The 72,089-nt window shown below is 40.4% G+C and overlaps 1 protein-coding gene and 1 long non-coding RNA gene across 3 annotated transcripts; one reads left to right on the top strand and one right to left on the bottom strand.

The window, feature by feature from the left end:
• The first annotated feature begins 18,503 nt into the window (after positions 1 to 18,503).
• Positions 18,504 to 20,003, top strand: WCRKC2 (WCRKC thioredoxin 2). The gene is made up of 5 exons (XM_079019994.1): positions 18,504 to 18,994; positions 19,293 to 19,367; positions 19,465 to 19,531; positions 19,669 to 19,686; positions 19,764 to 20,003. The coding sequence occupies exons 1-5, from the start codon at positions 18,675 to 18,677 to the stop codon at positions 19,866 to 19,868; spliced, it is 585 nt and encodes a 194-aa protein (XP_078876120.1). The 5' UTR covers positions 18,504 to 18,674; the 3' UTR covers positions 19,869 to 20,003.
• A 1,453-nt stretch (positions 20,004 to 21,456) lies between these two features.
• Positions 21,457 to 24,225, bottom strand: LOC145074093 (uncharacterized). 2 transcript variants are annotated; one of them, XR_013691698.1, is made up of 3 exons: positions 23,635 to 24,225; positions 23,460 to 23,554; positions 21,457 to 23,319 (listed from the first exon to the last, which is right to left on the bottom strand). It is a non-coding gene; the product is annotated as an uncharacterized LOC145074093 (long non-coding RNA). The 2 variants fall into 2 exon arrangements; XR_013691699.1 differs by having other exon boundaries at positions 23,460 to 23,548.
• Between the last annotated feature and the right edge of the window lie 47,864 nt (positions 24,226 to 72,089).

Raw genomic sequence — 72,089 nt, 5'->3', positions numbered from 1 at the left:
CTTTGAACTCTTATTCGCTTTAGAAAATTATTTCTTTGAAAACTTTTCTTACTTCCTCAGTTTGAGTCCAGATTTACCCGAAGGCGCATCCGAATCCCTGAAACCAAGGCTCTGATACCAACTTGTAACACCGAAAATTTCAAAACAATTTTTCATTTAAAAATAATCGTTTAATTCTTAAAAACACTTTGCTTAAAATCTCATTCATAATCGAATTACAAAACATAACTCCATTTTCACTTGCATAATAAACCAAGATCCTCAAAACATGACTCTTTCTCTGGTGTGTACAATCGAACCGCTGCCGTCCCGTGATCCTGAGAGAAACCTGAAACACATAACACAAAACACTGTAAGCACGAAGCTTAGTGAGTTCCCAAAAATACCACTCTAACACATACTAGTCACTCGAGGCTATAACTCTGTTGACCCTCCGGTCAATGTGTCTCAGTGGGACCCTCCAGTCCCAACTCTCTGTGGGCCCTCTGGCCCTAACTCTATGGACCCAAGGGTCCTAACTCTGAATCATGCATATCACATATCACAATAAATCTCAACATATAAATAGCATACACATATACTGGCACATAATACAAAAAACACCACATATAGCGCATATTAGCCACCCGAGGCTATAACTCTATGGGCCCTTGGGCCCTAACTCAGCGGACCCTCTGGTCCTAGCTCTGTGGACCATCTGGTCCTATCTCTGATATACACACAGCATAAATCACATAGAAATAATGCGGTGCCACACGTCACATACAATAACTCTGTCACATAACTCTGTTACCACTCTAGGTAAAGTATAGTGAGAAGACTCACCTGGAAATCAGAAAGCAATTATCTGCACATACAAACCTCGGACTTGCCACCGCCTAACACATAAGGCAAATATCTCTAATAAGTACTCGAAGTCCCAACTTTAATTAACCGGTGATTACTCTTTCCCTCTCTAGTCAGGTAATGGGTAAAAGACCATTTTACCCCTCCCTGACCTCTATTACCTTTGTTAACCAAAACTCCCAAAGTCAACATAAGACAACTCAAGTCAACGGTCAACATTGACCAGACTCGGTGAGTACACAAGAGTGACTCGGCGAGTCCATGCGGGTTCTCTAAATCCTTTTTAAACCTCTTAGACACGACGAGTTCCCTCTCCACTCGTCGAGTTACTCGGCAACGAAATGCGGGGCAACCCCGACTCGATTCGTCGAATTTGCCTATGGACTCGGCAAGTTGCTCCCATGACAACCCTCATCTGACCTTCTGCGGTCAAATCTGCTTTACGAAACCATAGATCTAACTCCCTTAAAGCCAATAACCACGAAAAGGTCGAACCTTGGGCACTCATGCAAGGTTCTACAAGCTCATTTGGGTGAAATCCTCCATTACATAACAACCCTAGCTCAAAACTCCAAATAGAATGCATAAAGCAGGATGGAAGGGACTCTCTGGACCTCTTTGGGTCCATATCTATGGCTTCACACTCAATGGGACACTATACTCCACAAATCAAGCCTTAAAAGAAGCTAGAAAACCCTAAAATCACCAATCTTACCCAAAACAGAAAAGGGAGAACGATTTGATACCTCAATGGTGAAGATGCAAGCTCAGAAGCTCTGAATTGACACCCCCCTTGACCTCCCTTTGCTGGAAATGACTACTCCATTGCACAACCACCTCAAGAATGCTCCAAAATGGCTCTTCTTCACTCTCTCAACTCTCTGGTTCGATAGGAGTCTCTCAAAGGTGTAGGTGGCCGCCACTGAAGGCCATAAGGGCCTTTAAATAGGTCCCAAACCCGGACACTTAGGGTTTTCCTTGACAGCGCCGACTCGGCGAGTCCAAATACCCGACTCGTCGAGTCCCTTCATTAAACTGTTCCCCAAAACGCGATCGTACTCGACGAGTTGAGGCGTCAACTCGCCGCGTCTCCTCATTCCCCAATATAAAATACTCAAATTCCCATACCTGGATATCCGGATGTTACACTTGTTAACATATAATATCACATATATGTATCAAATTAGACTATAAAAAACTAATAAATAATTCAAGACACCCTAGGACATGCTAAACACCTTTATCAAGTGTTATTAGCCTCTAGGATTGCATCTAAGTGTTGTAGGGAAAAGTTATTGTGTGTAGGGTTCAAGGAAAACTCCATCATGAAGTTCACGGCCCTAATGACACTACCAAATGAGTTTACGGTCATAAACTCATGAGTTTACGCTCGTAATCTCCTACTTATATGACCATTTGAATTTTGATGCTCTGAAAGGCCCTAATAAGCATTCCTACTTAATGGCTTGGTTTATGGAAGAGTTTAGGGCATTATATAACTCCTTTTAGGAATTTACGGCCCTAGTACCAAATCACATGGAGATTACGGCCATAATCTCCCTTGGAAGGGTGTTTTTGTTGTTTACAAGTCCCTAATTTAACTAGGAACTAAACTAGGCTAGTGTACAAGGCTTTAGAAGAGTTTATAACACCATTTGGCCCTATTGTTTGGAGTTCACAGCCCTGGAACTTCTTGGGCCGTGAACACCTTACTCTTGGTGTTCTTATGGTGTTTGCTAGTCCTAAACACACTAGGGTACATGTGTAAACTAGTTTCATTGCTCAAGAAAGGGACTAGTGCATCTTTTGACCCTTATAAAAGAGTTTACTCCCCAAGGTGTTCTTGGGCGGTAAACTCTCAGATCTTAGTGTTTTCCTATGATTTCTAGTGTGTTAAGCATATAAGAAGCTTTAAAACAACACTAGATAGAAGTACTCACTTTCCGGAACGAAAGTCCGAAGATCCTTGAGAGAGAATTCGGCTTTTCTCTAGTTGGAAATGTAACTAATGAATAAATATGGTTCAGAATCCTATATATAGTCTTGGGATTTTTGGCAGAAAATATTTTATTCACGAAATGAACTCTAATATCATAGAGTTTTGAAATAACAGTTTTGCACAAAACCTTAGTGCATCCACTCTCCTGATATCTCCTTAAGTGTAAATCCTGAAATACTCAAACTTATACCCAAAAGTCTGGAAATTCACTGTAACTGTTCTAATCTTTTACCGACTTGATATGGTTTGTACAGAATGGAAATTTCGGGTTGTCACATCAACGCTGGTCAACGGTCAACCCTTGACCCGACTCGTCGAGTCTTGCGTCGACTCGGCGAGTCCATACGTGAACTCAACTCCTCCAAATCCCTTCTAACTCACCGAGTCACTTCCCCAACTCGGCGGGTCATCAACTGATCTGAGTCACGAGACAACCCGCTCCGACTCGTCGAGTCTGCTCATGGACTCGGCGAGTTCATTCCATGCTCAACCTCAAACAACCTTCTGAGGTTAGATCTATTCTTCTAATCAATAAATCTAACCTTCGTAAGCTCATTAATCACGTAAAGTTCAGAACTTGATGCTCATGCAAAGGCCAAAAGACTCTATTTGAAGAAATAACCTCAAATATGACATCCTAAGCTCATATCTCCCAATATCAATCATAAAGCTCAAAGGGTTAAGGTCTCTGGACCTCTTTGGATCCAGATCCAAAGCCTTGATACAAGAAGGGACCAAATGCTCATCAAATCAAGCCTCTAAAGGGTCAAGGAACCCTAACTCCAAAGGTTAACACCAAAACTGAAGAAGGATCGAATCTATACCTCAAATATGAAGTCCTTGTCTCTGAAATCTACAGAATAGCACCCTCTTTAGCTCCCTCTTAGCCTTGATCACCTTCTTCTTGCAAGAATACCAACACAAGGATTAAAAATGGCCTCTCCTTCCTCTCAAACGCTCTAGCTCTCTTAGGGTTTCTCTCTAGGGTCTGGTAGCCGCAAATGGTGGCTATAAGGGTCCTTAAATAGGTTCCAAACCCGAGAAATTAGGGTTTCACTAAACAACATGGACTCGACGAGTCCCTCATTAAATCAGACCAAAAAGGTGCGTGATCCCACTCGGCGAGTCTGAGCGCCTACTCGCCGAGTCCCTCTCACAAATTCAATATAAATACTTAACATAGGGTACCTGGGAATCCAGATGTTACAATTAGCAAGCTAGCCGCAGCCAGCGAGCCGCAACCAGCGAGCCGCAGATATCAAACCGGAGCACCGTAGCCACCTTCGCTTCGGACCCTCCTCGGACCGCAGTCCCTTCCCTTCGGATCCACCTCAGCGTCCTAACCCCACTTCGGATCTAATGTTGTTAAGGCCGGAGTCACTCTTTTGACTTCGGATTTGCCACTTTCCACCCGGTTTTCGACCACGGCTCCGTTTTAAGCCCGTTTTTAATTATTTTAACGTGGGATTTTCTCCAAAAATCGTATTTTAAAGTATAAGACCCTAAATATTCATAATTTAAACATATTTTTATGGAAATATTTATTCAAGAATAAAATCTAGTGGGTGAATATTTGAGGTGGAGTGTTGACTTTACCTTAGTGTGTAACATAAGCAACCACCCCCATGCCCACTCCATGACCAGCTATTGTCCTTCCACCATACCTGGTCATTCAAGAGTATTTTCCCCACCATTTGACCAGCCATACTCTTGGTCAAGCCTGAAATCTATCCTCTCTCCTAACACTCTCTCTTATTTTCTCATTCTTCCACCAAAGATTAAACACATTTTTCTCTCTCAAATCCTCTCACTAAAATTCGAGATTCAAGGGCCTTCTTCCAAGCTTTTCTCCCACTTTTGGTAAGCATATTCATCCTCCATATAATTATTTCACTTCCTTTTTACTCAAAATCATAGATTGCTTACACAAATTCCATCACATTAGTGTTAGATCTTCGAACCTTCAAGACATCTTCTTAGTGTTCTTGAGTGGAACACTACCTTTCTCCATCATCCATCTACTGAAATCACTCAAGGTGAGTTCATACCCCCATATTTTCATGTTTTCTTAAGTTTTAAGGGGGGAGGGGGGGAATACAAGTTAAAACACCAAGAACACAACTAAACTTTTCCAACAGCTTTCATCAAGAAAGTTTAACTCCATTCACGGACTGTTTTGGTCAACTTAAACATTTTAGTTTTCAAAACTGTATTAGATGCAAATAGTTCAGGTTTATAGCTTTAATGTAACATCCGGATTCCCAGGTATATTATTTTATTTAATTATTTTTGGAGTTTGTGGAGGAACTCGGCGAGTTGGTGCCAACACTCGCCGAGTATGGTCGCGGATGTTCATCCGTGTTCACGTCCAGACTCGGCGAGTCCGTTCGTGGACTCAGCGAGTCCACGCTGTTTAATGAAACCCTAATCCCCCGAGTTTGGGGCCTATTTAAGGGCACTGATAGCCTCCCATTGCGGCTACCAGTCCCTTGAGAGAACCCTAAGTGAGCCAAATCGTTGTGAGGAAGAGAAGTCACATTTGATCCTTGTACCTTTGGTTTAGCAAGAAGGAGGTGACCAAGAGCAAGAGGAGGTGCGATTCTAGCAGTTCCAAAGTTCAGAGACTTCATTTTTGAGGTAATAGTTCGAACCTTCTCCAGTTTTGGTGTTGATCATTAAAGATAGCGTTTTCTAACGGCTTTTGTGGGTGGTTATGTGGAGCAATTGGTCCCTCCTCGAGTTTGTACCTTGGATCTGGACTCAAAGAAGTCCAGAGACCTTAACCCTTGGAGCTTTATGAATCATTTTGGGGTTATTGGACTTAGGTTGCCATTTTTGGGACTAAATCACCATTTGATGTCTTGTTGTTGATATATAAGCATCAAGATTCGGACTTTACGTGACATTCATGCTTGGGAAGGCCAGATCTACGGCTTAGGGGCACAGATCTGACCTCAGGAGGTCATTAGAGTTTGTGCATGGCATGAACTCGCCGAGTTGTTCTTGGGACTCGGCGAGTAGAGTTAGGGTTTCACGTAAATCACTCAGTGAGTAGACTTGCCAAGTTGGGGGATAACTCAGTGAGTCAGAAGGGGATTAGAGGACTGGAGTTCAAGGCGGTACTCGCCGAGTTGTTCTTGAGACTCGGCGAGTTGAGTCCGGATGGCCCCGCGATTCATGCATGGTGTGACCCGTCGAGCATAGGGAGAGACTCGACATACCAAGCGGGACAAAGAGTTAGTGGACATGTGTGTACTTGCCGAGTCACCGAAGTGCACTCGGCGAGTGGGGTCAAAGTTTGACCATTGACTTTTGTTGACTTTTAGGGTTTGGTCAACAATGGAGTCCTTGAGTCAAGAAAGGGGGGAGGGGTAAAATAGTCATTTACCCTTCTGAGGGTGCCAATAGAGGGTTGAGTCTAGTCTCGAGAGTTATATTTATGAGAGTATTTACTTTATGTGAATAGGCGGAGGCTAGGAAATATTTCTACCGAGTCAGAGAGTTATTGAGACGCCTGAGGTGAGTCTTCTCACTATACTATACCTAGTGTGGTAACAGAGTTGTGTGATAGAGTATTTTAGAGTTATATGCTAGTGTAATTGCATGTTATTTATGTGTTGTGATTTATTGTGATATGTGATATGCATGATTCAGAGTTGCAGAGTTAGGACCTTCGGGTCCATAGAGTTAGGGTCAAAGGGCACATAGAGAGTTGGGGCTGGAAGGCCCCACTGAGACACATTGACCTGAGGGTCGACAGAGTTACATCCTCGAGTGGATATTATGTGTTAGAGTGGTATATTGGGGAACTCACTAAGCATTTATGCTTACAGTGTTATGTGTTATGTGTTTTAGGTACCAGTGATGATCGCGGGAAGGCGTCGGCATGATTCGTACACACGCACACTGGAGTTTATATATTTTTGATCTTGGGTTTTGTACCGATACAATGTTGAGACAATGTTTTTATTTATGATTACAAATGATATTTTATGGATTTCAAAAGTGAAAAATTGTTCAAATTTTTACAGTGTTACAAGTTGGTATCAGAGCCTTGGTTTGAGGGATTCGGATACATCTTCGGGCGTATCTGAACTCAAACTGGGGATTTGAGGAAAATTTTAATAATAAAGTAAATTTTTTGAAAAAGCTAAAGAGTGTTTCGAGACAGAGCAGAGCCGTGTGTACGATCAACCAGCGCCCGAACGGTGATTTCCCAAAATACCCTCATAATAAGTGTTATTAGATATGCTATGTTATGCTATATGATGAATTGCGATATGCATGCTAGAGTAGACTAGGTATTCTTATTAGGACTAGAGTGGCCTGATATATGATGCCTTAGTCTAGGTGTTTTGCTGCTAGAAATGCTTAAGAGTGTTTAGATAGCAGCGAGGTGCTTATGAGAGATCTGCTAGCGAGTAGCACATGATAGAGATAGTAGAGTACTTGGGATTTAGGGTTCAAGGAGGAGGACTTGGGATGAATGTTGATGCGGTATGGACGGTAGTATTGGGCCCGTACTACTGAAGATACCGGGTTGGTGCGCAGTCCCAGTAAGAATCCTTAGGGCACTAAGGAACAAGTAGGGTGGAGTTACCGATTGTGATTATACTCGAGGGGGTCCCTAATATTCTTATGTTGTATTTTAGAGGGAGACCATGGTTGGGACACGCCACACACCAGAGGGCAATAGCATGAGCGAGATTGAGATCCGTAGGATCATTCAGGAGGAGGTGGCTGCGGCCATCAGGGCAGAGATACCAGAGATGTTTGGGTCTATCAAGACCACTCTGATTGAGACATTTGACGAGAGATACGCTGCTCTTTCTGAGGCTGCTGTTGTTGTGGCCACTGCAGCTATAGTTGCGACGAAGCCGTAGGGTGGTGATGCGTTGCTGTTCCGGGAATTCAGCAACACGAAACCACCAGAGTTCGATGGGACCCAGGACCCGATTGCAGCGATGAGATGGATATCAGACATTGAGGGGCGTTTCTTTACTTGCTCATCCCCTGAGCATTTGAGAGTTCGGTTTGCACTGAACCAGCTTCGCTTGGGAGCGAAGGACTGGTGGAAGTTTGTGACGGCACACTACACGCTTGCTGAGCTTCCTGCAGTAACCTGGGAGAGGTTCACTGCTATGTTCCGAGATGAGTACGTTCCCCGGGTGGAGAGGGAGCGATTGGCACAGGATTTTCTGAGCCTCAAGCAGGGTACTAAGTCGGTTACAGCGATTACTTGGAAGTTTCATGAAAGGGAGATGTTCTGCCCAGAGCACGTGTCCTCCGAGCAGGAACGTATGAGCCAGTATTTGAGTGTGTTGAGGAGGGATATACGAGAGTTCGCGGCGAACTCATCGTACCATACATTTGCTGAGCTTCAGGAAAATGCCCGGAAGAGGGAAATAGAGTTGGAGACCCAAGCTAGGGAGGAGGCTGAGTCTCAGGGAAAGGATCGGCGACCGGCTCAGTCTCAGCCAGCAGCCAAGCGGGCCAAACCCGCTGATTCGAGATCTGGGAACCAGAAGGGCCGCACTTGTGGCAAGTGCGGCAAGAGCCACGATGGGATATGCAGAGCAGGGTCTTGCTACAAGTGTGGCAAGGAGGGGCATATGGCCAAGGATTGCCCCAAGGGGTTTTCAGTCTGTTTTCATTGCAACCAAACTGGACACCGGAAGGCAGAGTGTCCACAGTTGCGAGGGTCGGCGCAGGGAGCATCTCCGGGATCGGCCCCTGCTGCGGTGAGAGCTACGGATGTTCGGCCTGCGAAGGTAGAGGCACCGAAGGCACGCGAGAGAGCCTTCCAGTTAACTGCGGAGGAGGTCCGTGCAACACCCAATGTCGTGGCCGGTACTTTCCTTGTGAATTATGTACCTGCTCTAGTGTTATTTGACTCGGGTGCGAGTCGATCTTTTGTATCGTTGGCTTTTAGCTGACACATCAGTATTAGTCGAGAGGCGTTGAGTCGACCTCTGAGAGTTTCCATAGCGGATGATAGAGCGGTGTATGCCACCGAGGTGATTCGAGGTTGTGTACTTGAGATTTTCGGGGTTGAGTTTCTGATCGATTTGGTCCCCATTGCGATGGGGGATGTCTATGCCATCGTGGGCATGGACTGGTTGAGCAGATTTGGAGCGATCATTGACTGCAAGCGACAGTTGGTGACCATGCGAGACCCTAGTGAGGGAGTTCTTACGGTATACGGCGAGGGTACACGTTCCGGTTCAGCATTTTGCTCAGCCGCCAGGGCGAGGCAGAGTCTGCAGCAGGGATGTAAGGGATTCATAGCGTATGTGATGGACGCGAGGGTTGAGTCAGAGAGACCGAGGTCTGTGAGAGAGGTTCTGATAGTGCGTGAGTTCCCGGATGTATTCCCGGAGGAGTTGCCGGGCGTACCTCCCGAGAGGCAGGTGGAGTTCAGTATCGATTTGGTCCCGGAGGCTACGCCTATCGCCAAGGCGCCTTATCGCCTCGCGCCTCCAGAGATGTAGGAGTTGTCCTCGTAGCTTCAAGAGCTGTTGGGGAAGGGATTTATACGGCCGAGCAGTTCGCCGTGGGGAGCACCTATCCTTTTTGTCAAGAAAAAGGATGGATCACACCGGATGTGCATTGATTACCGGGAGTTGAACAAATTGACGGTCAAGAACCGTTACCCGTTGCCGAGGATTGACGATTTGTTCGATCAATTGCAAGGAGCATCTTGGTTCTCCAAGATCGATTTGAGGTCTGGATATCATCAGGTGAGGGTGCTAGATGAGGATATCCAGAAGTCAGCGTTCAGGACTTGTTACGGGCATTACGAGTTCGTGGTGATATCTTTCGGGCTCACCAACGCACCAGCGGTGTTCATGGATCTCATGAACAGGGTGTGTAGACTGATGTTGGATCGCTCGGTGATCGTATTCATCGACGACATTTTGGTGTATTCGAGATGTAGAGAGCAGCATGAGGAGCATCTGAGGAAGATCCTAGGGGTCTTGAGATCGGAGAGGCTTTATGCCAAATTCTCCAAGTGTGATTTCTGGTTACGAGAAGTCCAGTTCCTGGGACATCTCGTTAACCAGAAAGGGATATTGGTCGACCCGGCCAAGATTGAGGCGGTGATGAGTTGGGAGGTGTCGAGGTCACCCATGGAGATCAGTAGTTTCCTAGGGTTGGCAGGCTATTATCGGAGATTCATCCGGGATTTCTCCAAGATCGCCGTGCCACTCACTAAGTTGACCCGGAAGGGTGTAGCTTTTGCTTGGGGACCAGAGCAGTAGGCCTCCTTCGAGACACTTCGCCAGAGACTATGCAAAGTCCCGGTGTTAGCCCTTCCGGGGGGAATGGAGGATTTTGTGGTATATTGTGACGTGTCGATATCAGGGTTGGGAGCAGTGCTTATGCAGAGAGGACATGTGATAGCATATGCATCGAGACAGCTGAAGCCTCATGAGGCGAGGTATCCTACCCATGATTTAGAGTTGGGGGCAGTAGTGTTCGCCCTCAAGATCTGGCGTCAGTATCTGTATGGGGTCCGGTGTACCATATACACGGATCACAAGAGCCTGAAGTACTTGATGGATCAGCCCAACCTGAATATGCGACAGAGGAGATGGCTGGATGTGGTAAAGGATTATGATTGCGAGATCCTATATCACCCGGGGAAGGCCAACGTGGTAGCCGATGCCCTGAGTCATAGGGCGGAGAGTGTTCCGATGTGAGACGTTTGTATGAGATTGACAGTGATGACTCCGGTGTTGGACACCATTCGAGGAGCCCAGGCCGAGGCCGTGAGACTAGAAAACCAGAAGAGAGAGCGAGTTATCGGGCAAGTATTGGAGTTCGTTACCGATAGTCATGGGCTTATGACATTTCAGGGTCGGATTTTGGTGTCGTTTGTGCGCGGAACGCATACCATTTTGATGGAGGAGGCATATCGATCGAAGTTCTCAATCCATCTTGGGGCCACTAAGATGTATTTAGACCTGAAAAGGGAGTATTGGTGGCACTGTATGAAGAGGGACGTTGCATGGTTCGTGGAGAGGTGCCTAACCTGTCGCAGGGTTAAGGCCGAGCACTAGAGACCACACGGCAAGTTGCAGCCGTTAGAGATTCCCGAGTGGAAGTGGGAACAGATTGCTATGGACTTTATCACCAAATTGCCGAGGACTGCGAGGGGCGTCGATGCAATTTGGGTGATTGTAGACCGGTTGATGAAGAGCACTCATTTCCTCGCTATCAGTGAGAGCTCTTCCGCAGAGAAGTTGGCAGAGATGTACGTGAGGGAAGTGGTATCACGACATGGAGTGCCGATATCGATTGTCTTAGACTGAGATGTGCGTTTCACTTCTAGATTCTGGAAGAAATTTCATGAGGAATTGGGTACTAGACTGCATTTTAGTACCGCATACCACCCCCGGACTGACGGACAGAGCGAGCGGACGATTCAGACGCTCGAGGATATGCTCCGGGCATGTGTGTTGGATTTACGCAGGAGTTGGGACACGTATTTTCCCTTGGCGGAGTTTTCCTACAACAACAACCATCATTCGAGCATTGGTATGCCACCCTTTGAGTTGTTGTATGGGAGGAGGTGTCGGACCCCCATTTGCTGGGGAGAAGTAGGGCAGCATGTGATGGGTAGTACAGAGATCGTGCTTTAGACGACTGAGCAGATACAGCAGGTCAGGTAGAGGTTCTTGACCGCTCAGAGTCATCAGAAGAGTTATGCGGACAGGCGCCGGTCTGAGCTCGAGTTCCAGGTCGGCGACTTCGTTCTCCTGAGGGTCTCTCCTTGGAAATGAGTGATCCGATTCAGGAAGAGGGGCAAGTTGGGCCCCCGATATATCGGTCCCTTCAGGGTGATCGCGAGGGTAGGCAGGGTAGCCTACCGGTTGGAGCTACCTGCAGATTTGGGTCAGATTCATGACACCTTTCACGTGTCGCAGTTGAGAAAGTGTATAGCCGACGAGTCGGCGGTGGTGCCATTAGAGGATATTCAGGTGGATGTGGGCCTGAACTACGTTGAGAGACCGGTGGCGACTCGAGATCGAAATATCAAGGTTCTAAGGAACAAGGAAGTGTCTCTGGTGCAGGTCCAGTGGCAGCATCGGAAAGGGTCAGAGCTTACTTGGGAGCCGGAGCGTGATATGTGTGAGCAGCATCCGGAGTTGATTTCAGAGTGAGACTTTGAGGGCGAAGTCTGATTCTAGTGGGGGAGAATTGTAACATCCATATTCCCATGTATATTATTTTATTTAATTATTTTTGGAGTTTGTGGAGGAACTCGGCGAGTTGGTGCCAAGACTCGTCGAGTATGGTCGCGGATGTTCATCCGGGTTCACGTCCGGACTCAGCGAGTCCATGCTGTTTAATGAAACCCTAATCCCCTGGGTTTGGGGCCTATTTAAGGGCACTTATAGCCTCCCATTGCGGCAAACAGTCCCTTGAGAGAACCCTAAGTGAGCCAAATCGTTGTGAGGAAGAAGAAGTCACATTTGATCCTTGTACCTTTGGTTTAGCAAGAAGGAGGTGACCAAGAGCAAGAGGAGGTGCGATTCTAGCAGTTCCAAAGTTCAGAGACTTCATTTTTGAGGTAATAGTTCGAACCTTCTCCAGTTTTGGTGTTGATCATTAGAGATAGGGTTTTCTAACCCCTTTTGAGGGTGGTTGGAGCAATTGGTCCCTCCTCGAGTTTGTGCCTTGGATCTGGACTCAAAGAGGTCCAGAGACCTTAATCCTTGGAGCTTTATGAATCAGTTTGGGGTTATTGGACTTAGGTTGCCATTTTTGGGACTAAATCACCATTTGATGTCTTGTTATTGATATATAAGCATCAAGATTCGGACTTTACGTGACATTCATGTTTGGCAAGGCCAGATCTACGGCTTAGGGGCACAGATCTGACCTCAGGAGATCATTAGAGTTTGTGCATGGCATGAACTCGCCGAGTTGTTCTTAAGACTCGGCGAGTAGAGTTAGGGTTTCACGTAAATCACTCAGTGAGTAGACTTGCTGAGTTGGGGGATAACTCAGTGAGTCAGAAGGGGATTAGAGGACTGGAGTTCAAGGTGGTACTCGCCGAATTGTTCTTGAGACTCAGCGAGTTGAGTCGAGGTGGCCCCGCGATTCATGCCTGGTGTGACCCGTCGAGCATAGGGAGAGACTCGACGTACCAAACGGGACAAAGAGTTAGTGGACATGTGTGTACTCGTCGAGTCACTGGAGTGCACTCGGCGAGTTGGGTCAAAGTTTGACCGTTGACGTTTGTTGACTTTTAGGGTTTGGTCAACAATGGAGTCCTTGACTCAAGAGGGGGGGGGGGGTAAAATAGTCTTTTACCCTTCTGAGGGTGCCAATAGAGGGTTGAGTCTAGTCTCGAGAGTTATATTTATGAGAGTATTTACTTTATGTGAATAGGCGGAAGCTAAGCAATATTTCTACCGAGTCAGAGAGTTACTGAGCCGCATGAGGTGAGTCTTCTCACTATACTTTACCTAGTGTGGTAACAGAGTTATGTGATAGAGTATTTTAGAGTTATATGCCAGTGTAATTGCATGTTATTTATGTGTTGTGATTTATTGTGATATGTTATATGCATGATTCAGAGTTACAGAGTTAGGACCTTCGGGTCCATAGAGTTAGGGCCAGAGGGCCCACAGAGAGTTGGGGCTGGAAGGCCCCACTAAGACACATTGACCTGAGGGTCAATAGAGTTATAGCCTTGAGTGGCTATTATGTTTTAGAGTGGTATTTTGGGGAACTCACTAAGCATTTATGCTTACATTGTTATGTGTTATGTGTTTCAGGTACCAGTGATGATCGCGGGAAGGTGCCAGCATGATTTGTACACACGCACACTGGAGTTTATATATTTTTGATCTAGGGTTTTGTACTGATACAATGTTGAGACAATGTTTTTATTTATGATTACAAACGATATTTTATGGATTTCAAAAGTGAAAAATTGTTCAAATTTTTACGGTGTTACATTTAAAATTACTACTTGCACATCCCCATACGATTTTTCTACGATTTATGGTGATTTTTACAAAACTGACTATCATTTCAAGAAAACATCCGGACCAGTCTGTGATTATGGTCTCAGAATTTACTAAAAATCATGATAAAATTTATGAGCAAACTAGACTTGTTTTCCAAACTCTCAGAATTTACGGATTCTGATTTGGACCTTTAATGATTTTTCTATGAATTTTCTAAAAACAGAATATAAATGGTAATACTAAAAAAATGCTTTCAATTTCATTTACACCTTGTAACTTGTTGAGCAAGGTGTGTAACCTTCATGTGATGATATGTTACTACCATATATGTGATTTTGTGACATACATCAGTTAACAAATGGATTTTTGCTATATTAAGCATAGTAATTGATAAATTGTTATAAACAAATTTACATCCATTACATACAAACATTTGGTAAGCTAAGACAAATATAGTTTATGAATACTAAAAACTACCCTTATTTTGATAAACTATAATAGATATAGTTTATGATTCATTTACATAATAAACACATTACTAAAGGTATTACATATACAAAAAGGGGGTTATTACCACTACGAATAACTATGATAAACTATAATAAGTATAGTTAAGGCTATTACACCCCCCACAAGTAAGTACGCTAATTATAATCGGTATAATTAGGTTGCATATACATTACAAACAATATAATAAACTATAATAGGTATATTTTATGTTTCATCTACACTGCGAACTTATTACAAGAAGGGATTTCACTATCACAACCACTTGTGATAAGCTATAATATGCATAGTTCATGTTCACTACCACTATCGCTATTTGATGAACTGTGATATGTATAGTTTATGTTCACCATCACCATCACATTCGATAAACTATAATATGCATAGTTCATGTTCACTACCACTATCACTATTCGATGAACTATGATATATATAGTTTATGTTCACAGCCACTACTACTATTTCATACACTACACTAGGATTAGGTTTCGGTCTTTGGTTTTAAGACTACATCCCATCTAGAATTGTTAGTTTTTAGCTATAATTTCTAAGTGTATATGCTAGAGTTATATAGAATCTAGTCGTGATTGACTTAGAATTGGTGGGTCCGCTTTATTTCCTGTTCCTTGTTTGGTTGTGGGCCTAGGGCAGACCCATTACATTCGACGTTTTATCTAACTTTAATTTTATATAACTTATATATACCTGGAGATTATAGAAGGAAACTATAGAGAATTTTAGGATGCACTATTTCATAACATAGAAACTTTCAATTCACTCTTTAAGGAAAATATCGGATTTTCTGGAACAACTTAATTGCTTTTACAAGGAAATCAGTTTATTTCTCAATTAAACCTCTTATGAACTCACCAACCTTTGTGTTGACACTTTTGCAAAACAACTTGTATTCTCAGGACATCACTAAACAAGTAATCAACTGCTTTCGAGGACGGGACGCTAAGGCGTTAAATTCAAAACTTATTTTGTCATCATGATGTAATTGATTTTGAAACATGTAAACTTACTCTATGATGTAACTCTTTCAATTATATTGATGATGGTTGTGTTTGCTTTCTTCACTATTATATTCGTTGTTATGATACTATACATGAAGTCATCCACCCCCGGACGTTTCCGCCGTTCTGGTTTGGGGGTGTAACAATATTAGTGGTATTTACGAACTTTTATAAGATATTAGTCATATTTAATTTTTTAAAATTCAACAAATTAGCTATTAATGGTCACCGATTAATCCCCCGATTAATCTCCGCCAAGCCGATTAATCCCTTAACCCCAGTCCACCGACTAGGTAATGTCAGACGATTTTTACAACCTTGCTAAATAGTATAATGAGAAGACTCACCTTGCAAACGCAATCAACGGTAAAACAGCTCACACAGTCAAGAAGCGGCTGCTACACACATCCTAAAAAATCATACAAGGCAACTCTTAGTCAACCTTTTGAAACTAGCTATTTGATTAAAAGTCAAACCAGGGCAAAATTCAACGACCATTATCAATAGTCAAAGTCAACTCTAACTTCTATCCACGTCGTGGCCAACCAATGGCTACGTCATGGCTATCTAACTTGATCCCAATCAAAATCCACTACCACATTGTGACAGGCTTGCCACCATATCGTGACCATGGTTGCAAAAATCGGCGATTAATCGTGAATTAATCGTTTGACATTCTCCAACCGTCGAGGATTAGGGCATTAATCGGAAATTTAGGATTAACCGGGTTTGGAGGCATTAATCGGTCTTGGTGGGATTAATCGGTCAACAAAAGTCAAAAAAGTCAAAAAAATTTAAAAAAAAATGTCAAAAAAAATTTAAAAATTCAAAAAATCAACTTTCTTTTTTTACTCCAAAATTTTCAAATTTTCAAAATTTCAAATATTATACCAAAATGTTCATATTTTCGTATTTTCAAATTTAAAAATTTAAAAATTTTCTTATTTTCAAAATTTGAAGTACTTGTTTTTCTTAAAATATGTTAATATTTATTAATAATCTATGGTCTTCGATTAATCCCCGACTAATCTCTGCCAAGACCGATTAATCCCTTAACATCAGTGGACCGTCGAGCTACCGTCGAGCGATTTTTACAACCTTGATCGTGACACAGTCCAGACAAACGGTCGTGATCCAAACTATACTCCATTTTACTAAAATTCAAACCAGGTCAACAAGTCAATGTCCAAGGTTAATGGTTAAAGTTAACTCTAATTGCCCTCTATGTCGTGGCCAACCAATGGCCACGTCGTAGCTTTCTAACTTGATCTCGATCAAAATCCACTACCATGCTGTGATAGGCTTGCCACCACACTGTGACACAGTCCAGACAAAATAGTCGCGGCCCAAACCAGACTCCATGCCGTGGCAGGCAAATTGTTGCGCCGTAGAAACCATCAACGACAGCTTAATGGATTCAACTCTTAATCTGCTAAGCCTTCAGTTTTAACCTTCTAGAATGCTTATTGGGACCTTAAGGATCTAGAAAATACCAACTTTATGGACATGCATGACCCATGCATGTCCCTCACTCAACCAGGTCAAAATACGAGGAAATGACCCTAAAACTTCATGATTGACTCTAAAATCTAAACTAACCTCTAGATCCATAATACATTAAGCTCAAGGGACCTAGATGAGTCATAAAGTTGCAGACTTTATCTTATCCCATTATTCAAACTTCATTTATGGACCAAAACTTGCTAAGAAGACTAGATCTATAAGAAAGGAATCACCAAGTTGGAAACTTGAGGACTTACAAATGGTCTAGAGAGAAATTCCAAGGATAAAGAGGAGTGACTTGCTGGATCATTGCACCAACACCTTCTTCTTCTTCCTTTAAAGCGCACCAAAGACACCAAAATGAGCTTCAAACTTGCAATGGGCTAGGGTTGTTCAAGAACACTATAGGAAGTGGTGGAGGTTGAGGGTGAGGGAAACCCTAGCCATCATTTCCTTAAAATAGGGCCTTGAGCCCAGAAATTGGGGTTTTGCTTGTCAGCCGTCACCATGTCGTGGCAAGTACGTTGCTACGGCGTGACGCCTTTAATGAAAACACGCGTTTCCTGAAGAATGCCACGCCATGGACACCAAAAATCCTTATAATTCAAAGTGAAATAAGTAGTTGAAACAGAGCATTACATTAGATCTATGCTATCTTAGATCTACACCTATTTGATTGAAAACCTTCGTCATCGTCACCACCTATTCACTGGACTCGTAAATCGAAAGATAAAGGTTTTCAACTGAGGTTATCATCTTAGGGTTTCGAACGCCGTTGCCTTCATCGTCTTAGGGTTCCAATCTGAGGGTTGCAGTTCAACGTAGTGGGCTGGTGGTGGTACAAGAGGTGTTGGCGGTGATATATGAAGGTATCATATATATATATATATATATATATATATATATATATATATATATATATATATATATATAGAGAGAGAGAGAGAGAGAGAGAGAGACGTATGTGTGTGAGAGAGAAAGAGATGGTGAGAAGCGATGGTTTCCGATGGTAGTGGATAACGACTGGTGACCAGAAGTGACTGTAGTTGGAGGTGGTTTATGGCCAAAGGGGTTGCAACTTGGAACCTATTTAAATTGATGTTTTCTTATCTAAAAATTATAATTAATAAAAAATAATAGATAAGTTATAAACATTTGAAAAATAAATGAAAAAGTAAAAGAAAAAGGCAAGATAGTCATATTTTATTTTATATCTGTAAGGGACGTAACCTGCACCTTTTAATAATACGAGAGACAGTTCAAATTAATTTTTAAAAATATGGACTAAACATGTATCGCACGAATGACGATTGATTTAATTTACCAGAAAATTTATATCAATTTTGATGATTTAGCAAATTTTTTACTATTACAAATAAAAACATAAATTTGTTTTATTTATTAATTTTTTTTACCAGAAAATTTATATCAATTTTGATGATTTAGCTAAGTTTTTACTATTTGTTGAAAAGAAAAACATTATTTTATTTTATTTATTAAATTTTTACAAGAAAATTTATATCTTATTTAACTAATTTTTTTTACTATTTGTTGAAAAGACAAACATAATTTTATTTTATTTATTATTATTTTTTGAAATATACATTTGTGTCACCTAGTTTTATTCGTTAGGTTTTATTTGGAACTACCAACCCCGGAAGCGGGTACCCACCAATATAAACAAAGTCTAAAATGCGCCGCAGGTCCACTATTCTACACCGTCTTCCTCCACAACTCCGTCAACAATAACTCCAAGCCGCCCCTCCCTCCCAAACCGGTTTCTCTTCCGCATAAAATTTGGGATCTATAATCGCAGCCATGTCCGACGCTGCACGATTAGTAGCAATTTCACCTCTTCAATCACTAAAATCACCATATCCTCCATCTAATCGTGTTGTGTTTTCAAGTTGCGGATCTTCGAGATTCGTTTCAGATTTATGTGATAGTTTGAAGAGACAAGGTAATGTAGATGGAGGACGTGTGAAAGCGATAACTAATTCGAGTCAACAAGGATCGATTCAAGGCCTTGATACTTCTTCCCCTGTTTCAATCGAGCTCAAACCTATCTTAAATGAAACCCAATTCGATCGCATGATTGCTGAGGCTGAACAGCTCGATGAATCTGTCGTGATTTTATGGTATGTTTATTGCTTTGAATCGAGTTTATTTCTCTTCACTGTTTCTGTAATTGATGAACTATTTTTTTTATGATTCTGAAACAATCTGTACCAAATAAAATCCCAACATTTGTTTTCTGATTCGAACTACCCAAATGAATTCAAGTTTGGTAAAGTTACTTCCACCATCAATGATCGTTGCAAATCCAATTTCATCAAGCCTTCTTAATCATTTCATTGTATTTCATTGTATTTCCAAATATTTCTGTTCATTAACCATATTGATTGTTGAAGAAGCTTTAAGTTGAATGATTTGTAGGATGGCAAAATGGTGTAGAAAATGCATATACTTGAAACCAAAATTGGAAAAACTGGCAGCTGATTATCACCCAAGGTAAAGTACACACCTTTTTACTCAAGTATTTCTTTCTCTGACATTTTAGCTTCATATTTCTGATATTTATGTCTTTTTGTGAAAAAAAAAAAAACAGAGTAAAATTTTACTGTATTGATGTCAACAATGTCCCTTATAAGCTTGTGGTTCGTGCTGGAGTCACGGTAAGTCTGCTAAAATTTAGTCTCATTTAAAAATATGGAACGGAATATAAAAAGACGTAAATACCCTTATCATCATCGTAAATAAACCTGACACCTAACTTGTTTGATTTCATGATGGTGCTCCTCAAATTATGTAGAAAATGCCAACAATACAGGTACATAGAATAATTTGGTATTAAATTTATAAAATTTGTGTAAAGTTAATAGATTTTTGATATTATGATATTTACAGCTTTGGAAGGATAGCAAGAAACATGGAGAGGTGATTGGAGGTCACAAAGCGTATTTGGTTGTTAGTGAGGTTCGTGATATGATAGAGGGCGAGGATGAATCCTAATTTTTTTTTCTTGTTTTTTTATTTTTATTTTTATTGTTGTAGACATGTAGAATAGAAAGAAGACAATTTGTTATTTGTGATTGTTTATATTTGTATAGGCATGAGTGAATAATCAATAAAAGCCATTTTTGTCAATTTTTTTTTTTTTTTGTGTGTTTTATAAATTTGGTATACACCATCAATTCTAGATACAAAGATACCAGTTGACCTCACTCTAAAAGGTTGAGGGTTTGAACCTGTCGGGAACATAAATTGATTTAAGAAGTAGTTTAACACTAGATTTATAGGTGTATTTTTACTTTTAAAAAAAAATGATGAAATGATAAAATTGTCATTTTATTTTAATTATGACGGTTTTGTTTTACAATAAAAGATACATGCTCTTTCCTAAAGCACTTTCTCCAGGTATGTAACTCCATAGACCAAACAAAAATAGGCTAATCAACTACATAACTTGTATTGAACATCACTTGTAGACAAAGGCACAATAGCCATTTTACGTTCATCAAATGGTTCTTTCAATGGAAAAAGGAACATTTTGTGTTCATAAAACATGTGCTACAAGTAGATATGATTTAAAAAATCATTTATCCTATATACGTCTTATGTTGTCACTTCATAATGTTTAATTGACAACCTAGGATTCATAAGAAAAGGTAAAAGACAGCATACATTATAGAAATATTTTTTCAATACACACGTTTTTTATTTAAACTACTTTTATTCATAAATCAAGTATCTACATTATGCAACTCCAAAACCACAGAAACATATGCTTAACTAACAACTCGATGTCACTTATGGTCTATAACAATAAAATAGTAAATTACAAGAATGATCGTGTGGTATAAGTGAATCTGCAAATTAAGTTCAAATTTTGATGTTGTTGCATATTTGCATCTACGTTTGGTGTTTGTTTCAGGATTGGTCCTCGGATTAACTCTTGAGTTCATGATCTTAAGCTTGGATAATAAAGCTTGGAAGTGTGGAATTTAAATACAGAATATGATAACAATAATAATCAAAGAATAAGAAGATAATATTAAGAACAATGTTATTTCTTATAATTTGCAAAAAAAATTATAAATAAGTGTGAACTAACATAAGTTTCCTAAATTTGGATAATTGGCTTGTATTTCCACTAAACAAAGAATAAATAATGATATTATACTTAACACTAAACCTTTATTTATGACATATGAAGACGAATATTTATTTAATGATGCACGTGGTACCGGTCTTTGGTCACCACTGATCAGGGCCGGTCCCGAGATTTAAGAGGTTTGTTCAATTTTATAAAAAAAAGACCTTAAAACTTGAAAATTTTGAAAAAGTTAAGCAAAAATAATGGCAAATGACATAAAAACCCTTAGATTTTCATAAAAATATTGGTTTTACCCCTGGACGTACTTTTGGTCATGTAAAGTTGGATGTTTTGTTTAATCCGTTCATTTATTATAATAATAATAATAATAATAATAATAATAATAATAATAATAATAATAATAATAATAATAACTAGATGCGTTCCCCCGCGTTGCGGGGAGTTGGAAGGTGTTTGGTAGCCACAGTTAAGTATGTTGCTATTCTCTGTAATTCGTCATTTTATAATTTTGATGCTTAAAATAATAAAAATAAAGGACATTGCTCTTTGCAGAAAAAAAGATCCAAATTACATAAAGCTAAAAATTAAAATAAAAATACATTGCCCTATTTTAGTATTTTTGTTTTAAGATATGCAAATAAAACCCACTTAACATCATTCCAATGAAGTGCATTTGGATGAACGCGGTTCAACTCTTCATGTTTTGGTTCCACACTACAAATAGCAACATAGCACACATAGGGGTTGTTGTCATCTCACTCATTCTCTACTTAATCACAAATCTCATCTGATGTGAAACCTGTTGGAAAGATGAAAAGGTAGAGACTTAACTGAACTGCAACTATGACAACCTCAAATACCTATAATTTTAACAGATAATTGAAATTTATGAATTTTGTTTATATATGATCCACAAATTGTGAATGTTTCGTTATGTAATATAAATCTTGATATTATTTCTTACCGATAACTCATTGCGTACCTGAATGTGAAACTAATATAAATCAAGATCTGTTTCAACAAACCAAACATGTCACATATTAAAATACTTTTAAGTCTTAACCATCATTAGGAGCCAGATCGTCCAAACTTATATTACTTGTCAAATCCAGCCAAATTCAAAAGTACAAAAATCGAGTACTGACTGACAAAAAGAATCCAGAGGTTGAGCATTTTACACTGAGAAATCAATTCAAAAGCACTGATCGAATCACTTCTGTCAAAAACTCACGTCTGTCAAAAACTCCACAAGCCAAACACTGTAAAGATACTATTCTAAATGCTATGGATAATAATTAAAAAAAACATCTAGAAATGAAATGCAAAATCCACATCCAAAACTAAATTTCTTGCATGATTTATAAAACCAAAATACTTGAAACAAAAAACATGTCATGAATAACTCTCAACAAAACTGTCAGGATCTAATACAATAAGAGTAAATGAAAGGCCTGAACATTGATGAACCTTCTACTTAACTCTCAGTTTCCTCCCTCAGCCTTCGAATTGTGATCCTAACTGTAACAACACTTGCAGTACTATTATCATTCATAAACAAAAAACAAAATTATCAATAAATTAAAAACATTAAATTATAAAACAAAGAAACAAAAAAAAATAAAAATTATTACTTCAATGTGTATGGACCCCTGCTTTGACTTTCCCACAATTCTTGCAACCCTAGATTCCAACTTCCTTTCTCTTCACTGCATATTGTTTCAACATTTCAAAACAAATACAAATTATTTCCACATAAACAATAAACCTTTTGAAAATATACAAATTCATTAAACTAAAAATCCAAAAGTAGATGATTGTTTACCTTCCCACAAAACTCACAGAAGTACTTGCTGTGATGGCTTAAGTAAAATATTTTCATTTTTTGTAGCTTAACAACAAAAAATATTTTTATAGATAATTTTTATCATATTAAGAGATTTGCAGCAAGAATCAGGATACTTACCATACTTTCCGACAATACCAGTCTTCTTTGCAGTCTTTGTCTGCAAATTAAATTGAATGATGAATATAAAATTAGTATTTAGTTTACAATTTTAAGTTAATTACTGATGATATAAAGAAATGTATTTGAAAATTTTAACAATAAAGAACAAATGATTTGGAGGTCATTACTTTTGGTGAGCACTCCCTTCATTACCACGATTATAACGAACTGAAACCCTAAATTCTTCATTAATCACAACAATAAAATGATATGAAATCCGGTTGTGAAATCATAAACTACATCTAAAACCAAGAGAAGAAAAACAAGAAATGTGAGTTAGGCATTTCATCGAATACCTGGTGGGTAGAACTTTATCCCCAACTATATTGTCCGAAGATGCCCTAATCAAAGGGACCAAAATCCAAATCAAAGTTGATAAACATATAACTTGTAAATCAGATGGTCAGTATGATGTCAACATGAATCTAAAAAGAGAAATTTTTTAAGAAATTGAAGATATACGGTGATAGTGAATGAATACCTCATCAGACTTGCGATTGGCTCTATGAACGAATGTCACATGAGAAGTTCCGTAAGCAACTGGAAGTGCATCAGTAGCCATCAAGAACCCTAAATCTTCAATTTAGCAAAAAAATTAAAAAAATAATGTAATAAAAACTTTGTATGCAGAAAATTGAAACGATCATTCATGAAACCTTATAAATCAGATGGAATCCAACACAAGGTGTGGGTGTGACTTCTCATCCAGCGGTCTCTTCACCTATCTGGGTTTGCCCTTGGTACTGAATCCGTAGGTTGGATACAAACATATACACCTTTTTTTTTCTTTTAATCGTTCATCTGGGTAGAAGTTGAAAGATTGAGAACGGGATTGACAATGAAGAGGGTCTCATTTGCTGTGGGCGACGGTAAATCGAGTCTTTTTAGAAAAGACACATTAGAAAACTTAAAAGGTGGAGATTGAGCGAAAGGTACAAACGAACCCGGAATTTTGCTGGGAATCAGCTATAGCAGCAGAAGACAAACAACCGAAGTGGGTTGGTCGGCGGCCCTTTTCGGTGGATGTAGAAGAGAAATAGAAGATGGATGAGGGTATTTCCAAAGCAGTGTGCATCAGCGAGAAGAGAGAAACGGTAAAGGATACGGATGGCGGTGGAAGAGAGAAGAAATATTGATGGAGGGATTAAGAAGCGAGTGTGAGTGGATCCGCATCGGAGTAGAGAGTGAGCTGGAAGGATCAAAAGAAAGAGAAGAAGACACGTATTTTGGTGGTGTCACAAGCCGATGACTACGCGTACGAAAAAAACGACACGTGCTTACCAACAATTTAGATAATGATAAAAAGACCCATCAAGAATACTGATAATAACACAAAAGAATCTAAGAGAGAAAAGAGACGTGTTTTTTTAATATTTATACATAAAAGGGGACCATTTATGCCAATCCCTTAGCCACTTTACTGTAGCTAAGGGTGGACAATTTTAATATATAATAATAATAATAATAATAATAATCAAAATAAGGGTAAATCTGAACATTTTTGAAAACTTAAGGATAAATCCGAATATTTTTGAAAACTCAAGGGCTTTATTGGCATTAGGTAACCGGTAGGTTGCCTGGAAAACATATAAAATGGTATAAATGAACAGATTAAACAAAACATACAACTTTACTAGATCTAAAACACGTCCAAGGGTAAAATCAATATTTTTGTGAAAACTTAAGGGCTTTTATGTCATTTTCTAGTGCAAAATACTTAAATTAAAGTTTCATTCAAAATAATACACAAAAAAATGCTTCTACTTGCAACAACCATCATTCTACTTGAAAACAACCATCTACACTCCAAAAAAACTGAAATCAGAAACATCTTAACCTCATAGCCACTTTGAATTCAAGAAAATACGAATTAGAAAGAATGAAAGAAAACAAAACTAATTTAGTTCTTATAAACACATCCCGAGGACAGAGAATGCCTTATGATTTTTGAATTCGGGTTTATGAATTACTCCTTATAAAAAAATCCGATTTCCAGAAAAAAAAACAATCATAAATTCTACCTTACAACCTCTAAACAAATATCATAAATGTATCATATAGATAAAAATTGTATAATACGTTTTCATTTCCTTTTGATATTCCCCGTGACATAGATTTTGGTTTTCCAAACCTTAATTTCCTTCATATTTTCGATGTTTCAAGATTCAAGGCTTCTAATTTCATTGTGATTTAATGATTTTGAATAATTATAAAGAATACTATTGTAACACCTCGGTTTTCAGGTATTTTCAAATTCATCCCTTGGTTTTAAATTATATGTCAATTTGATCCCTAAGTCTAAGAATTATGCCTTGAAGCCCTAGCGACATTTTTGTAATATGGTCAGGAGGAGTACGCTAAGCGTACATATGTGTACGTTGAGCGTACTAGGGCACACCATAGTACGTTGGGTGTACACTCACGTACGTTGGGCATACTCATGTTAGGAGGAAACCCTAAATTTTAGGGTTTGAAGGGTATTTAAGCATCATTATGGCTCTTTTCCTTTCCACATTTTAGCCTCTACTCCCTTGGGACGTTTTTGCAAACCCTAATATTTGAGTGTATTTTGGAGCTCAAGTGTGTGCTTTTTGGTGTGTTCTTGGTGTGTTAGAGGAAAAAGAAGATTCTTGGAGAAGCCTTGGTGAGGGAGCAGCTTGTGGATTTGGGATTCTTCCCTTCTTGAGAAGCTCCAGAAGGTATAAAGCTTTAATCTTGCCTTGTTTTCTTTTAGATCTAGTTATGAGGAAATTATGTGTTCTTAGTCCCCTTTTCTTGGTGCTAAAGAGTATAAGCTACTCTAAGACCAAAGGATTTGTCCTTTCTAAAGAAATAAGGTGCAATAAGTCATAAAAATGCTATTTTGGCTCATTTAGTGCATGCATGCTAGTTATAGAGGTCTTTAGTGGTTAAGACAAACTAGAATCTTGGTGTTGGGCCTTATTAAGACATGAAAAACCATAAAGTTGGAAAGTTTATGGTTTAGAACACCTCTTTAGACATGCATCTGAAAGTTGGACGTTGGCCTGAATGGGTTAAGCTCTTAATCGAAGTCTTGCATGGCCACGCCGTTTGTTGTGCGTACCAAGGCATACGCTGGGCGTAGGTGGTCGGTGGTGCGATTCTGGGTCAATGCGGAGTACGCTGGGTACACCCCGCATACTCAGTATGTTGGGTTTAAGAGTTTGGGCTTCGATTTTTGGGCCACCTTTTGGGCTTGAATGTTTCGGCCCTTAGTGGACTATCTGAGTATGAGTGTGTTGGGCTAAGTGAAGAGTTGGACCTTAGGATAAGGCCAAATAAGGAGTTTTGGCCTAATTTGGAAAATTGGGCCAATTATGGGCCTTGAGTGATTATTTATTTTTGGGCCTTTTTGGATCGAAATTTGGGCCTGGGTCTTAGCCCCTCTAGGGAAAAGGGTAAAGTGGCTATTTACCCTAATTATGGATTATTATTATTCAAGGATTGTAATCCAATTATTAATTGGATGTTTATTTTGTTGTGTTAGTGCAAGGATTTTAGTGAGCCAACAGCCAGAGCCTTTCATTGTGATTTTATTGTACTTATGGGTACACACATGGGTTGAAGGCACCAAGGGCGGCCCTTTGGATTGTTATCCTAGTTTATCATATGATTGAGTACTGTTGTGTTATGTTAGAACTGTATACTGGTAGATGGGATGATGCTATGCATAGTGATTTGTGAGAATTGTTTGTTTGTTATTGACTAGTTATTTGTATGCTTGTCTGTTATATATATATATATATATATATATATATATATATACACACACACACACATATACGTGTGTGTGTGTGTTGACACAATGTATGTGCGGTTGGGTTGAGGCGGTCCTGCTTTGTGATGAAGGACAACAGAGCCAGGGTGGCCCGAATAGATTGAAGGCCAGTGGGGCGTACCAGTCTAGCCGAAGGCCCGAAGAACGGTCCAGATAGGCTGAAGGCCCGGTGTGGCGTACCAGTCACGCTGAAGGTTCTGTGAGTGGTCAAGGTAGACTGTAGGCCGGTGGGGCATCCAGTCAGACTGAAAAGCTTTGTATGCATGCTGTTTATTGTTATTATTCTGGTTTTGTGGTGTGTTGGTATTTTTGGGGAACTCACTAAGCTTTGGGTTATGTTTCAGGTACTTCAAATGATCGCGGGAAGGCATACTTCAGATGATCGTGGGAAGGCAAAGGCGTGATCATGCACCTCCTCATGTTTTGTTCTATGATTTTGGGAAAACTCTGATAATAAACATATTTTGAAAACTATTCTTGTAAACAATGATGGATTGTGGAATTGTTTGAAAAGTTTAAATTTTTCTTGAATTTTATGAATGTTACAAGTATTAACTCAAAGCTTTGATATCCTTCTAATTTTCGAGGATCAAAGTTTTTGATTTCCTTCTTTAGAAATTCTGATTTTACGAAAATACAAAGTAAGAAGATCGTTGCTTCAGAGCATCATTAATTTGTAATCAGTATGCAATATAATGAAGGAACCAAAGCATCGTTTGCTTTTCCCCTAAAAAATGATTCCCGCTCATCAGATTCTGATTCAGTGATTCCCGCTTGGCCACTAACACATTGCGTCGTATCCTTTCTATACATCAACTGATCAACATTCATTAACCTATCAAGGCCAAACAATGAACATTGGCTAATATGAAACCTGAAAAAAATGGGCCCTAAGATTTAAGTGGGCCTTGTTGAAGGGCACACTTTGAACACCCATAGGGCTGACCTTGCCACTGATAAAATTTTTAGCTTCAATAAATTTGACGCGAGTCTAGATTATTGACTATTCAGACCTTATTTCAGGATGCCTCAAATTTATAAGCATGTTATTCTTTTTGAAGAATTATCAATGCATTATGATTCTACAACAAGAGATATTTAGACTTTTGAAGATAAAGTGTGATCTGATTTAGGGATCTTTTGTTCAACACTAGACTCTGAATTTAATCTGTTTATAGATTTGGATCTCATTTTTCTACCTCAGTGTAACACCCATACCTTTAAAACCAATAAAATACTATGGTTGTACAATTATCACGAAATATAATCATGATAAAAATACAATTTTACAAAAACCTTCAAAACATTTATTCGTTACAACAATTTGTGTTACAAAACTAATATCAACAACCATAGTAAAATGGAAATGATTACATAACCCAATTCTCATGTCACATCTAACAATTGTCTTCATTAGGATATGAGTTTCTAGTCCATAACTCTTGAAAGTGAGCACATAGCACATTTAAAACAAACATATAAGTTGAAAGACTTGTGAGTTACATGGGTTTAGACCCAAGAAGCATATACTGATAAATCATATTTAAGATAATCATAAACGTAGACAATTCATCAACTTAATCAATAATATAAAATTCATAGATAATGTTATTGCATATGGGAAGTCTATACCCCTTGTTGGTTAACTACCAACTTGTTACTTTATTATGTATGTAGAATCTATACTCCTAGCTAGTCCAATACCCGTTGTTGTTCTAACACATGTAAGGAATCTACAATCCTCACTAGTTATTTACCAATCATTTTTCTAATACACGTATAGGTAACCTACACCCCAGTAAACTACTAATTTTCTACTTAAACACATATAAGCATATATATGGAATTCATACCCCTAGTCGATTCACAACCGACTCCTTACTAACCATGGGTGAATAAATCAACCATTTATGGTGGCTTGGGGAATTATTACCCCCGATAAATACTATCTATGAGAAGTCCATCCATGTAGTTGTCACCGAGTCCTGTTATGGGGACATGTAGACCGAGTCTCATTGTGGAGAATTGTAACCATAACTTGTCACGAGGCTCTATTAACACGAATGCATTCAATACCACGATCTTTAATACCCACTTTTGGAGTATAACATATCATTAACACATATAAGGCAATCTAATGCCCATCACACATAACTTTCTATGAAGCCCATTAATAACTTTTACACATAATAACATCCACTATTAAGTAGTCAACATCAAACATATGAAATGCTAAAACTTTCATTTCAACACTAGTAGCAATTCCATTTAACAAATAAACATATTGTACGATAAAAATTTCATATAAAGACTACTAGCAATATCATTTAAATCTCAAACATTTAGAACATAAACATTCAAGCGTCAAAATACATAGTTACAAATACTTTCATGGTGAAATCTAGTTTGCTATGTACTCATAAAATCCACATGTACTCACCTTATAAGTTAGTGACGACTAACTTTCACTTTTTGCCAAAACCTTCTCCTGATGCCTTTAACCCAATTCCTTGACGCAACCCGCTCGTATAACACATTAAGATCTTTAGAACATTTCTTAACACATTAAAAGCTTAATTACTATTTACTATCAAAATGATCATTCATTTGATCACCAAATTTTATATGTAAACATTTATCATTAAAAATAATTACGCTTCATGTATATCTCTTTTAGTTGGGTTAATTCATTATGTTAAAAGCTCAATTTCCATTTTCTTAACATTTCACCATTTTAGGGTTTGAGCTCTTCAAACCCTAATTAAACTACTCCACTATGATTAATCACGACAAACTTGGAATTATGACGAAAATACTTCCAATTACACTATATTAACCTTTTAAAGCATATAAATCAAATTCAAGGAATTCTCTTGAATCCCACCATACACTCTTGAAACCAGACAGGGGATACCGTAGCCTTTTGTGAAGTTTAACCTTTGAATTCCCTTTAGGTTAGCTCGTCCAATTGATTCAACACTTCAGACATGGGTTTGGGTACTTTTGGAATGAGAAAAGAAGGAAAATAAGAGCTAAATGACGAAGTTAACAAATTAATATGTGTTTTGAACCAACGTATAGATGCGTTACGTCTCGCTTCTCAATGTGTCAAGTTTCACCTGATGATGTCATGGATTGGTATCGTACTTTCGTTCGCAAAGTGTCCTTCCTCCTATCACATGTTTTTTTACTAAGTACATTGCCTTCCCAAAGTTAGCCTTAACGCACCATGTCGGGTTTTTGGACATGTCGCGTCCCCCCATAGATAAGCAAAATGCATGTTGAAATCGGCATTCCAATTTCAATCCTACAAACTTCTAATAGTTATATATTTCTCATAATTAAATCCAATTTTTATGATCTTTATATGCATACGAGGGTTTAATCAAGCTTAATTATTCTATTAAGTCATCTTCAATTTAATACATACATAACTTAATCCATTAATCCATAATGTTAGACTCAAAATCGTAAAATTTCCCAATTTTCCATTCTGTCAAAATACTCAATTCTATAGCCCATTTTACTTGAATTTGCATAATATCCTATTACTAAATCCACCATAACTTATAGTAGCATCCTTATTAATCTTTACCATCTATATTTCATGATATTGATGAAATGACCAAATTAACCTTATTGCTAAAGTATACATTTTTTTGACTTAATTCATTAAATTAAATCTTGCATCTTGTTATACTGACCATTTAATACATATCAATTAGATAATGATATTAAGTCTTTCAAACTTCATAATACTCCAAATATTTACGAAAATCCCCTTGCTTTTATCCCATGACCTTTGTCATTATTTGCACTTTGAAATCACTTGAAACTATTACAATTATTGCCATTATCTTTGCCAGGAATATGAAATGACCATTTTGTCCTTTTAATGCATTTTACCATGATTAGCAATATTTCACATTTTCAACTCAGTTTATTCATTTTCCTTACTTAATTAACATTCAAATATTTAGGATGTTAAAATTATCGACCCCTTAAAAAATGATTTTGTCCTAGGAATTAGTATTACAATTGAAATGGGTTTAAGATCCTTGAATAGTTCTTAACTTTAAGTTTTCTTGAAGTGTCTCTTATTCTTTATGTTGTCTAATCTTTATTAACTGTAACACCGTAAATATTCAAACAAATTTTTCGTTTTTAGAACCAAATAATTCTCAATATCACATTTCAAAACCACAATTGTCAAATTGTCAAAAACAGAAATTCATAAATTGTTTGATAAAATCCAGGATCGTCAAAAACATAAACTCCATCTCGTGTGTACAATCAAGCTAGCGCCTTCCCGTGATCCTGAGACGTACCTGAAACACATAACACGGTAAGCACCAAGCTTAGTGAGTTCCCCAAAATACCACACATATCTCGTTAGCCTCTCATGGCTATATCTCGATAAGACCATCCGGTCATTGTGTCTCAGTGGAGACCCTATGGTCCTACAGCTCGGGTTGGACCCTCCGGTCCAACTCAATAAAACTCGAGATAATACACAACATAAATCACAAAGACATAATGTATGATATCACAATTCTCAATATAAGCACACAAGACCATTCAGTCACACAACGTCACCACTCATGGTAAGTCTACTGAGAAGACTCACCTCCTAAGTAAGCAAGTAATCCTCGTAACCCTCTAATGGTCTAATCCTCGCCTACACATCATAATCAACTCTAATTAACATTTATCACTTCAATCTAAATAATGTAACGCCCCATTTCTGGTATGTAATTTAAATATGTATGTTTAGTTTTCAAGAGGAACTCGACGAGTCAGTAGCCGGACTCGTCGAGTAGAGACGAGATGATCACACGATTTAAGCTGGCTACTCGATGAGTCCATACGCTGGGACTCGGCGAGTCCGCCTGTCTGGATGAAGCTCTAATTTTAAGGGTTTGCACCCTATTTAAACACACTTATACGCACCCAACCTCGCATCCATAAGTCTCAGAACATTTCCCCTGTAAACCCTAGCCCCCATTGTTGAGTTTGAGTGTGTTTGTGATAGCTTGGAAGTTTTGGGAAGGAAAGAAGGTCCATAGAAGAGAAGGAAGATCCAGGAGTTAGCTTACATCTGTTTTTCATTCAGGTAATGAAGTTATGACCTTGTATAGTCCTCCATTACAACCTTCTTTATGCTTGTTATGCCTTCCTAGGAGCCTCTTATGATTTAACTTGAAATATAGACTTCCCTTTTTATGGAAACTTCAGATTTGGACCCTCATTGCATTCTAGAAGTGTAAAGTTTCAGTCATGATCGTGATTGAGGTCCCTCTTGATCTTAGAACCCCATTAAGAGCTTAGTTTTGACATTTGAAGCCTTTAAAGTCGTGCATGCACATAAAGTTTGCAACTTTACGTGATAAGCATGACCTAGAAGCCTGGATCCGTGATTTGGAGCCGCTGCATGGCTCAAATTAGGTTTGTATGGACAAGGGACTGAATGGACTCAGCGAGTCGCAAGCTTGACTCGGCGAGTCATATGAAGATAGCCGTGGACTCGACGAGTTGGATGAGAAACTTGACGAGTCCAATGAAGATTGCCTTAGACTCGACGAGTTGTTTGAACAAATCGGCGAGTCGGATGAGTTTTCCTGAGAAAAGTAGTGTTTGAGTGAAATAGCTTCATTCCTTCTTAGTTACACGTAAAGTTAGCAACTTTACGTTTTCAGATGTTTCCAGGGGCTCAGATCTACAAGTTAGATGCTCTAGAATGGTTTAGAATTCAATTGTATGGAATCTGCACGACAGAAATCGGCGAGTTGTTCTTCGGACTCGACGAGTGGAGTCGCGAGTCCCCGTTTTTCTTCGACTTGTGAGTTCAGGGTGAGTCAGTGAGTGGGAAAGGGACTCGGTGAGTTAAAGTCATAGTTAGTAAAGAAGGGACTCGGCGAGTTTGCTCCCTAACTCGGCGAGTCCGGTTAACTGGGAGTTGACTTTGACTAAGGGTAAAATAGTCATTTTACCCTGAGAGCATTTACAAGTAACTGATCTAGTGTTTTGGGATTTGTAGCCGGACAGTTCCGGAGCAGCAGTCAGCCACTTTTAGATTTAGCATCCTAGCAGCCAGCACTACGAGGTGAGTTTTCCTTCTAGTAGGAACGGGTCTACGGCTACAATGCCGGCCCGTTTAGTTAGCAGTAGTTCCGGACCTCGGTCCGATGCAGTAGTTAGATTGCTTGATGTCTTTGATTCAAGCATGTTTTGTGTTATGTGTTCCGGACCCTGGTCCGATGCAATATGCAGTATCTGTATTCATGCTAGTTGATATGTTTATGCTATGTTATGTTCAGTTAGTTCAGGACTTCGGTCCGATGCAGGGGACAAGGTCCTAGTCAGTTCCGGACTCCGGTCCAATGCAGTTAGTTCCGGAATTCGGTCCGATGTAGGGGAAAAGGTCCTAGTTAGTTCCGGACTTCGGTCCGATGCAGTTTCCGGGCTTCGGTCCGATGCAGAGGGCAAGGCCCTGGTTAGTTTCTGGACTTCGGTCCGATGCAGTTTCTGGACTTCGATCCGATGCAGTGGGAAAGGCCCAGTATGTGCTTTACATGTTATTGTATGGTATGTGGTAGTTTGGGGGAGCTCACCAAGCTTTGTGCTTACAGTTTTAGTTTTGGTTTCAGGTACTTCCGCAAGCAAAGGGAATAGCTCGGGATGATGGCATTGCACACACCACAGTTTCAACTTTTGTCCTGGGAGTTTATTTCTGATACCATGTTATGTTGATACAGTTCTTTTGTCATGACACATCTATTATAAATTTTTGGGATTTGTGACGTACGATTTCATGATATATTATAAATGGTTGATATCTTTAGTATTATTTAAACAAAAATTTTTGGGTCGTATTTTGGGTCGTTTCAAGTTGGTATCAGAGCCTTGGTTTGAGGGATTTGGACACGCTTTCGAGTGTGTCTGAACTCAAACTAAGGAAATGGTAAAAGATTTTCAAAAGAGAAAAATATTCAAAAAGAATTTTTGAAAAAGAACTTTTGAAAAAGAACTTAGAAAGAAAAAGAGTTTTCTTAAAAAGGGGTGTGGTGCATGCGATCAGCTGAGCTCAAGTAAGTACTCCCAAATTACCCATACAAGTTTACATTACGATTATCTGTTTTAGTTTCAATAGACCAACATGCTAGAATAGGACTAAGCATCTAGGGAGGTGCCTTATGTGCCTGCTATATGTGTTTTAGCTTTATGAGAATTGCATGCTAATATTGAGTAGACAGCAGTAGGATAAACTGTTTAGGTTATACCTGATAGTATGGGCTTAGCATTGTATGCTAGTACAGTTTCCTATTATGAGGATAGAATTGCTTGAGTAGTTTCCTGTGTTCGAATGCTGCTTGCTTTGTGCTTTGTGGGACTCCGAGTAATGGGAAGTTAGCAATTAGGTGAATACATCACATCGCATGTGATTAGGGTTGAATAATCTTAGAGTGTTGGATTTGGCCATACTACGTAGCTCTTGTTTGAGTCTAACCGTTGTAGGGACGAGTATTTTACTCGAAGGATTATCCGAGCCTCATCACATGTGATGGTATTCAGGTAATGACTAATTGGCATTACAAGGAGGCCTTCAGCGACTGAGGACTGGTTTGGGTTGAGTCAGAGATTTCCCTAGGGCAAGCCTAGGATGAGAGTAGCAGGGATCAGTAGTAGTAGTAGTGACTTGGTGGAGTCGAGGCAGTTCTTGAGGAAAGTACGGATGAATGTGGAAGGTAGTAGGGGCCCATACTACTGGAAGCAGAGGATCTGTACTTTAATCAAGGAAGGCCGAGGTGAGACCAGGAAACCTATAATAATAGCGATCCCTCGAGATATTTCAATGTTTCTAACGTATGATGTGATGTGTTTTCAGAATGGTGGTTTTACGCCCTAGACCAGCAGGCGGCAGTTCAAGTGCCAGGAGGGATCGGGATCAGGCTCGGGGGCCGAGCAGTTGGATGAGCAGACTAGGGTGTTTTAAACTTTAGAGGTTACCCGTATCAATGTATCATACTTGAGCAGACTCCTATGATCTTCGGTTCGATCAAGGAGGGTATTTTAGAGTTGATGGATGAGAAGTTGAGCACATTTCGTGCTGAGAAGGTGGCTATGATGGGGTCGCACACACTCACATTCAGGGAGTTCCAGGCTTGTGGAGCTCCAGACTACCATGGGGCGCGGGACCCCATTGCGAGTACTAGGTGGTTTGTAGATGTTGCCAACGCATTCCGCACCAGCAGATGTCCTGAGGAGGACAAGGTCAGATTTGCATCCTGTCTTCTGAAGGACAGGGCACGTGACTGGTGGGAAGAGGTTGGGCATGGTATCGGGAATGACACAACACTTGATGCTATGACTTGGGGAGATTTTTCTACCAGGTTCAGAGCTGAGTTTGCACCGATTATTGAGGTGCAACAGTTAGCCAGGGAGTTTCAGGACCTTACTCAGACTACAAAGTCAGTGGCAAAGATTACCGCCAAGTTCAGGGAGAGGGCTCTTCTTGTTCCTCATTACGTAGCTGATGAGGAAATGAAGATGGCCCGTTATCTTGAGATGCTGCGGAGTGATATCCGCTAGTTTGTGAGCCGATCTAGCTGTAAGACACTGGATGATATGATTGCGAGGGCTCGAGAGAGAGAGATTGATCTTGAGATGAAGAAGAAGAGGAAGCCGGAGGTGGCTTCGGGTACAGGGAGTTCGGGCAAGAAGCCTAAGGTTTCAGATCAGAGGTCCAGAGGTCAGCAGAGCCACAGTCAGTGTGGCAAGTGTGGGAGATTGCACGATGGGGCGTGCAAGGCAGGGAGTTCCGGCTGCTACAAGTGTGGTCGGACTAGGCATATGAGCAGAGATTGTACAGCTTCTACCACCGCCACCGCAACATCTGATCTAATTTGCTTCCATTGCAATCAGAGGGGACATAAAAAGTCCTAGTGCCCGAGCTTAGCAACCGCAGGGAAGGTGTCGGCACCTGCCCCTGCTACATTGAGGATTACAGACGGTCGTCAAGGCCAGGCCGAGGCGCCAGTGGCGAAGAGTAGAGCTTTTCAGATGACAGCAGAAGAGGCGCGAGCAACTCCTGACGTGGTGGCGGGATGATAGGACCGTCAGGGTCGCGAGAGTGCATAAGGCATGCTCGCTGCAGTTATTCAATGAGCGGTTTTCGGTAGACCTGGTCCCTATTCCTTTACGGGGGAACAAGGTCATAGTAGGCATGGATTGGATGAGCCCCAATGGGGCGGTGATCGATTGTGAATTTCAGCTAGTGAGGATTCGCACTCCCAGCGGGGCAGAGTTAGTGATTCAGGGTGAGGGGCCACAACGCGGACCGATTCTTTGTTCACCAGCGAAAGCGAGGCGCTACTTTCAACAGGGTTGCACAGGGTTCGTCGCCTATGTTTTGGATGCTCAGGAGAAGGGCAAGGCGACAGTCGACGATGTACCAGTAGTGCGAGACTACCCGGGCGTATTCCCAGAGGATCTGCCTGGTGTACCTCCGGAGGGACAGGTTGAGTTCAGGATTGACCTGGTTCTTGGTGCAGCTTCGATAGGCAAGACACCGTATCGGTTGGCTCCTCCGGAGATGCAGGAGTTGTCTACGCAGCTACAGGAGCTGTTAGACAAGGGTTTCATCAGACTGAGTAGTTCACCATGGGGAGCCCCGATCCTGTTCGTGAAGAAGAAGGATGGGTCGCATTGTATGTGCATAGATTACCGGGAGTTGAACAAGGTAACGGTGATGAACCATTATCTACTCCCGAGGATAAATGATTTGTTTGATCAGCCTCGGGGAGAATCTTGGTTTTCCAAGATTGATCTGCACTATGATTATCATCAAATGCGGGCCAGGGGTGAGGATGTTCAGAAGACCGCTTTTAGGACCTGTTATGGTCATTATTAGTTTGTGATGATGCCTTTTGGACTCACCAATGCTCCAGCCGCATTCATGGATCTCATGAACCGCGTATGCAGGCCGATGTTGGATCGGTCTGTGATAGTGTTCATTGATGACATCTTGGTTTACTCCAAGACTTAGGAGCAGCACGAGGAGCACTTGAGAGAAGTGATGGAGACGCTGAGGAGGGAGAGACTTTTTGCGAAGTTCTCCAAGTGCGAGTTCTGGTTGCGCGACATGCAGTTCCTTGGTCACTTCGTCAACCAGAAGGGTATTCTAGTGGATCCGACCAAGATCGAGGTCGTGATGCAGTGGGAGGTCCCGAGGTCTCCATCAAAGATTCAGAGCTTCCTAGGTTTCGCAGGGTACTATAAGATATTCATTGAGGATTTTTCCAAGATAGCAACACCACTCACCCGACTGAGCAAGAAGTCGGTGGTGTTTCATTGGGGGCCTGAGCAGCAGGCAACATTTGAGACCCTTAGACAGCGATTGTGCGAGGCACCAATTCTTACCCTGTCAGAGGGAGTGGATGATTTTGTAGTCTATTGTGATGCCTCGATCACAGGTATGGGGACCGTGTTGATGCAGCGGGGGCATGTCATAGCTTACGCCTCTAGACAGTTGAAGCCTCATGAGGCTAACTATCCGACACACGATTTGGAGTTGGGGGCAGTAGTGTTCGCTCTCAAGATTTGGAGAGACTACCTCTATGGGGTCTATTGTACCATCTACACGGATCACAAGAGTCTGAGATACCTCATGGACCAGCCAAATCTTAACATGAGGCAGCGTTGTTGGTTAGATGTGGTGAAGGATTACGATTGTGAGATCCTTTATCACCCGGGGAAGGCCAACGTAGTGGCCGACGCCCTGAGCCGCAAGGCGGCAGTGGCCCCGATCAGGGATTTATGTTTGAGGATGACGGTGATTACTCCATTGTTGGAGCAAATCAGGGAGGCACAGGTCGAGGGCCTCAAGGAGGAGAGGCAGAAGTGTGAGAGGATCGTGGGTCGAGTAGCTTCTTTTGATTATGACATTCGGGGATTGTTGACCCTTCATGGGAGAGTTTGGGTACCGTATTGGGGCGGAGTACGACAGGTGTTGATGGATGAGGCTCATAAGTCTCGATTTTTCTTTCACTCAGGGGCGACGAAGATGTACAGAGATCTTCGACCCGACTATTGGTGGCCCTGCATGAAGCGGGATGTTGCCTGGTATGTGGAGAGATGCCTGACCTACAGGAAGGTCAAGGCAGAGCACCAGAGACCCCACGGCAAGATGCAACCGTTAGACATTCCCGTATGGAAATTGGAGGACATTACCATGAATTTTATCACTAAGCTTCCCAGGACCATTCGGGGAGTGGATTCGATTTGGGTCATAGTGGATCGGTTGACCAAGAGTGTGCACTTTATACCGATCCAGGAGAGCATTTCGGCTGAGAAGCTAGTCGACATCTATGGGCGCGAGGTAGTGGCACGGCACGGAGTACCTGTTTCGATAGTGTCAGACCGAGATGTCCGTTTTACTTCCAAATTTTGGAAGCGGTTTCATGACGAGATGGGGAATCGTCTTCATTTCAGTACCGCTTTCCACCCCCAGAAGGACAGGCAGAGCGAGAGGACTATCCGGACTCTCGAGGACATGCTTCGGGCATGTGTCTTAGATTTCGATGGCAGTTGGGATATGTATCTTCCATTAGCGGAATTTTCGTATAACAAAATTTACTATGCTAGTATTGACTGCCCTCCTTTGAGATGCTCTATAGGAGGAAGTGCAGGACCCCGATTTGTTGGGGCGAGGTCGGTCAGCGAGTCATCGGGAGTACCGAGGTGGTGCTCAAGACCACAGAGTTGATTCAGCATGTTCGTAGTAGATTGCAGACGGCGCAGAGTTGACAGAAGAGTTACGCCGACAGGAGGCGTTTAGACTTGGAGTTTGGGGTGGGCGATATGGTCCTCCTGAAGGTATCACCTTGGAAGGGTGTTATCAGGTTCCGGAAGAGGGGCAAGCTGGGCCCCAGATTCATTGGTCCGTTTAGGGTTTTGGCCCGGGTGGGCCGGGATGCTTACCAGTTGGATCTTCCGGCAGAGCTCAGCCAAATTCACAACACTTTTCATGTTTCTCAGTTGTGAAAGTGTTTGGTGGACGAGTCAGTAGTTGTACCATTAGAGGATATTCAAGTTGATAGTAGCCTGAATTATATCGACAAACAAGTTGCGATCTTGGATCGGAAGACGAAGACCTTGAGGAATAAGGTGGTACAGTTAATGAAGGTGCAGTGGCAGCAGCGGAAGGGTTCAGAGTGGACGTGGGAGACCGAGGGGGAGATGAGGGAGCATTATCCGGAGTTATTTTCGGATTCAGCAGCAGTAGACTTCGAGGACGAAGTCTAAGATAAGTGGGGGAGAGTTGTAACGCCCCATTTCTTGTATGTAATAAAAATATGTATGTTTGGTTTTCAAGAGGAACTCGATGAGTCAGTATCCCGACTCGTCGAGTAGAGACGGGATGATCACGCGATTTAAGCTAGTTACTCGACGAGTCCATACGCTGGGACTCGGCGAGTCTGCGTCTCTGGATGAAGCCCTAATTTTAAGGTTTTGCACCCTATGTAAACACACTTATACGCCCCCAACCTCGCCTTCATCACTCTCAGAACATTTCCCCTATAAACCCTAGCCCCCATTGTTGAGTTTGAGTGTGTTTGTGATAGCTTGGAAGTTTTGGGAAGGAAAGAAGGTCCATAGAAGAGAAGGAAGATCTAGGAGTTAGCTTACATCTATTTTTCATTCAGGTAATGAAGTTATGACCTTGTATAGTCCTCCATTACAACCTTCTTTATGCTTGTTATGCCTTCATAGGAGCCTCTTATGATTTAACTTGAGATATGGACTTCCCTTTTTATGGAAACTTCAGATTTGGACCCTCATTGCATTCTAGAAGTGTAAAGTTTCAATCATGATCGTGATTGAGGTCCCTCTTGATCTTAGAACCCCATTAAGAGCTTAGTTTTGAGATTTGAAGCCTTTAAAGTCGTGCATGCACATAAAGTTTGCAACTTTACGTGATAAGCATGACCTAGAAGCCTGGATCCGTGATTTGGAGCCGCTGCATGGCTCAAATTAGGTTTGTATGGACAAGGGACTGAATGGACTCAGCGAGTCGCAAGCTTGACTCGGCGATTCATATGAAGATAGTCGTGGACTCGACGAGTCCAATGAAGATTGCCTTAGACTCGACGAGTTGTTTGAACAACTCGGCGAGTCGGATGAGTTTTCCTGAGAAAAGTAGTGTTTGAGTGAAATAGCTTCATTCCTTCTTAGTTACACGTAAAGTTAGCAACTTTACATGTTCAGATGTTTCCAGGGGCTCAGATCTACAAGTTAGATGCTCTGGAATGGTTTAGAATTCAATTGTATGGAATCTGCACAACAGAACTCGACGAGTTGTTCTTCGGATTCGACGAGTCGAGTCACGAGTCCCCGTTTTTCTTCGAGTTGTGAGTTCAGGGTGAGTCAGTGAGTGGGAAAGGGACTCGGTGAGTTAAAGTCAGAGTTAGTAAAGAAGGGACTCGGCGAGTCTACGCCCTGAATCGGCGAGTCCGGTCAACTGGGAGTTAATTTTGACCAGGGAGTTGACTTTGACTAGGGGTAAAATAGTCATTTTACCCTGAGAGCATTTACAAGTAAATGATCTAGTGTTTTGGGATTTGTAGCTGGACAGTTCTGGAGCAGCAGTCAGCCACTTTTAGAGTTAGCATCCCAGCAGCCAGCACTACGAGGTGAGTTTTCCTTCCAGTAGGAACGGGTCTACGGCCACAATGCCGGCCCGTTTAGTTAGAAGTAGTTCCGGACCTCGGTCCGATGCAGTAGTTAGATTTCTTGATGTCTTTGTGATTCAAGTATTTTTTTTGTTATGTGTTTCGGACCCTGGTCCGATGCAGTATGCAGTATATGTGTTCATGTTAGTTGATATGTTTATGCTATGTTATGTTTAGTTAGTTCTAGACTTCGGTCCGATGCTGCTTCCGGACTTTGGTCCGATGCAGGGGACAAGGTCCCAGTCAGTTTTGGACTCCGGTCCGATGCAGTTAGTTCCAGACTTCGGTCCGATGCAGGGGACAAGGTCCCAGTTAGTTCCGGACTTCGGTCTGATGCAGTTTCTGGGCTTCGGTCCGATGCAGAGGGCAAGGCCCTGGTTAGTTTCCGGACTTCGGTCCGATGTAGTTTTCGGACTTCGGTCTGATGCAGTGGGCAAGGCCCAGTATGTGCTTTACATGTTATTGTATGGTATGTGGTATTTTGGGGGAGCTCATTAAGCTTTGTGCTTATAGTTTTAGTTTTGGTTTCAGGTACTTCCGCAAGCAAAGGGAAGAGCTCGGGATGATGGCATTGCACACACCACAGTTTCAACTTTTGTCCTGGGAGTTTATTTCTGATACCATGTTATGTTGATATAGTTCTTTTGTCATGACACATCTATTATAACTTTTTGGGATTTATGACGTACGGTTTCATGATATATTATAAATGGTTGATATCTTTAGCATTATTTAAACAAAAATTTTTGGGTTGTATTTTGGGTCCTTTCAAATAATTTAATCTAGCCTCTTTCTCTAACCCTTGGAAAGGATAAAAGACCATTTTACCCCTCTATGGTTTCCAATCCATGTCTTGACCAAACCATAAAAGCCAATAGAAGTCAACACTTGAGTTAACGGACCTTTTTGACCCAACTCGTTGAGTGCATCTATGTGACTCGTCGAGTTCCCTCGTTTCCTCAGAAATGTCATGAAATCCAACTGAACTCATCGTGTTGTGTCATCAACTCAGCGAGTTACAACATGTCCAAACTCATCGGGGAAAACCCTAACGGACTCGTCGAGTCCGCTCACCGGCTCGTCGACTCCCTTTCAGTCCATTTTCTCATACAGACGCTTTTAGATGGAAATGATGTCTCATAATCTAGATCTAGCCTTCTAAGGCTCACTTATCATGTAAAGCTGCAAGCTTTACGTTCATGCATGACATCTAGGGCTCAAAATGCCAAAACAAGATCCATAAAGGGTTTCATGCATGGAGACTTGCCCAAAGCTTGATAAAGCTTGGATCTTTGAGCTCACGAGACCTCCTTTTGTCCAGATCTGGAGTCTCAACTCCATGACAAGCTCTAGCAACTCAGGAACCACAAGATAAGGGGGGAAAAGCCCTAAAACTCTATAGAAAGAGATCTATCAAAAGAAATGCTCATGGTGGTAGCTTTTTACCTCCAAACTGAAGCTAGCATAGAGAAACAATTGATCAACAAGCCTCTTCTAGTTCCAAGGCTTGATGCTCTTCACTCTTCTTCCAAATGTGCACTAAAACACCCAAAGTTAGCTCATCTCTCTCTCACAAATGGATACACACGATTAGGGTTTCTCAAAGAGGGTTAGGATGACAAGCGAGGCAAAAATGAGGGCTTAAGGTCCTTTAAACAACACAAAAACCCTGAAAATTGGGGTTTTCTTGCCCAACTCCTACTCGTAGAGTCGGGGTCCTCCGACTCGTCGAGTAGACTCTAAAATCCTACGACCATTACACTCTTTACTCGATGAGTTAGTGCTCCCAACTCGTCGCGTTTCCCTACCAAAATGAAAGAAATTAATTAGATAATATACCTGAGAATTGGGATGTTACATTAACAAGTTATAACTTGTATAATCTTGTCAATTGAATTGTCATACAATTGACTAAACTTCTTTCTTCTTTAGAAATCCTTGAAGTTAATATTTTTTTGAATTTTCCTTTCCTTAATGAATTAGTAATCATTAGTAGATTACTTATTGTCTCCATATTTTTTCTCTAGTGGCTTTTATTATTTTTCATTTGGTTTTTCTCAAGTGCTTTATTTCATCATGGGTTTGACAGATTTCACCACTTATTCTCAAAAGAAAGATTGAACATTTTACTTTGTCTTTTTCTTTTTTCAATCCCACTTTAAACGCTCATGTCAACTTACATGTCTTAGTTACTTCTTGTAACTAATATCCTTGTTTCACTTTATCTATCACTTAAAAGAAAATGAATGGCATTTACTTTTAAGGTCCAATTTACTAATATGTTTATATATTAGTAAACACCTTCCATGATTCCTTTATGTAGTCCACTAATTTCTCTTTTTCTCATGCAATTTAACTCTCTCATATTCTTACGTGATGACTTGTGAAAACAATATATCATAAACTTTGTTCTTGCACCTCTTTCACACCTTAGGATCATACCTTATATGTATTCCTATGTGTAGCTACTATGTCCATTTATATAACTTCAGTCAGTCATCACACACTGTAATTTCCATCATTCCATAGCCATACACATATGAATTATATTTCCTATCTCTCAAGTTCTCAGCATTCTAACTATCCACAAAGGTAAGGATTTAACATCATTGTAGATTTGAGCAAACCGTCAACTTTCTTATAACTTTATACATTACACTACATCTACTTGAACTGGTACTTCACATCTCACATCACATACTTTAATAGTGTTATGCTACATCATCTTGATTGTTACATCCTTATATATATATATATATATATATATATATATATATATATATATATATATATATATATATTCGTTCATCTTTCTTGACTAATATTCATGTATTAATGCATTCTACAGCTTTGGTACACTAATCCCATGTATTATTGGAGCTCTACTTTATAATTAATCAACTTGATCAACTATTCACTTATAATGTCCTAAAACATTAATAAAAATTTCATTTAAAAGTTAATCAAATCATTCATCAATTGTTTCGAAATCCAATACCAACCATAATATTCAAAATACCTGAGTTTAATTACTCAATTTGCGGAAATCGTGAGGGGAGGATGTTGTGCCATTACAATAGGCCCTTCACTTTTGAATCAAAAGTAACTGAAACTATAAACATAAACTGTAAGCCAAAGCTTAGTGAGTTCCCCAAAGTATCACATACCAAACATACAAATATGGGGCCCGCTCGGGGGTATATTTTAACCCAAATATATGATACTTTTAATGCCGAGGGCCAGATCTCGGTCTTACATACAAATTCCATTGACCACCCCATGGTCTTTTCCTTGTAATGTCGAGGGCTAAATCTCGGTCTTACATATAAGGGCCATGTGCCACCCTCATGGTCTTTCATGCAAGTATCACAAAACAACTAGCATTCTACAATATAGTTCCTAGTGGGCCGACATTGGTGCCTTCGACCCACAGGTGTAGTGAGGAGACTCACCTCGCAGATAGATGAGAAGCTGAAACAACACACTGCTCCAGAATTGACTCTACCGGTCACCCTTACTATATAGTGACCAACACTCAGAATACATATCAAAATACGCTAAATACGCCTAGGTCAAACTTAGTCAAAATTCTGGTCAAAATCAAAAGTCCAAAAGTCTAATAAATAATCCCCCACATCATGGCCTCATTGGCTGTAACGTCCGTAGATCCGGGCTAGTAAATTTAGAGATAATAGGGGTTGAAAATGAATTTTTGACAAAAGATTATTTAGAATAAATAATCTTAACCAAGTTGTAGAATATATCTCAAGGGTTCCGTACATATAAAGAACGCCAAAATCCGAGTTATAACGAAGAATTTATGGCCCGTCAAAGTTTTACTGCAAAATCGGCACGACAACGGGAGACGTAAATAGTGAATTTACAATAGAGGACTTTTTAGCCTTAGTGATCTAAAAAAAAGTTGTGGTATACGTTAAACCGAGAACATACAAAAAAAAAGAACACCCAAATATGACTTCGTATGAGGAAGTTATGATTTTTATAAGATTTGGCATAGCAGTGCACAGCTCGAAACTCGAATTTTAGTTCGAGCGGTTTTTGGCTTACACAACCTTAATTAGAGCTGAAGATCTCATTAATAGGAACTAAACGGTAAAAAGACAGACGGAAATAGAGTCCGTATGAAGGAGTTACGAATTCTTTGTGGTCATTTAACAGTCTAATCTCCTCATACTATTAAATTTAAGATTGGTCGAGAATTAGCCAACATAGTCTAAATGAAAGTTGTAGATCTTGTTTTTACCTACGCGTGGAAAAAAAGAACATCGAAAACGGAGCCCGTATGCAAAAGTTACGAGGTTTAGAAGTCGGCAGGGTGCTGCTGCAAAAGGGGTGACGTGGCTGAATATGGGCCAAGACTTTCTCCCCAAGAAAAGCCATCAGGTGATGACATGTGGCATCGACTCGGCGAGTCAGTGAATCAAATCGGCGAGTCCATCAGGAATTCAGCCTATAAATAGAGGTGTCTGGTTCCATTCATTCTCACACCTTTCCTATTCCACTTTCTCTCTCTACTTTCTCTCTCTAGCCTCCCTAACCCCCCCAAAGTCTAGGCGAACCCCCTAGCACCCGAAGGAAGCCCCGAGGCTCCTGAAGCCCCGAGAAAAGAGCCTTTCAGCTCGGGAACACTGCTCCAGCGAAGCCCGGTTTTCGAGAAAACCCGCTATAAGTGAGCTATGCCTACGCTATTTTTAATATAGCCTTTATTTAATCATAGTAACATTATTAGGAACTTATAATAAGTACTTGGGCTATTATTATGGGTTATATAAGTATTGTTTAAAGCTTATATAATAGTAATAATAGCTAGACTATTAATTAGTCTCGGTGAATATTAGACTAAACTCTAGTGGTAATAATACTAGGTTTTGTCCGAGGAAAACTGTGTTGAGAGTAACGAAGTGTTGTTCGAGTGCCGAGTCACCACCTTCTCAAGTGAGTGCATACTCCCTTTCATGAACATGATTTTAATACAAGTATTGGTTGAAGTATTAATTATATGTTTATGTGCGAGTTAATTGATATTGCCTGAAATACATGTTAAAGAACATACCTGATTATATATGATGATTTAGGATAAAGAGTAAACCTAAATTAATTATGAGGAATATTGGGTAGTATTTTCTTACAAGTACATGTGAGTTATACTCAAAGAATAGAACTTTAGTATATGTCATTGATCTGGGAGCATGGATTAGACACAATCATTATCCCTAGTCCGAGAGTATGGATTGGACATAGTCAACTGTCATTAATTCGGGAGTATGGATTAAGACATAGTCAGTTCTCCTTAGTCCGAGATTATGGATTAAGACATAGTCAATCGTCCTCAATCCGGGAGTATTGATAGGACATAGTTATTCGTCGTTAATTCGGGAGTATGGATTTACACATAGACACTTGTCCCTAATCCGAGAATATGGAATGGACACAATTATTGATCCGAGAGCATGAATTAGATCTGAGAGTATGGGGTAAAATTTAAGGTCCGAGGGTATTGATAGTCTTGTTGTAAGGATTAACGGGGTAGGGTAAGAGTTGCTTATATATATATATATATATATATATATATATATATATATATATATATATATATGGTGAAATTGTATATTTTGTGAGTTCAAAATTAAATAAATGATATAACATTGTGGGATTGAAATACCTATGTACTCATCAGGTTTCCCAACCTGACCCACTCAGTTTATTTATATCACAAGTGTTGATATGAAGTCACATTACACTGAGAAATTAAGGAGATATAAATCACTAGTGATAATGAATGTAAGTTCTGTTTATGCTTATGTTTCTGTATTGACAATGACATCCCAAATGTTTTAAAACGATTAAAAATACTTTGCTTTGGAAATGCTTTGATAACGTATTTATCATGTCTTACGGGGAACAAATTCCGCAACATTTTTATTAAAAGAGGTACTATGGTTTTTATAAAGCATAAACAAAAATCGGTCTTTTCTGGCCATAAAAATGAGGATGTCACATTGGCCATGACGTGGCCACAAACCGCTAAAACAGACGGTCTGGACCAAGTCACCACACCGTGGCAACCTCAACTACGTTGAGGTGATGCGTCAAGACATCTTAACCCATTAAGTCCTTTTTCCTTCAATTTGAAGAACTCTAAGGCTCAGATTTGGTGCTTCTCATACTTTGAGGGATAAGGGTGGTAACCTAAACTTATGTGTGTATCCTATCTAGATATAGTGATGGCGTAAATGGTTGAAAGAGGACCTATAGGAAAGAGCTTAAGCCAAAGTGAAGTCGAGTGGTCTAGACGACCATTTTGATATATGGTCCTATGATGCTAGGACTGGAGTGATGTTGGCTAAGTGAGGACACCATATCAAACATCATGTTTGAGTGGGTGTGTCAATAATGGAATATACCAAATGTACCACTCTCGAACAACACCACACTGTACTTGTACATGCAATTTCGGAGTAGCGAACACAACAAATCAGGGGGAATGTTAACAGTGAGATTCATACCTCACTTAGTGCATTGGGTCGAGTCGGTCATGTTAGTAGTGAATTGTAACGTCCCAAAAATTACATAAATATTTTCATTAATAAAATAGATTAACCAATTAAAACATTTATCTCAAAAACCATTGAGTGACATTTGTTTGAATGAAACCATACATTATCGGAGTTGAATTTACAAAACCGTGGAGACGGATATCTTCGATGCGTCTATACTATCCCATTGGGTTCTTCTCACGAAAAACATGAAAAAAATTTAATCTACAACTATAAGCATAAAGCTAAGTGATTTCCCCATTATACCATATATTCCACCATACATACTCTGCATCCACATAAAATCCTTGGCTCTAATGCTACACAACCAAATCTCTTATCTACATACATATATCATATGTAACAGGCCCAACCCTAACTAACATAACATGCCCCACCCAAGAGTGTAACGGGCCCAATCCAAACTCAACTGTCTAGGGCCAAATCTTGGTCTTACATACAAGTGCCTTGGGCCAAATCCTGGTATTCCATACAATCTATAAATAATATAGAGTCAGGGATCAAATAGACAGTCGAAAAAATGGTCTACCCAAAAGAAATAAATCAAATAAGAACTATGCAGTCAGGCATTAGACCAAGAGTTCTCAGGTTATCCAACTTAACTACACACGACCCCCAGAGTAATCAAGTAGTTAATACTATCATTACCCTAATCAATCATTACACCTAGTAGTATCATACATTCCTTAGGCAAGACTCTATCAATCTATCATGCCATGACACCAAGTGTCCTACACTACACATATATAAGAAAGAGTTATCCTAGTCATCTAACATACATGTGCTCTACAATGCCTCTATAATAATCATACAAAGGATATACAATGTTACACGTGACATTCTGAGAATAATCGCCTGAATACAACTGAAAGTCAATAGGCGTCAAACGCGAGTCAACACTGGCGAAACTGCAAGCACGTACCGCCTATTAACAATCGGAGTCTAATCCTTAGTCCAAAAATCAAATCCTACCAAGCTTGATCAAAAAGTCAAAATGTCACACCCCTGAACCGGATGGCGAAAACGTCCGAGGGCTGGCGTGACTTAAATTGAAATATCATCACAATGAGTATATATATGAAACATAACATATTCATCACCAAACATTACATAGTATAATTGGCCTTGTTTACATCAAGTACATGGTTTACATTACATGATCCCAAAATATAAAGTGTTTGATGATTAGCAACTACAAAAGAAACTTTCAACACACTGGAATGCTTCCTCATTCTAACGATTTCCTGAGAATACAAATTATTTTGAAAACGGTCAATATATATAATGTTGGTGAGTTCATAAGTATGTTTGATGTAAAATAGTTTATGTCGTTTGTAAAACCCAGAAAATCCGATATTTTCTATAATAAGACTTTTCATGAAAATGTTGTGATGATCCTATAAATATATGTGTGAATGATTTCAAAACGTGTATAAATGAGAAGTTTTGCATTATAGTTATTGAAAGAACAAATGAACAAGATTGGTTTCCCCGGAAAACCCGATGTTTTCCGATAAAATATTATGATTGTTTTGTATTATCGTATCGTCACAACGAATGAATATAATTTCCCATGATTACTTAGATGGAATTGGATCTCTATGTGAGTCGTTATAACCATGCATGATAATGACTAGTTCGTCTATCTTGGCATTCTAATGAACACTGGAATTGATCTTAAGATATTTTCGCCCTAGACTGGCCGAGTCTAACTGTAGCGAACATCTTAGGCGTGGGGGAGTCACCCCCGTATAGATCTATACACAAACTCTCGCTCTCCCTCTAGGAGACTTTGATTATAACTACAGACTACGACCGACACTTATTGGTGTCGCCCGTTATTACTCACTTATTCCAAATGAATTTGATGAACCTTAATTAACGATCTGATTTTTGTTTACTTGAATAGAAGTTAAGCCGAACAAACGAGGATTAGAGGACTACTAGGCCCTACTAATTACGTATGTTATTTAAGGCTACAAAGTATAAAAAAGACGCACTGGTCCATTTCGCATAAGATTTATTTGGACCTTACTAGCAATGCTAATGGGCCACTGAGGCCCAACAACACGTAAAATCCATTGAGGGTCCCTTAAGCATGTAATTGGGTCATAGGAGGCCCAATAACATGTATCATTTATGTTAGGCCCAAAAGCCATGTCAATGGGTCACGAAGGCCCAATAATGTCACACCCCAAAACCGATAATGGCGGAATACGTTTCGGGGTGGAGGACGTCATGTACAGTATCATCACAATTGCATAATAGTAAAAACAAGAAACATACAACCATTGCATTACATAGTGAGTTTAATTACAAGTGTGTTTTGTAATGTTCAACAAACACCAAAAGTAATACAAAAATAAGAGATGGATCTTGTATGCTCCACGTTCTCCAAAATGTTGCATCTGTACCTGTCTATCTTTGACCTGAGGATACAAGTTATTTTGAAAACGAGTATCAGCATAAAGCTGGTGAGTTCATAAGAGTTTAGTGTGAGTTTTGTATAAAAGGCATTATAACTGATAGTATGAAAAGCTGCAATTTACATTCATAAGTAGTAGAAAACCCTAGAAAATCCTATATTTTCCAGAAAATACATTGTAAGTGAAAACCTTTAAGAAAGCATGTAATTTTCATCTTTGAAAACCATTTATTGTAAAAGTATATTAGTGAATCTCCAATAAGTAAGGTATTAAAATAGGTTATGCCTGTAGTCAGTAATAGAGGTGCAAACTTCCTTTAGTGTTAGATACTTGTTTACTTCGGGATGTTAACATAGCCTTTAGTTTAGTATTTTAGTGTGGATATAGTGTATTCCTTGTACGCTACCGATAGTGTGAATAATAGAGGACCCCATGACCTTCCCGGTCATGCACAGTGTAGTGAAGTAGCGGCATCCCTGGGCCTGCACGGCTCGGACTGAAATTAACAGTCGGTATGTAATAGTGTCTGCCCCGTATAGATCTATACATGTAGTGTTGTTCTCCTGTCGAAAAACTATGGGCGTAGTGTGTAGCGAATAGAGTATCTCATAGTGAGTTAGTGTGTTATCTTCGGATTAGTACTTTTTCTTGTATTATAGTGTAGTAGTCTTTTGTATAGCTCGTAGTGTGTTCTCTTATTAGTGTATAGCCTCGTAATAGTATGTATTATAGTGTGTAGAGTAGTAGCTATAGCGAGTAGTAGTGGCCTTAACTATACCTATTATAGTTAACTTAGTGTGTATGGTTCTTGTCAATTTAGTGGTTTAAGCATCGGATGAAATGAAGATACTCGTATCCAACATTAATATACATGATATATAACTAAGAAATCAAAGACAGTCGGACGGATAACAACTACCCTAAGCCCACAATCAAACAAGAACAGGAAATAAGGCGAGCTATCGGTCCTAAGTCCTTCAAGTCTTACTTATATAAATATATTAGTGTGGTTACATTTTGTAAGAAAAATTTATTTAATAAAAATCTTGTCCAAAGGGAACATTTAGAAAATTGTTTATTTATCCAAAATAGTTTTGAAAACGTAAAATCCTTTTATAAAGCATAGCGGTAAATCACATGTGATTTGAACTACGGATAGTGAATCACATGTGATTAATTTTGATGAACATGTATATTTGACTTGTATCCCCCCCTAAAACATATAAAAACATTTGAAAGGTTCATTAAAGGGGTATGAACTCACCTGAAACCGAGTAAATCGGGTAAATCGGGTGAAAGTGTCGGTTGAGCGTTTTGTACCAAATAAGGACTTGTGCACCTTTAAGACCCTAATATCATATGAAATATGTATTTTACAAGAAATTAATCATTTTATGCTTTTCATTAAAACATTTAGGTATTCTGGCATCTTAGGGCTTAGAAGGGGTTCTCGGGAATTGTACAAGGCCAAGAGGGCTTTACGGGGGAGTCCAAGAGTTTACTCCCTTGGAGTTTACGGCCCAAAGGCCACTCCTTGGGAGTTTACGGCCGTTAGCCCGTAGGCTTGGCCGTGAACTCTTGTTCTCCTCCAAAAATGGATGTTAAGGCCTTAAATCAATTCCCTATTTTTCTAGTGAATGTCTAGGACCAATTTAGGGGTTTAAAACCTTCATTTGGTTATGTTTGGGGGAGTTTACGGTCCTAGATTATGCTTGGGCCGTAAACTCCATTTTGTCCCTCAAAATGAGTTGTTAAATGGTCCTAAGCACTTCCTAAAATTATAACTAAAATTCTAGAATGCCTTAGGTGAGTTTTTGGGACATTTTAACATGGGAATTGGGTTTTTACGGCCTAAGCATAGGCTTGGGCCGTAAACCCTCTTTTAGGCTCTAAAATCTTATCTTTTGTTGTTTAATCTCATCTAGGTATATCCCTTAATTAGTACACAAGCTTAAAGGAAGGAAAAATGGGACATTGGCCAAGATTTGGGGTGTTTACGGCCTAAGGGGCTTCTTAGGCCGTAAACTCCATGTTTTCCACTAATTCATATGATTTTTGTGTTCTAAATACAATGGAATACGTTTAGAACAAGCTAGGGAAGAAACTCTTACGTTTGGAAGCCGCAATTCGCGGTTTTGGAGTCGGAATCGGGTCTAGAGAGAGAAAGTGGTGAGAGAGTGTATGAATGGGGTGGTAAAAGGGTGTAAAGTGACATCCCTTTTCCTTAAATATGCCTCAGGTATTGCATCCGGTACACGACTACCCGATGCTAAAGTTTAACGGGGTTAAAACTTTTTACCCGGGTGAAGTGGTTGAAAAGTAATATAACTTTATTTAGTTAAACGGGGTTAACACTTACAAGTTATATTTACTTATATTAAAATGATAATATCAAGGAATATAAATAAATAGATATTTATTTATTGATGACTCCAAATATTACAGAAATCTATTTATAACGACGAATTCCGTTAGTGAAAACGAGATTATGTAACGGAAATAAATTTAGGTTGTCACATCATCCCCCCGTTAGGGGAATTTCGTCCCGAAATTTAGAATTCATACAGAGAGTCATTACAGAACTACTATGAGAAAAGATGTGGATATTTGAGTTTCATTTGATCCTCGCGCTCCCAAGTGAATTTCGGTCCTCGCTTGGCATTCCACCGAACCTTCACAATTGGGATGCGACTTTGTTTCGTTCTTTTTACTTCCCAATCCATAATCTCCGCAGGCTCTTCCACGAAGTTGAGGCTCTCATTGACCTCGATTTCGTCGAGGGGAATCACGAGAGTCTCGTCGGACAGGCATTTCTTCAAGTTTGAGACGTGGAAGGTAGGATGTATGTTACATAGCTCGTGGGGTAAGTTGAGTTTGTAAGCTACAGGGCCGATTCTAGCGAGAATCTCGAAAGTCCCTATGTACCTCGGGTTCAGCTTTCCACGCTTTCCTAAGCGTATCGTGCCTTTCCAGGGCGAGACCTTCAAAAGGAGTCGGTCTCCCACCTGAAATTCCAAGGGTTTTCTCCTTTTGTCTGCGTAGCTTTTCTGTCGATCCCTAGCGGCTTTTAATCATTCGCGAATCTGTACAATCTTTTCGGTCGTTTCTCAAATAATCTCCGGACCAGTGAGAGCGCTATCAGGAACTCATCCTTTAGCTAACTGAGTGTCACCCACCTCAGCCCAGCACAAAGGGGATCTGCACTTCCGGCCATAGAGGGCTTCGAATGGAGCTGCTTTGATGCTCGTATGATAACTATTGTTGTAGGAAAACTCCACAAGGGGTAAGTGTGTGTCCCACGATTTACCGAAGTCAATCACACAAGCTCGTAGCATATCTTCTAAGGTTTGGATCGTCCTCTCACTTTGTCCGTCAGTCTGTGGATGGTAGGCTGTACTCATGTCCAACCTCGTCCCCAATGCTTTTTGTAGTGATTGCCAAAATCTCGAAGTAAACCTACTATCTCTATCCGAGATAATAGATATGGGGACGCCATGCAGCCGCACTACTTCCTTTATGTATGTTCTTGTGAGTTTCTCCATCTTGTCTGTTTCCTTGATGGGCAGGAAGTGTGTAGACTTGGTCAATCTGTCGACGATGACCCAAATGGTATCCAACCCACCCGCTGTCTTGGGCAGCTTGGTTATGAAATCCATTGTGATCCGCTCCCACTTCCATTCCGGTATCTCCGGTTGTTGGAGGAGTCCCGATGGCTTTTGATATTCAACCTTGACCTTCATGCAAGTAAGGCACTTACTCACAAAGGTAGCGATCTCTGCTTTCATGTTAGGCCACCAGTATAGCGTTTTGAGATCCAGATACATCTTATCTGAACCTGGGTGGACGGAGTATCGAGTGTTGTGTGCTTCCTTCATGACCAGATCTCTGAAACCTCCGTGGCGCGGAGTCCAGATTCGGTCCATGAGATAGTAAGCTCCGTCACCCTTGACCTCCAAACTCTTATCCATTCCGCGCAGGGATTCTCCCGTCACATTCTCAGGTTTTAAGGCTTCAAGCTGAGCCTCCTTGATCTGTGCGGATAGGTGCGAATGGATAGTCATTGTTAAGGACTTGGTTCTTCGACCATAATACTCTTTCCTACTTAGGGCGTCTGCTACCTCGTTGGCTTTCCCCGGGTGATATCGGATTTCGCAGTCGTAATCGTTGAGTAGCTCGACCCATCGGCGTTGTCTCATGTTGAGCTCTTTCTGGTTCAGTATGTGTTGGAGGCTTTTGTGATCAGTGTACACCACGCTCTTCGTCACATACAAGTAGTGTCTCTAGATTTTTAGTGCGAAGACGACCGCTCCTAACTCGAGGTCGTGAGTAGTGTAGTTCACCTCATGTGTCTTTAGCTGTCTTGAGGCATAGGCGATGACCTTACCTCGTTGCATCAAGACACAACCGAGCCCCTGATTTGATGCATCGCAGTATACAACAAAATCTTCTGTCCCTTCGGGAAGGGATAATACCGGTGCGGTGCATAGGGCTCGCTTCAGGGTCTCGAATGCCTTCTCCTGTTTCTCTTCCTAGTCGAAAGATACACCCTTCTGTGTCAACATGGTGAGAGGCTTCGCAATCCGAGAGAAATTTTGGATGAATCTGCGGTAGTAGCCAGCGAGGCCTAGAAATTGACGAATCTCCGTAGGCGACTTCGGTGCTGACCAGTTCTCAATAGCTTTAATTTTGGAGGGATCCACGTGGATTCCTTCTTCACTAACCACGTGTCCTAAGAATTCAACTCTTCGGATCCAAAACTCGCACTTAGAGAACTTCGCATATAACTTCTCTAATCGCAGCGTTTCCAGGACTCGTCGCAGGTGATCCTTGTGTTCTTCCTCGCTTTGAGAGTAGACAAGTATATCGTCAATGAAGACGATGACGAACTGATCTAGATATGGACGACACACACTATTCATCAAGTCCATGAATACTGCGGGGGCGTTAGTCAGTCCAAAGGGCATCACTACGAACTCAAAATGCCCGTAACGGGTTCGGAAGGCTATCTTCGGGACATCTTCCTCAAGCACCCGTAACTGGTGATACTCGGATCTAAGATCAATCTTGGAGAAGTAACTTTCTCCTTGCAGTTGGTCGAATAGGTCGTCGATACGAGGGAGAGGGTAGCGATTTTTGACAGTAAGTTTATTGAGTTCCCTATAATCGATGCACATCCGAAACGATCCATCCTTCTTCTTCACGAACAAGACCGGAGCTCCCCAAGGTGAGAAGCTCGGTCTTATAAAACCCTTGTTGAGCAGCTCGTTGAGTTGACCGGATAGTTCTTGCATTTCGGCAGGCGCTAGACGATAGGGCGACTTAGCTACGGGAGTAGCTCCTGGGACTAGGTCGATTCTGAACTCAACCTGACGTTTGGGAGGTAGACCTGGAAGATCTTCTGGGAAAACATCAGGGAATTCGCATACAACGGGAATGTCTTTTGGATCTTTCAATTTCTGGCTTGTGTCGACGACGTGAGCTAGGAAGGCGCGGTATTCCTTACGCAAGTATTTCTGAGCCTGGATACTAGAGATGATACGAAGGCTCGTACCGGGTTTATCTCCATAGATCAATAGGGTTTCGTGATTCGGAAGGTTCAAGGGAACAGCTTTATCAAAGCATAGGATATCAGCGCGATGAAGACTCAACCAGTCCATACCAACAATAACATCGAAACTCTTGATTGAGACTGGTATAAGGTCGATTGGAAATGAGTGATCGTCTAACGTGAGGGTACAACCTATGTAGATTTCGTTAGAGCTTTCAGTCTTCCCGTTAGCCATTTCTACGACGAATGTTTCTTCTAGCGGTTGAGGGGATTGTTTGAGTAAATGTTTAAAGTTTTGATTTATGAAGCTTCTTTCTGCACCACTATCGAACAAGACACAGGCATAAGAGTTGTTGAGAAGAAACGTACCCGTGACTACGGTGGGATCCGCTACCGCTTCATTGTGACCGATAGCGAGTAACCTTCCAGTTCCCCCAACATTTGTAGCCTTCGGACAGTTCTTCTTGAAATGACCAGTTTCACTGCAGCCATAACACGTCGGGGTCACTTACGCACCGGGAACTTGTGAGATAGGTTTGGGAGGGGCCTTGCAAAATCGGACAGTATGGCCTTTCCGGCCGCAGTTGGAGCACTGCAATTCACGGCAGGGGCCGTGGTGGTGGAAAGGACATTTGGGACATTTGGGCAGATTCCCACTATAATCTTTTGGCGGGGCAGGTGCGGCTGGAGTGGTGGCAGCATGGACCGCCACGATTTGCTGGTCCTTGGAGGAGGTTTGAGTTTTCTTGCCTTTCTTCTTATCAATACGCTTCCTCTTTCTGTCAGATGGATCTGGTGGTGCAGTGGTAGTGGGGGTTGCTGTTGCTGGAGTGGAAGAGACTTCATGGTTGATCAGACTCTGGGCCAATTCCTTGGCGCTGTCGAAGGTGGTAGGGCGTGAGGCTAGAGCATTTCCTCGATACGGGGGCATTAGACCCCAGATGTATCGTTCGATCTTTTTGCTTTCGGATGGGATCATGTTGGGACACATAGCCGCCAAGTCGCAGAACCTGACCGTGTAGGCTGTTATGTCAGTCCCTTTCATCTTGAGGTTCCAAAGTTCCTCCTCTAGTTTCTGAACTTCGCCCCTAGGGCAGTACTCCCCTCTCATGAGATCTTTTAGAGTGTCCCAGCCCATGGCATTGGCTGTTACCAAGGAGAGTGCACTGACATGGCCGTTCCACCATGTCAAGGCTCTGTTAGTGAGGGTGGTAGTAGCGAACTTGATTTTGCTCTCTTCGGGGCAAGAGCACATTTCAAACACAGCTTCGGTTCTTTCGAACCATTGAGACAATGCCAGGATTCCTCCGGTACCATCGAAGAAGGTAGGTTTACAATTCATGAAGTCCTTATAAGTGCATCCCTGCACTCTTTGGTGGACTTCACCAAATCTGGAGTTACCACCGCTTGCGTCCCCGGAGTTCATTTGGGCCATGGCTGCTGTCACAGCCGCGGTCACAGTTGTTTGGAACAGCATTGGATCGAACTGCGGAGGAGGAGGTGGTGGAGGAGGGGTTTGAGTTGCTGGTCTTCCTCTGTTCGGACGCTTTCGTGGAGGCATCTTTCACTGGAAGATCATAGAAATGATAGAAATAGTAAGAGTCTAGTGCAAATGTGAATAGAGTGTTTCATGGATTAAATCAACATAACCCAAGATCAGAATGAGAGTCATAGCAATAGAGTAATCAACTGCCAATATACTGGTATTAATGATGTAACACAAGTTCATGAAAATTGACCTAACAGTAGGTCTTACATCAAACCATAAAGAAAATGTTGGCAGTTTAGAGGTCTAGTTAGAGTATTTTTAAGCTAGGAATGTTTATTGACAAGAGATCTACGGAACATATAGAGGAAAGGCTAGTCCTTTAAACAAAAGAGTGAGGTACTAGACGTCTTCTACTGGCGACTGTCACTTGTTGGGCGAACCCTCAGATCCGCTAGCTGACGCATAACTTCCTGAAGGTGTCGATCATGAATCCTTTGACGTGCTCGGAGTTCCCTAACTTCGGCTCGGGATGCAGCCAACTGATGCTGCAGAGCCTCGTTGGTCCTCCTTGTCCTGTCCATGTCTTCTTCAAGCTGGCGGATGCGAACCGTGTTGAGATTCGAGTTGGCATCCACTTCTACAACTCGACCAATAGCAACTTGACCTTGCTCGACATTCCTGGCAATCCTTCGGATCATGATGGGAAGAACCCGATCCGCTGATCCTCCTTCGCTTATGTTGTAGAAGCTTCGGTCTCCATTGTAAGGTAAGGGTTGACCCTGCTCCTCGCTCCATCGGTGCAAGGATATGGCCCACATAGGAGTGGGACCCTGAAATGCCGGACGGGGGTTGGGGTTCGGAGCTTCAGGAGGTTGGTTGTTAACTTCTAGTTCGGAGCTCGAGCTATCCGAGAAGCCTTCAACTTGATGATCATCCAAAGGGATCGGGTGCTCATCGTCTGACTCCTCCTCGAGCCATCCTCCATTGCCCTGGTTTGGATAGTACGGATCACCGGGATGGTGGAAGCCAGCCATGCTATCTACGCGAGAAAAGGGGGATAGGAAGGTTAATAGACGTACTACTCTGAGATGCTTATAAGGTGAATCGTTACTAGTCGACCCAATACTTGCATAGTGCATACCAATTACATGCAACCGAAGCAAGATAGTCCTTCGAATAAGCAACCCCTAACTCCAGATCCCCAATCAAACACGAATAGGAAATGAAGCAAAGGCTACAAATTCTGAGTCTATAGCGCCCTAGTCACATGTACACGTGGTGTATCCACTTAGCAACTATTGTCCTACCAGTAACGACCCTTTTTGTTATCACATACGTATGTTTTAGAGATACAGAATACTCCTATAGTATTATTATGGTAACGTTATTGTGGTAGTGTTGGTAAGTTTTAGACTTGTTGCAACACCAAAACCAAACTTAGGCACGTGCTAGTCACTCCCAAAAAAATGTAGTTGATCAGGCTACATCCCCCCCAGATGTGACTATACGTCTCTAAGCCCAATTGTGCTATCCAACAATCTTAATACTTTTGTTCTGTTCTAGTGCGATACTGACTTCTGTGTTTTATAAAGGTGTGCGTATATATACTTAGTTAAATCTTTTAAATACTTGGCAGTATTTATTCTTGGTCAGAGTGTTTTAGTCCCGAAGTGTTTATAGTTCGTATATCGTTTATAGGTTGATATACTTGATTCACAATAAACAATGCTCTGATACCAATCTGTCACACCCCAAAACCGATAACGGCGGAATACGTTTCGGGGTGGAGGACGTCATGTACAGTATCATCACAATTGCATAATAGTAAAAACAAGAAACATACAAACATTGCATTACATAGTGAGTTTAATTACAAGTGTGTTTTGTAATGTTCAACAAACACCAAAAGTAATACAAAAATAAGAGATGGATCTTGTATGCTCCACGTTCTCCAAAATGCTGCACCTGTACCTGTCTATCTTTGACCTAAGGATACAAGTTATTTTGAAAACGGGTATCAGCATAAAGCTGGTGAGTTCATAAGAGTTTAGTGTGAGTTTTGTATAAAAGGCATTATAACTGATAGTATGAAAAGTTGCAATTTACATTCATAAGTAGTAGAAAACCCTAGAAAATCCTATATTTTCCAGAAAATACATTGTAAGTGAAAACCTTTAAGAAAGCATGTAATTTTCATCTTTGAAAACCGTTTATTGTAAAAGTATATTAGTGAATCTCCAATAAGTAAGGTATTAAATTAGGTTATGCCTGTAGTCAATAATAGAGGTGCAAACTTCCTTTAGTGTTAGATACTTGTTTACTTCGGGATGTTAACATAGCCTTTAGTTTAGTATTTTAGTGTGGATATAGTGTATTCCTTGTATGCTACCGATAGTGTGAATAATAGAGGACCCCATGACCTTCCCGGTCATGCACAGTGTAGTGAAGTAGCAGCATCCCTGGGCCTGCACGGCTCGGACTGAAATTAACAGTCGGTATGTAATAGTGTCTGCCCCGTATAGATCTATACATGTAGTGTCGTTCTCCTGTCGGAAAACTCTGGGCGTAGTGTGTAGCGAATAGAGTATCTCATAGTGAGTTAGTGTGTTATCTTCGGATTAGTACTTTTTCTTGTATTATAGTGTAGTAGTCTTTTGTATAGCTCGTAGTGTGTTCTCTTATTAGTGTATAGCCTCGTAATAGTGTGTATTATAGTGTGTAGAGTAGTAGCTATAGCGAGTAGTAGTGGCCTTAACTATACCTATCATAGTTAACTTAGTGTGTATGGTTCTTGTCAATTTAGTGGTTTAAGCATCGGATGAAATGAAGATACTCGTATCCAACACTAATGTACATGATATATAACTAAGAAATCAAAGACAGTCGGACGGATAACAACTACCCTAAGCCCACAATCAAACAAGAACAGGAAATAAGGCGAGCTATCGGTCCTAAGTCGTTCAAGTCTTACTTATATAAATATATTAGTGTGGTTACATTTTGTAAGAAAAATTTATTTAATAAAAATCTTGTCCAAAGGGAACATTTAGAAAATTGTTTATTTATCCAAAATAGTTTTGAAAACGTAAAATCCTTTTATAAAGCATAGCGGTAAATCACATGTGATTTGAACTACGGATAGTGAATCACATGTGATTAATTTCCATGAACATGTATATTTGACTTGTATCCCCCCCCCTAAAACATATGAAAACATTTGAAAGGTTCATTAAAGGGGTATGAACTCACCTGAAACCGAGTAAATCGGGTAAATCGGGTGAAAGTGTCGATTGAGCGTTTTGTACCAAATAAGGACTTGTGCACATTTTAAGACCCTAATATCATATGAAATATGTATTTTACAAGAAATTAATCATTTTATGCTTTTCATTAAAACATTTAGGTATTCTAGCATCTTAGGGCTTAGAAGGGGTTCCCGGGAATTGTACAAGGCCAAGAGGGGTTTACGGGGGAGTCCAAGAGTTTACTCCCTTGGAGTTTACGGCCCAAAGGCCACTCCTTGGGAGTTTACGGCCGTAAGCCCCTTGGCTTGGCCGTGAACTCTTGTTCTCCTCCAAAAATGGATGTTAAGGCCTTAAATCAATTCCCTATTTTTCTAGTGAATGTCTAGGACCAATTTGGGGGTTTAAAACCTTCATTTGGTTATGTTTAGAGGAGTTTACGGTCCTAGCTTATGCTTGGGCCGTAAACTCCATTTTGTCCCTCAAAATGAGTTGTTAAATGGTCCTAAGCACTTCCTAAAATTATAACTAAAATTCTAGAATGCCTTAGGTGAGTTTTTGGGACATTTTAACATGGGAATTGGGTGTTTACGGCCTAAGCATAGGCTTGGGCCGTAAACCCTCTTTTAGGCTCTAAAATCTTATGTTTTGGTGTCCAAACTCATCTAGGTATATCCCTTAATTAGTACACAAGCTTAAAGGAAGGAAAAATGGGACATCGGCCAAGATTTGGGGTGTTTACGGCCTAAGGGGCTTCTTAGGCCGTAAACTCCATGTTTTCCACTAATTCATATGATTTTTGTGTTCTAAATACAATGGAATACGTCTAGAACAAGCTAGGGAAGAAACTCTTACGTTTGGAAGCCGGAATTCGCGGTTTTGGAGTCGGAATCGGGTCTAGAGAGAAAGTAGTGAGAGAGTGTATGAATGGGGTGGTAAAAGGGTGTAAAGTGACATCCCTTTTCCTTAAATATGCCTCGGGTATTGCACCCGGTACACGACTACCCGATGCTAAAGTTTAACGGGGTTAAAACTTTTTACCCGGGTGAAGTGGTTGAAAAGTAATATAACTTTATTTAGTTAAACGGGGTTAACACTTACAAGTTATATTTATTTATATTAAAATGATAATATCAAGGAATATAAATAAATAGATATTTATTTATTGACGACTCCAAATATTACGGAAATCTATATATAACGACGAATTACGTTAGTGAAAACGGGATTATGTAACGGAAATAAATTTGGGTTGTCACAAATAAGCATGATTAGAATCTTTCAAGACCATCAATTAGGATGTTTACTTGTTTTGGATAGTATTAGTGTTGCGAAATTGTTTAATCAATATGTCATAAAAATCACCAATTTGTTTTATAACGATTCAGAGATTTTAACAAAAAAATAGATATTTTTCTATTTAACCCATAAGTTATAAAGTTTCATATATCTTGACCCAATTATTTCATTATTAACATAATTGACTAAAAATATTAGTTTGACCAATTCAACCCCCTTAGTTTGGTAAAGTTGGTAATTTTTAACCCTTTTTATGAAAAATGACATATTAGGTCCTTGAACCATTTTTCTTGACATTTTTGACCTAAACACTTAGTTAAATGATGTTTTAAGCCCAAAATTTCGTTTAGGACAGTTTCAGCCCCTTAATTTAAAGATTTGCATTTAAATCCTCACTTTTCACAATTTTTACAATTTTTACCCAAAATCCAAAATCTTTGCATTTTAGTCCCTTTTGATAAACGAGGCCATTTTAACCCCTGAAATAGGTTTATTTACGTTTATAGCCCCTATTCGGAGAAAACTTTCCATTTCAGCCCCTTAAATTTGATTTTTCGCATTTTTGGGCCTAAATAGTCGAAAAGCCCAAATTTTAGCCCATTAGGATAAAATTTACATTTTTAGTCCTTTAAAAAGCCTAATAGTTATAAAAACTCTTATTTTAGCTGTTTTGACCTTTTGATCCTTATAGAAACCATGAATGACATCTTTTTCCCCATCTTTTTGTTTATTTATCAAAAATGGTCCAATAACAAATTTTATGTTGTAGTGTGTTTATTATAAAGCTTGTATGGTAGTTTATCTTGACATGTTAAATGAAATATAACCTAGATCACATATGTTTCCTTCTTGAACTATAGATATCGAAATATATTACATTTTTAGCACATATTTACCACATAAACACAAGAAATCACACATAACATACAAATACACATAGATCTTCACATTTTACTTTTATTCTCCCCCATAAATAATATGAAAACCGAAAATAGAAGAGTATGAACTCACCTTAGGTTTGTGGGTTCGGTTTTGAAGAAAGAAATGGAAGAGTTTGGTCCTAGCAACTTCCTCGAGTAGATCTCGAACTCAAGAAGATTTCTAAGAGTATAAACACCAAAAACTTTGTGTAAAGGAATGATATAACAAGAGAGTGAAGTTATGAAGCTTGGATGTGTAAAGACTTACCAAAGATTGACAACACTTGATGAAGACTCTTGAATCGAAGACAAATTTTCGAGAATTCCTTGAAGGAAGGAAGGAGTTGACCTTAGAGAGAAATCGAGAGAATTTTTGTGTAGTGTGTGTGTGTGTGTTGTGTGTCTTCGGCCGAAACAAGAAGAGGGGAGAGGGGAAAGAGTGAGATGACATGACATGCATGGAAACATGAGAATGATGCATGGATACCCTATGTATATTTGTGAGGTGGCACTACAATTGTCAACCCTCATTTATCCATTCTTTTATATATATATATATATATATATATATATATATATATATATATATATTGTTTTACATGGGCCGAAATGGGCTAAGGAAGGAGGAAGGAATCACTTTGGCCCATTCTTGCCTTGGATCGAGTTCATGAGGCCCATAAGAAAAACTTACGGTGCATTGGGCCCTTAGGGTAGCTCACGGCCCAATTTTTGTATCATAGAATGGATTCGAGTCCATTAAAGCTAATTAGATTACTTATGGCCCAATAACGCCCATTAAAGATAAACTAGTTCATTTTAGGCCTCTAAGGACCAAAAAGGTTAAGTCTCATGAGAGTGGATCCAAATAGCGCCCATTTTAAGAGTTCTAAGTCCAAAATAGTCAAAATGGAAGCTTATTGGCCCATTAGGCCCAATAAGGAAACCCTAGTCCATATAGGACTTAAACCGGGATTTCTAGGGTTTTTCAACTTTACTTGATGAATCTAGGTTTTCATGTGTTTCCATAGGTTGGGCTTTAAGCATAACATGAATTAGGTTTACGAGTTTATAGTAGCTAATGTTTACAAGAGTACAAAATTTCCTAGCTAGAATGCTAGTTATGAAATCATCCCCCCGTTAGATGGAATTTCATCCCGAAATTCTTTTTGAAGCTAGATTTGAGAATGTGAGAATAGGTGAGGGTACTTTTGTTTCATCTGGTCTTCGCGTTCCCAAGTGAATTCCGGTCCATGCTTTGCGTTCCATCGAACCTTCACTATTAGAATGCGACTTTGCTTAGTACGTTTTACTTCCTTGTCCATGATATTAACGAGTTCTTCGACGAACAGGAGATTCTCGTTGATTTCAATTTCTTCCAATGGAATGACGAGAGTTTCATCAGATAAGCACTTCTTCAAATTAGAAAAATGGAACACGGTGTGTACACTGCTGAGCTCGGCTGGTAGCTGTAGTCTATAAGCCACTAGACCGATTCGGGGAAGAATCTCGAATGGTCCATTGTATCGTGGGTTTAGTTTTCCCCGTTTCCCAAAACGAATCACCCCTTTCCAAGGAGAGACTTTTAACAACACCCGATCCCCGACTCGGAATTCCAAGGGCTTCCACTGTTTATCAGCGTAGCTCTTCTGTCGGTCTCGTGATGCTTGAAGTCGAGCTTTGATTTGAGCTATCTTCTCTGTCGTTTCGCGTATGATTTCTGGTCCTGTTAATGCATTGGTTGGTGTTTGTTCTCTTGCTAGCTGAGTGTCACCTACCTTAGCCCAACACAATGGTGATGTACATTTATGTCCATATAAGGCTTCAAAAGGAGCAACTTTGATGCTTGAGTGATAACTATTGTTGTACGAAACTCATTTAAAGGCAAGTGGGTATCCCACGATCTTCCAAAGTCTATCACGCATGTGCGAAGCATATCTTCAAGCGTTTGAATGGTTCGCTCACTTTGACTATCGGTTTGTGGGTGGTAGGCAGTGCTCATGTCGAGTTGTGTTCCCATAGCTTTCTGAAGCGATTGCCAAAAGTGTGAAGTAAATCTACTATCTCGATCTAATATGATAGATATTGGTACTCCATGGAGTCTCACAATTTCCTTGATGTAGATTCTCGTCAATCTTTCTATCTTGTACGACTCCTTTATTGGCAGGAAATGAGCGGATTTTGTCAATCTATCGATTATTGGCCATATGGAATCCAATCTATCTGTTGTCTTGGGTAATTTGGTCACAAAGTCCATAGTAATCCTTTCCCATTTCCACTCGGGTATTACCGGTTGTTGTAATAGTACCGAGGGTTTTTGATATTCTACCTTCACTTTAGCACAATTTGCTAACGTAAGTGGCAATTTTGGCCTTCATGTTAGGCCACCAATACTGCTGCTTAATATCCAAGTACATTTTATCTGAACCCGGATGGATGGAGTATCGTGTCTTGTGGGCTTCATTCATGACTACTTCTCTGAATCCCCCAAGTTTAGGGATCCAAATTTGATTCATGAAATAATATGCTCCGTCCTCCTTGACTTCGAAGTTCTTTTCCATTCCACGTAACGCTTCGCTCGTTATGTTTTCTATCCTCATGGCATCGAACTGGGCTGCTTTGATTTGTGAGGACAGATGGGATTTAATGGTTATTAAAAGAGTCTTCACACGACGATTTGAGTATTCTTTCCGAATCAAGGCATCAGCTACCACGTTAGCCTTTCCTGGGTGGTACTTGATTTCGCACACATAATCATTTAGCAGCTCAACCTATCTTCACTGTCTCATGTTTAACTCCTTTTGATTTAAAATTTGTTGGAGACTCTTGTGGTCGGTGAAAATGGTGCACTTGGTACCATAAAGGTAGTGCCTCCAAATTTGCAATGCAAAGACCGTAACTCCCAATTCGATATCATGGGTGGTATAATTCACCTCATGTATCTTTAGTTGTCGGGATGCATAGGCTATCACCTTTCAACGTTGCATGAGTACACAACCTAAACCCTTATTCGAAGCATCGCAGTAAACTACGAAGTCCTATGTTCCTTTTGGTAGTGATAGTACTGGTGCACTACATAGTGCTCGCTTCAGAGTTCGGAAAGCAACCTCTTGCTTTTCTGTCCATTCAAATGGCATGCCCTTTTGTGTAAGCATGGTAAGTGGCTTGGCTGTTTTGGAGAAGTTCTGAATGAATCACTAGTAATAGCCTGCGAGACCTAAAAATTGGCGAATTTCTGTGGGTGTCATTGGGACCTCCCATCCTTCTATGACTTTGACCTTAGAAGGGCCCACATGTATCCCTTCTTGACTGACAACATGACCCAAAAAGTTCACACTACGGAGCCAGATCTCACACTTAGAGAGTTTTGCGTATAGCTTTTCGGTTCGTAGGGTTTCCAAGATTTGTCGGAGATGTCGGCCATGCTCATCTTCGCTTCGAGAATAGACTAGGATATCGTCGATGAAAACAATGAAAAAATTGTCGAGGAATGGTTGGCAGATTCGATTCATCAGGTCCATGAATGCAGCAGGGGCATTCGTTAGACCGAAGGGCATCAAATTCGTAATGTCCACAGCGAGTTTGGAAAGTGGTTTTGGGGATATCCTCTTCCCGGACTTTGAGTTGGTGGTATCCGGATCGCAGATCTATCTTAGAGATGTAAGTTGCTCCTTGGAGGTGGTCGAATAGATCGTCGACTCGCGAAAGTGGGTAGCGATTTTTGATAGTGAGCTTGTTCAGTTCTCTGTAATCAATACACATCCTAAAGGATCCGTCCTTTTTCTTAACAAAAAGGACCGGAGCTCCCCAGGGTGAGTAACTAGGTCGGATGAATCCTTTGCTCAAGAGTTCACTAAGTTGGCTTGACAGTTCTTGCATCTCTGCAGGAGCTAACCTATAGGGTGATTTGGGAATGGGCGTAGCTCCCGGCACCAGGTCAATTCGGAACTCGACTTGTCTTTCTGGGGGTATCCCTGGAAGATCTTCAGGAAAGACATCCGGGAAGTCACAAGCCGCTGGGATGTCTAGAATATTGACCTATTCCTTGGACTTATCCACTATGTGAGCCAGAAACGCCAAGTCCTTCTTTTGTAGATACTTCTGTGCCTTAATGCACGAGATAAGACGAAGGTTCGTACTGGGTTTGTCGTCGTATATAATTAGGGTTTCGTGGTTAGGGAAATGAAGGCGAACGACCTTCTCGCAACACATAATTTCGGCATGATGGGGGCTCAACCAGTCCATGCCGACAATCACATCAAAACTCCTAATAGTTACAGGCATCAAGTTTATTTGAAAGGCATGTAAGGTTAGGGTACATCCTACATAGATTTCCCCAGTTGATTCTGTTTTCCCATTAGCCATTTCCACCGTAAATGTTTCATTAAGTTTTTGGGGTTGTTGTTTTAGCAAGTTTTTGAATTTATTACTCACAAAGCTTCTCTCTGCCCCGGTATCAAACATGATTCATGCATAGGAGTGGTTAAGGAGAAACATACCGGTGACAACAGCAGGATCCTGAACTGCTTCTCCTTGAACCATAGTCAGCACTCTTCCTGCTGCTCCTGTTTCCTGGTTGTTTGCATTGGGACAATTTCTTCTGAACTTTACAATCTTCCCACACCCATAACAAGTATAACTGGCTCCATCCTTTGTGTTGTTGTTGTTGTTGTTGTTGGGCATCTGGTTTTGTGGAAGCTGGGTCCTACAATACTTTGCTGTATGGTCCTTTCGGTTGCATCTTGTGCACATCATCTCTCTGCATTCCCCGTGGTGATGGTAGTTACATTTGTTACACTTGGGAAGATTCCCTGTGTACTGTTTTGGAGCATTCGGCGTGGATGAGGCTAGAGCATGAGGTGTTGTGGTAGCTTGGGTTGCTGCATGGACAGTCACTGTTTGTTGCTTCTTAGATGAATTTGAGTTCTGTTTACCTCTTCTCTTGTTGTTCTTCCCTTTCTTATTCTCTTCTTCCATCTTAACATCCGCTTCCACAATCTTAACACTCTTCTTGCTGTCATGATCATACAATTTCTTGGCCAATCTTTTGGCACTATCAAACGTCTTAGGGTTTGCTACAATGACATTCCCTTGGATAGCTGCAGCCAATCCCCAGATGAACCTCTCAATCTTTTTCCCTTCTGAGGTGATCATTCCCAAACACAGAAAGGATAGCTTGCTAAACCTGGATATGTATGCGTCAATATTGGAGTTCTGAACTGTCAAGTTCCACAATTCTTGTTCCATCTTTTGAACTTCGCCACGCGGGCAGTAGTCGACCATCAACATTTCCTTCAATTCCACCCACGACATGGCATTGGCTACGGGGAGAGTCATGGCCTCCACATGTCCATTCCACCAGGTGAGAGCTTGATCAGCAAATGTGCATGCTACAAACTTCACCTTGACCTCTTCGGGGGAATCACATATCTCGAACACCGATTCCACCTTTTCAATCCACCTCTTTAGGGTTATCATTCTCCCTGTTCCATTAAAGGTTTGTGGCTTGGTGTTAGTGAAATATTTGTAGCAGCATGTCTTGGTAGGTCCTTGATTTATTCCGTTGTTTGAACTTCCAGCCCCCTGCTCGTTTCCTCTGCCATTATTCCCTCGGTGGATTTGCGCCATGGCTGCTGCGATTGCAACAGATACAGCTGCTTGAAACGCAACTGAGTCGACTTCCGGTGGTGTCGGTGGTTGATTATTTTCGCGGTTTGGTCTTTTTGGCATATTGCTGTTACGGAACAGAAAGATGTTGAGTATGTATTGTTTTAAGTTGGGAATTTCGTGAATCGGTTTGCACATCTAAGCATTTCCATAATTTACACTAAGCAACGAGAACATACAATGCATAATAGATAACAACATCACAAATAAACACATAATATTTTCCACTAATATTATCTGCACTGTGATACATGAAAATTTTGCTCGAAAGAGCATACATAGAGGTACAAAGTTCGACAGCATAACGACTCTATGAGTAGTGTAATCACTTAAACATGGAGTCGGTAGTACATAATATAGTGCGTACAAAAGAAACCTAACACTGATAGAGGGGTCTACTGGTCCGAAGCGTTCTAGGATGCGTTGTGTGGTGGGGCTCATGATGTGGATGCGCCCTGAAGACGCGCCACCTGCCGTTTTGTGGCTCGTAGTCGATCTTCCCAAATTGCTTGACGTACCTGACAGTTATGGATTACCCCCTGAGTTTATCGTTCCACTCTTGCCACCGCGGCTCGCATCTGATTCAGCTGCTCGATAGTTCCTTGGGCTAGGTCTCCGGTGTTCCGCAACCGCCTCACCATAACTGGAAGTGCCCGGTCAGCTGGTCCTTCGTCTCTCAGATCATAGAACTCCCTGGCCATCCTGAATGGGGGTCGCTCTCCCTGCTGTCTGCTCCATCTCCATATATCAATACCCCATGGAGGCGTGGGGCCAATAGGGCCCATCCGGTGAGCGGGCACCCTAATCGCGTAGGGGGGTTGATGACTTCAGACTCTGCGTCCGAATCACCATTGTCATCGTCGTCTCCGGGTTCTTCCTCAGACCCCCCCTCGGAATCTTCTTTGGCTTCTTCTTCTTCCAAGTCTACCACCGGCTCGGCAGGTCCGCCCTCGACTTCCACTTCAGGTTCCTCTTCAGACTTCTCCTCGAGGTCTTCTTCAGGTTCCTCTTCCAGCCATCTGTTATTTCCCTGGTTAGGGAAATACGGATCCCCATGATGATGGAAGCCGGCCATACTGTCTGCAAGAGGGTATGTGAATAAGCTATTATTACTCCTAAGATTTATTATTTATATATTTAAAAGGTTAGTTTGATGCGCTCTTCTTATTTAATAATGGGGTATGCCTTAGGTTGACTGACCATCGCGATCGTCCCAGGGCATGTGTTAGTTCTATCACGAAGAAATTTTGTTGATCAGGCTACATTCATCCCTAATACAACTGTGAACAGCCCTGGTTTAACCGGGATGTCAGGTTCTCCCAATCATCTTATTTGATTTGTTATTATGTTCGTTTTTCTAATTCGCACAAGTAAGAGTGTTTATTAGCACATTTTATTTGTTTTATTCAGAGTTATTTAGCCCCTTGCTAGGTTTATAGTTTCATATCAACGTGTGGTTAGATATACCAGTTCACTATAAACAGAGCTCTGATACCAACCTGTCACACCCCCGAACCAGACGACGGAAACGTCCGAGGGCTGGCGTTACTTAAATTGAAATATCATCACAATGAGTATATATATGAAACATAACACATTCATAACCATACATTACATAGTACAACTGGCATTGTTTACATCAAGTACATGGTTTACATTACATGATCCCAAAATATAAAGTGTTTGATGATTAGCAACTACAAAAGAAACTGTCAACACACCGGAATGCTTCCTCGTTCTAACGATTTCCTGAGAATACAAGTATTTTGAAAACAGTCAACATATATAATGTTGGTGAGTTCATAAGTATGTTTGATGTAAAATAGTTTATGTCGTTTGTAAAACCCAGAAAATCCGATATTTTCTGTAATAAGACTTTTCATGAAAATGTTGTGATGATCCTGTAAGTATATGCGTGAATGATTTCAAAACGTGTATAAATAAGAAGTTTTGCATTATAGTTATCGAAAGAACAAGTGAACAAGATTGGTTTCCCTGGAAAACCCGATGTTTTCCAATAAAATACTATGATTGTTTTGTATTATCGTATCGTCACAGCGAATGAATATGATTTCCCACGATTACTTAAATGGAATTGGATCTCTATGTGAGTCGTTATAACCATGCATGATAATGACTAGTTCGTCTGTCTTGGTATTCTAATGAACACCGACATTGATCTTAAGATTTTTTCGCCCTAGACTGGCCGAGTCTAACTGTAGCGAACAACTTAGGCGTGGGGGAGTCACCCCCGTATAGATCTATACACAAACTCTCGCTCTCCCTCTAGGAGACTTTGATTATAACTACATACTACGACCGACACTTATTGGTGTCGCCCGTTATTACTCACTTATTCCAATGAATTTGATTAACCTTGATTAACGATCTGATTTTTTTACTTGAATAGAAGGTAAGCCAAACAGACGAGGAGAAGAGGACTACTAGGCCCTACTAATTACGTATGTTATTTAAGGCTATCGAGTATACGAAAGATGCACTGGTCCATTTCACATAAGATTTATTTGGACCTTACTAGCAATGCTAATGGGCCATTGAGGCCCAACAACATGTAAAAGCCATTGAGGGTACCCTAAGCATGTAATTGGGTCACAAGAGGCCCAATAACATGTATCATTTATGTTAGGCCCAAAAGTCAAGTCAATGGGTCACAAAGGCCCAATAAGCATGATTAGAATCGTTCAAGCCCATCAATTAGGATGTTTACTTGTTTTGCATAGTATTAGTGTTGCAAAATTGTTTAATCGATATGTCGTAAAAATCACCAATTTGTTTTATAACGATTTATAGATTTTAACAAAAAAAATAGATATTTTTCTATTTAACCCATAAGTTATAAAGTTTCATATATCTTGACCCAATTATTTCATTATTAACATAATTGACTAAAAATATTAGTTTGACCAATTCAACCCCCTTAGTTTGGTAAAGTTGGTAATTTTTAACCCTTTTTATGAAAATGACATATTAGGTCCTTGAACCATTTTTCTTGACATTTTTGACCTAAACACTTAGTTAAATGATGCTTTAAGCCCAAAATTTCGTTTAGGACAGTTTCAACCCCTTAGTTTAAAGATTTGCATTTAAATCCTCACTTTTCACAATTTTTACAATTTTTACCCAAAATCCAAAATCTTTGCATTTTTAGTCCCTTTTGATAAACGAGGCCATTTTAACCCCTGAAATAGGTTTATTTATGTTTATAGCCCCTATTCGGAGAAAACTTTCCATTTGAGCCCCTTAAATTTGATTTTTCGCATTTTTGGGCCTAAATACTCGAAAAGCCCAAATTTTAGCCCATTAGGCTAAAATTTACATTTTTAGTCCTTTAAAAAGCCTAATAGTTATAAAAACTCTTATTTTAGCTGTTTTGACCTTTTGATCCTTGTAGAAACCATGAATGACATCTTTTTCCCCATCTTTTTGTTTATTTATCAAAAATGGTCCAATAACAAATTTTATGTTGTAGTGTGTTTATTATAAAGGTTGTATGGTAGTTTATCTTGACATGTTAAGTGAAATATAACCTAGATCACATATGTTTCCTTCTTGAACTATAGATATCGAAATATATTACATTTTTAGCACATATTTACCACATAAACACAAGAAATCACACATAACATACAAATACACATAGATCTTCACATTTTACTTTTATTCTCCCCCATAAATAATAAGAAAATCGAAAATAAAGGAGTATGAAATCACCTTAGGTTTGTGGGTTCGGTTTTGAAGAAAGAAATGGAAGATTTTGGTCCTAACAACTTCCTCGAGTAGATCTCGAACTCAAGAAGATTTCTAAGAGTATAAACACCAAAAACTTTGTGTAAAGGAATGATCTAACAAGAGAGTGAAGTTATGAAGCTTGGATGTGTAAAGACTTACCAAAGATTGACAACACTTGATGAAGACTCTTGAATCCAAGCCAAATTTTCGAGAATTCCTTGAAGGAAGGAAGGAGTTGACCTTAGAGAGAAATGGAGATAATTTTTGTGTAGTGTGTGTGTTGTGTGTCTTCAGCCGAAACAAGAAGAGGGGAGAGGGGAGAGTGTGAGATGAGTTGACATGCATGGAAACATGAGAATGGTACATGGATACCCTATGTATATTTCTGAGGTGGCACTACAATTGTCAACCCTCATTTATCCATTCTTTTATATATTTTTTTTGTTTTACTTGGGCTGAAATGGGCTAAGGAAGGAGGAAGGAATCACTTTGACCCATTCTTGCCTTGGATCAAGTTCATGAGTCCCATAAGGAAAACTTATGGCCCATTGGGCCCTTCGGGTAGCTCACGGCCCAATTTTTGTATAAGAGAATGGGTTTGAGTCCATTAAAGCTAATTAGATTAGTTATGGCCCAATAAGGCCCATTAAAGATAAACTAGTTCAT

The sequence above is a fragment of the Lactuca serriola genome, chromosome 9, assembly GCF_051521515.1.
Source record: "Lactuca serriola cultivar US96UC23 chromosome 9, Lser_US96UC23_V15, whole genome shotgun sequence".
Classification (NCBI taxonomy): domain Eukaryota; kingdom Viridiplantae; phylum Streptophyta; class Magnoliopsida; order Asterales; family Asteraceae; genus Lactuca; species Lactuca serriola.
Note: the sequence above shows the minus strand (reverse complement) of the source record. Positions and strands in the feature narration are given on the sequence as shown.

Bases quoted from the DNA above. Each gene is read 5' to 3' on its own strand.
- WCRKC2 (XM_079019994.1), top strand. From the start codon at position 18,675: ATGTCCGACGCTGCACGATTAGTAGCAATTTCACCTCTTCAATCACTA. The intron at 18,995-19,292 runs GTATGTTTATTG...AATGATTTGTAG, and splicing joins GAATCTGTCGTGATTTTATG to GATGGCAAAATGGTGTAGAA. The intron at 19,368-19,464 runs GTAAAGTACACA...AAAAAAAAACAG, and splicing joins GCAGCTGATTATCACCCAAG to AGTAAAATTTTACTGTATTG.